The sequence below is a fragment of the Centroberyx affinis genome, unplaced genomic scaffold (assembly GCF_046629955.1).
Source record: "Centroberyx affinis isolate AG114_WGS23_722 - 3 ecotype Tasmania unplaced genomic scaffold, CSIRO-AGI_Caff_v1 ptg004889l_1, whole genome shotgun sequence".
NCBI lineage: Eukaryota > Metazoa > Chordata > Actinopteri > Beryciformes > Berycidae > Centroberyx > Centroberyx affinis.
In genome coordinates, this window is record NW_027282395.1 from 20187 (window position 1) to 92275 (window position 72089).

Genomic DNA, 72089 nt, shown 5'->3' on the forward strand with positions numbered 1-72089 from the left:
ACATGGACAAGCATTTTGCTGCCCTCGATGTAAAATGGCAGAATAGTTTACTTTCTTCAGGTGGAAATGCTTACACTTGATTTTATCAGGCAAAAGGATGCTAAGAACTCTGTTATGAGTTGTAAACTGTGTGCAGGTACAAAAACTTTTTCCTCTGCAACTAACACAATGTCAAATTTGCTGAAGCATCTGCTTTACCATCATCACAACACCAAACTAAAAACAAAAGAGCCCCAAATCCAACTTCAAAGTACAAGCAGAAAGCAGCCAACAACAATTAGAGGAAAAAAATCCTAAAGGGTGCAAATGTATGTGGATATGAGTAGCACTCATCACAAAATTAAATTAGGTTCACAAATTCTTGCCTCTGACTGTGCTGCTGTTTGCCTCCCTGCTGTGCTGCGCTATTTTGTTACTCTCATTCACACAGAAGTGCACAGGCTTGACGTATCCCGATTTTTGAAGAAAGGAGAGGATGCAATCGTTAGTGGAGGCGTAACGGAAAAGTAAATAACAAGTAGAGGAATTAATTACTGCTCTCAGGGAGTAACAAGTAAAATTATTAACCTTTGAAATGAGTAACGACTAATGAGTATTTTCTTTTGAGTGATGAGCCCAACACTAGTGCCCACTGGGTTTTGAAATGAGAGAACAGGGTAAAGGGAGAAGGAAGGATCAGGTGTGGAAGGGTGAGAGCTGTTAGCATAAATTATGGCATGAATCTCATCATCCTTTTCTCCCCTCCTCCTAATTCATTTCCTCCACCCCTCCATTTTGCCAGACACCACTGCCACTTTGCCCCCAGCACGAACATCAATGCATCAAATTCTCATCCTCATTAGGCTTAACACACACATGAAAGTATGCACATGTGTACACACACACACACACACACACACACACACACACACAAACCTAAGCTGGTTCATTGTGACTACTTTATTAGCTATACACTGTAATTGGCACTGGAGGAGGAGATTATCTCATATAGTTTACTTTCCATTTGAGCCCCAATGTCAGAGAAGGGCAGCAGGAACACCTCCGTCAGCACAGTTCACAGATCACAGCGCACACACACACACTCACACACACACACAAGGGAAGGCCTGCAAAGAGGGAAGGCCTGCTGATTGATTACACTCATAAGTCCTCACCTCATTTACTTGTATGTGTGTGTGTGTGTGTTTCATATGTTAGCTTATTCTTGTAAAAGCACTATATATTATGATAATTTTGTGCTTGACATAATGTCCAATATAGTAAATTGGAGCAGTAGTGCCAGTCGATACTTGTCACATGCAGCGGTGGCCAACCTCTGCTCAACGAGCATCTGCTAGAGGCTTTAATGGGATTGTTAATCTCAAGGGGTAATATTTGTTTTGTTTAGTCTGTAATATCTTTATTTTTCCTTTCTTTCATATCCCTGATATCTCTCATTTCTCCTCACACTCATCAGCTCTAATCTCCTCAAACTCAGCTTCTTTTTGTCTCTCTTTTCTCTTCCTCTGTCTTTTTCTTCAGGCACTTTATCTTAGTATGCAAGATATAGTCTCATGTTCGGGCAAAGAGGGGATTGCTCCCTGTATTTTGTCTCATCTCCTCTGCTCTGCTCTCCTCTCCTCTCTCAGTAATTAAGGTGGTGTGATTATTAGTTGGCATATGCTCTCACCCACGCATTACACACACCTGCCAGGACTCACCTCTTCTCAATGATTCTCTCTTGCTGTCTCTTCTGCTCACACTGTGTTACGTGTTCCAGCTTTCTCAAAAGCCCTGAAGTCTCTGAGCAATTATCTGCTATGTCTTTCAGGTGTGCAAAATAAACATAAACATAAACATACACACACGCACGCAACTACTTTATACCCTGATTTATGTATTCAAATGTTAGCTGACATATTTCTTTAGCCTGCAGATAATGTTGTTACAAATCGACTGTATGTAAGCAGGACGGACTGCCATGAATCAATGTGACAACAGCCATACAGTAGGCAGCCGAGGGATACGCCACGGAGCACTGTGCCTGTGTGTTTATTATTGGCCCAACCGCTCAAATGTGCAAATAACCCTCCACGCACCCGTTAACCCTAACTTCCTCTGTGTTTGACTTAGTCGCGGTGAGTTGATAGGTCATTAGTCATTCAGCACCGTTGCTGGCTATAATGACTTCCCTCTCTTTTCTCCTCTCTCTCCTTTCTCTCCCAGCCTTTCTCTCCACTGACACGGTTGTTTGTGTAACACACTGTGGCAGTGGTTCTCAGTTATTGTGGATGAATGTGGCTTCCAGTGTGCTGGGGTGCTATGGAGCGAGCTCAGGAGAGCCTTGAGGTTTTGCTCCAAGATAAGTTAAGATGAAACTTTAATGATCCCTATGGAGAAATTGGGTCATTGCAGCAGCAAAGAATATGATATAGATACGAATGAGACAAATACAACATATTGAAGATGATGATACAGTTTCTCTGCCATGCCAATACAGAGCTGTGCTTTCTTGCTATGTTGACTACTGACAGAATTTCCAGCTATACAATGTTTACAAATATACAGAGCATTATGTGCAGATGTGCAAATGGTTGTTTATGAGATCTGGATCATTACAATTCAATTGAATAAGCATAAAACCAATGTTTCCATCCAAATGAATGCAATAATAGGCTATGGCTAGCTCTTTGTGTTTGCTGCCGCTGTCAAGCAATTAACAGTGTGGTGTGCTCTTGACGTTTGTTGTTTTGCCAAAGTATTCCTTGGCCACTCCACTATGGCAGGAAGACAGGAGGAGGCAATGATAAAAGGAAATAATGCATGGATGAGAACAAAATGAGGATTACTAGATAGATAGATAGATAGATAGATAGATAGATAGATAGATAGATAAACAGATAGGCAGATAGGCAGACAGATGGATAGATGGATGGATATATAAAACTACCTTGAGAAGACGAGGTGCTGGAGTGCATGGTGGGGCGATAGGGGAATGGGGTTGTGGGTGTATGGGTGGGGGTGATGGGAGATGACAGGACACTGATGAAGTGAGACAGCAGTCATGTGTTAAATCACTGCTTCAGTCTCCTCTGCTCACTGCGGCCGGAGTGAAAGCCTGAAAACAAGATAGACAGGTATAGGCGGACAATTCCCTTCTTCTCTCAACTAAAAGGAATCACACTCTCTTTCTCTCCCCATCTTCCCTCCCCACCCCCCATCGCCCTCAGGGAAACTATCTGACACATGGGATGGCTTGGTGAAATCCTTGCAGCAAAAAAAAAAAAAAAATCTTACATCTCTCTCCCCCTCTCCACTGCTTCATTCCTCTGAACAACTGCCAAGCTCATTTCAGCACTACAAAGCCAACTCTGATTTGAATAATCAGCCAGATTTTCTGCTATTGCAAAAAAAGAAGTTTCTCCCTCATTAATTTCCATTTGTCAACACATTCACACACCTGCCTCCTCCTGGCTGGTGTGTGCATGTGTGTGCGCGCGCGTGTTTGTGTACACAGATGGTTATGAATGAGAACCGGTGACAAACTGACAGCTAGAGTATAGAGCTGGTTATTGAAAGGAAGTAAATGTTAAAGAGGGAGAGGGAGGGAAGAGAGGAAACAAGTGACATAAAGAGAGAAATACAGGCCATTTAACGTAGAGAGAGACAGTAACTTCTTACAGTTAAAGACAGCTGTGCTGGTGTGTGTGTGTGTGTGTGTGTGTGTGTGTGTGTGTGTGTGTGTGTGTGTGTATGTGTATGTGTGTGCATTTCCTGTATATGTAGGTTTCTGTGCAAGAGTAATGAAAGGAACAGATAATCATCTCTCAAGGCATCTTCAAATACACACACACACACACACACACACACACACACACACACACACACACACACACACACACACACACACACACACACACACACACACACTCCTCCCTCCCCCCTTATTTCTCTACCTTATTGTTGCCATTACTTATCCATGTGTATATTCTTTTATAACCTTGCTTCATGGCCCTTCATCATTTTAATGACCTGTAAAAGCAAATGGGCTTCATGGGCCACTAACGAGGTGGGCCCACATTAATTAATTGATTACATGATCAATTATGTGCGTCTGTGGGCAAGTGTAATTAAGGCCTGCCATATGCGCCTGGCTGATGTGACCAAATCCCTCACCGAGATGGCCTGTCACTACTATACACACCGCCATTTGTTTCAATGAGAAAATGGTTGTGTGTGTGCATGTGTGGATGTGAGTGCACGGGGGTGTGTAAGCTCATCGGTGTATGAGACAGACTTGTATTTGTGTGTCTCATTGTTGTGTTTTGGCACCATTTGTGTGCCAAAACACAACATTGTGTGCAAGACAGATTTGAATTGCATTTGTGTCCGATGATTGTTTGTGTGTATGCACGTGTGTGTGTGTGTCTATGTGTTTGTGTGTGTGTTTATGTGTGTTTGTGTTGTCCCTCCCAGGCCTGTGGGCTGATAAAGACTTAAAGGTCAGGCGTTCCCTCTCATTGCTCTGCCTCTCCAGGTAATTACTCCAAACCACAGCTCACAGCACAAAGAGAGAGAGGAGCCAGGTACACTCACCATGGGGATCATAGAGAGAGAGACAAGGAAGAAAAGAGAGAGTGAGAGAGAGAGAGGTGGAAGAAAGAGAGAGAGAGAAAAATAAACTGCGGCAGACACTTTCTTCTCTCGTAGTTTAACTAGAGAATAAAAGAAAGACACCCGGATAAAAGATAAAAGACAAACAAAACAAACAGAGAAAAAGAGCTTGAATAAAAGATGAATTGTGTGAGTTTATTTGTACAGCTATGTGTGTTCATCTCATCCGTGGTGTGTAGCTGCGGTATGTATACAGTATGACATGAGTAAAACGCTTTGGTCAATATTCATGCATGTAGCAAACTATTCAATTCAGCGCACACATCCAGTCCAGTACGGAGCGGTATAGAGTTTTGGGCTCCTGGGAACCACAATGCAGAGAGCTTGAGGCTGTCGTGATCAATAAGTCAGACAGCGGGGTGAGGCAGGACACTGCAGTAAGGGCACAGACACATGGTTAACACTGTACGTAGCTAGAAGACACATATAGGAAAGGATTGGGGTCAGTGTGAAGAGGGCAAACCGGTTAATAATGCAAGGAAAACCGCACAGCCTGTATCAAAGCGATCAGAGAGGAAAAGATAGAAAAGTACTACCTTGCTTTTAACACACATTATTCTTTCAGCATCATAGTTTCTCCTCTACTTTTTATTTTTTGAGTTTCTGTTTCTTAATTTCTCCTCAGCCCTCACAGCACTGTGCGCTCGCACTGTGGATGACATGTGATGTTGTATTTTGGAAGAAGCTCTTAAACAGTTGCCTGTAATCCGGACTAATAATCCTCTTCCCTGAATAGCAGCAGTGATAGTAACAGTGCCGATTACAGCCTCATACACAGTGCATGCGGAGAAATCCTCTTAAGGCCAAAACATGCTGATCTAATTCAATCAACGATCTGATACGGTAGATGAGGATTTCAACATGATTTACAATTAGACACGTGCGCATATGTGTGTGTATGTATTGGTCTGTTTAATATTGACTGATATCAGAGAGCTCCGACACTGTATGCAATATAATTATCAGCTTTGAACACACACGCTTATGCACACACGCTTATGCACACACACACACGCATGCACAGTCAGTACAAAGAATCGTGATGACAAGCTTAGTGTCGCTGTCAGCGTGCACAAGGGAGGGAGTGGCAGAACATCTCCACATTCCCAGAGAGAGGAAAATCCCATTCCCACCCCCACACCCCCCATCCCCTCTCCCTTATCCCATTCCTTACAGCATCCTTGATCCGATCATCAGGCTTCTCCCAAGCTTCAAAGCACACAGTGAAGAAAGAGGAATCCCTAATTCAAATAGGTCTCTCTCTCGCTTTCTCTTTCACCTCATGTTTATCATTTGTTGCCTACAGAGGGCTGTGGTCCGTCTGACAAGCAGTCAGGACTTCATAGAGACCCGATTACAAAGGCAAAGGACACACACTGACACTCGCATGCACACACACACATGCACACACACACACATACACACACACACACACACACACACACACACAAGAGCATTCAAAGGAAGCGGCATCTATAATAGGCATGTCTTCTGAATGTGCTGTCCCTGTGCTTTTGTGTGGAACACTGAATAACCACAGCATATTGCATGCATTCCACATCAAGACACAGGCTAGATCAATTCTTCAAAACACAAAATACTATATGTATTGTATGAAAGTATTTCAAAGGAGGTTTTGTACTCGTGCTTCTTGGGAATGCCTATTGTAAACCTTATTATCTAGTTGAGCTCCAAGCTACCATGCATGAGGATGACAAAGTAGAGTAGGGCAGAGCGTGGAATCTAGGATGCGACATTGGTGTGTAATATGTATTTTACGCCCATGGTAAGTCCATCTCCTTTATACTGTTGCCCATGGGTACAGCTGCCTGCGAGGCCGCTAGTGAATTAACATAGTCTGCTTGTGTGCACTCACCAGGCAAGCTTGGAGGATTACTGCACACACAAAAAGCTCCATCAGTTAAAATTAGATTCTCCATGGACTAGGTGATACAAAAGTGTTCCAGTGAGCATATATTGTACAGACAGAGAAAAACAAGCTCTGTTTGGAGAGCAGAGGGTTTGTGGCCCTGACCGGATCTGTCGGGAATTGCGTGGACAGAAGTCGGGCGTGATGTCTGGGAACGCTGCGACGCTCCGACAGCACTCTGACAGCTTTCCACCAGCTCCTTGTCATCCTGCAGCATAATCAGAGCCTCACAGTGCCCAATTAACCCCTGTTAATCATCATTAGGGCTGACGAATGCGCAAACATTACACACACCTAGTGCCAGCCTCAGGATATCAGCTTGTCACTACCAACTGTCAGTGTGTTAGATCCTTAGAGAGAAGTGACCATGCATGGAGGGAGTCTGTTTGGTGTGTGTGTGTGTGTGGGGGGAGCAATTGTATATCAGACTACAGGTTGATCAGAGATCTTATGACTTGGCATGAAAGGGCAGCTATTGATTACTCTAGCAGGTAGGGAGGATGAATTCCAGTATTCCAGTTTCAGTACTGGGCAGGAGCAAAATCCTCAACCTCCTGGGAAGCCAGGACTGACGAACACAGACTATAATCCATCACTCCACTGTGCATGCATTAGAGTTTGTGTCCACGGCAGAGCAGACCAATAGACCATTAGCTATGTAATTAGCCAAGCACTAGCTCAGTGAAGTAGACAGTATACAGAAACACTATCTCAGCCACAATTAGCCAGTAAACTTTAATTAGCATCGTGATTAAAGACAGAGAGGCAGAAAATCCTTCAGCAAATTCCTCAGCCTCCCGCTCCCTACGAACTCTGACAAGAGTCTCCAAGTTGAGCTGCGTCTGCGTTTTTCTAAACAAATATGTGTGCAGGCCTGTGGTCTATCTGGGCTTAGACTAACGCAACTCAGCACTTACACACAGCAAGCCTGATCAGCAGCTGACGACACAGCAAATAGGGGGCAGAGAGGGCTGTGCTCCAAAACAAGAGTATGAATACAGTATACACTATGAACCACTACATTTAAACACACACCTGGTTGTATAAAACAGTAGATCACATATACCACAATCAGCATATACTGAACACAGGCAGCCAGAAACACACATGCGCACCATTATATCTGTGCACACATACACACAACCATACACACACTCACACACTTATAAACAAAAACAGAGGTCAGCCCTCATGAGACAGTGGAAGACCTCATTGCATGTTCCTAAGAGCGCTTCACTTGTCACATCCAAGCTTCCTCACACACGGTCCCTTGGTTGGGAATAATCCATAATTCAGGAGCCCAAGGATGGACTGAGCATAGCAATACATGTTTTGCTAAGCACCATCGGCAGAAGTGTAATGGAAGATATGAAGAAAAGACATATAGTCAGTATGAAGGACCACTGTCTGTCTAGAGTCTGAGTGGTACCAACATCCACAGACTGTCCAGCTGTCCACTGCTTTATCCTCTCTATATCTTTACCATCCATTAGCCTGAGGTAGTTTCAGGTAGGCTTGACTTCAACATGTCAAATAGAGTAAACAGAGCAGCTGCGAGAGAAGTTGCATATGTAGAGTTTAGGCTAGAGCGCAGCGAAGACATAAACAGAGTTAGAAAGAGAGGGATCCTTCTAAACAAAGTCATACAGGGCCAAACAAAAAGAGCAGCCAGTGACACAGCCCCGTCTGCTGTTGCCACTGCAGGTGCAATGATTCATGGGAGAATTCATCTAGGGATGGGCTGGCGGGCTATAAATCACCTCTACCGCAAGACATCTGCACGCGCCAAAACCCAGCCCGCTCTTTCTCTGCGCGTTTGCTTAAGTTTCTGAATGCCTGTGTGTGTGTGTGTGTGTGTACGTGGAGGGGTGTGGTTGTGTGTTTGTGTTTGTGTGTGCAAATGCTGTAGATCATTATCATTTAAATCTCTCCCCAGTACAAATACACAGGATCCCTTGTGCTGATTCCACTACGGCTTAGTCCATTGATTTGTGACTGAGCCGTGAGGCATATTTAAAACATGAACTGACAGAACTCTCTCTCTCCCTCTCTGTCACTCTCTCGCCCTCTCTCTGTCTCTCTGCGTCATGCATCACAGTAAGTATGCGCCATTAGAGTGAAGCTTGGTTAAAAGTGACTTGCTCTCTGTCCGTCTGTCTATCCTGTGCTGTTTCATTCTACTAAACCTCCCTCTCTCTCCCTCCTCTACCCCTCCGCACTGCGGACTGTCCCTCAGCAGCGAGCCGGTCTTTAAAGCAACATATTTATCTCTGCATCAATGACATCACCAGTGAACAGAGAGGCAGAGAGAGAGAGAGAGAGAGAGAGAGAGGAGGAAGAGAGAGAGAGAGAGAGAGAGAGAGAGAGAGAGAGAGAGAGAGAGAGAGAGAGAGAGTGGGAGAGAGAGAGGGGAAAGGGGGAAGAAATAAAAAAGATATGTAGCATCCAATCTGCTGTCTGTCTGGCAGTGGAACTGTCCCTGAGGTGTCAGGATGGGCCTGGGTGAAGGCAGAAGGAGAAAAGAGGAAAGTAGAGGAGAGTAGGAGAGGAGACGAGATGAGGGGAGGTGAAGTGAGGAGAGGTGAGCAGAGGAGCGATGAGAAGAGGAAAAATGCAAAAGACTGTAGAGGAAAGTGAAATGTTGTGCAAGTAAACATGTTTTAATCCCACTTTATTATATCCACCATCCGCATACCAGCACAGCCTACAAGGGTTCTATATTGGATGCTGTCCTCCATTACCTCCTCTGCCCCAGAGGCTGGCATGGATGGCCTGAGGGTAGTACAGGTGTCTCCAACCAAAACAAACTGCCCCACTGCCTGGAAGGGATGGAAAACAGAGGGAAAATGCAAGAGGAAAAAACAAGTAGGGTAAAAGATCAAGTTGTGGAGCCCTGGGGAATGCTTCTCTCAAACAGACAAGCTGACCTTTCTGCTTTTTAGTTCCATAAGAGTGGCTTTGGTATTACTCACACAACTCTCTCTCTCCTCTCCTTTCTTCTTCTTCTTTTCTTCTTCTTATTCATTCCAGTCTCTCCCTCTTCCCCATTTCCCGTACTACCTCTTTTGACAGTGACAGTGGAATGAATACCATTGTGGTCAGATTCTCCAGTGTGACAACACACACACACACACACACACACACACACACACACACACAAAACACAGCCAAGAGTGTGCCACCAGTTCCTATGGGCAGGGTCATGGTCACATAGCTAACATATTAATAAAGCCATAAACCAGGCTGTGACACACGCAGAGAAAACCCTATTACTGCTGCTGGATTCAGCTCTCTCTCTCTCTCTCTCTCTCTTACACACACACACACACACACACACGCACACAAAATGAAAAATACTTTAGGTGGAGACTGCTGCTGCTGAATAAAAACAGTACTGGCTTAAAGATTGCGTGTCAGACTGTCTGTCCCAAATGATCAGAAATGATCCTTCTTGCTGAAGGACATGAACACAGGCAAAAGGTCTGGAAGTGTCAGACACTGATTAATGGTAATCAGATGCAGCAGAAACACCAATATCAGTCTTAGAGCAGCAATGCAACAAGAGAACAAAGGCTTGACACGTAGTTTGATGCGCATACGGTAAAGAGTGTGCTTGTGCTCTGTTTGACCCTCCCTTGAGAGAGCAACAGGGAAAGAGAATAGTTGTTTTTCCTCTCCACTACATAACTGCGATACCTTTCAGTTCGCCTGGAGAGAATGGCCTCCCGTTCAATACAGCACAGCAAATAGTGTAGAAGTATAGAGGGAGGAATGAAGGTATAGAGACAGAATAGTTATCACTCCGCTTGTTGTTATGGTTACGTGGGAAGGTGGACCTGAGAATATCTCCTTGTTCCCTAATAAAATGGGAACTGTAGGATGAAGGGACAGCGAGAGAGAGAGAGAGAGAGAGAGCAGGAGAGAGAGAGAGAGAGAGAGAGAGAGCATGGAAGTGAGGTGTGAAATTAACAGATTTAGCCTGACTTCATACATGCTGTAGCAGCTATGACCCCTTGTTCTCCTCTCCTCCTCCTCTCCTCTCACACTCTCATCCCTTCGTCTTCCAGCCTGCAATATGGGACATATTGACGGCTTCTCTATTCCTGGAAACAGCCTTGCATCCCCCTCTGTTGCCCTTCGTTTCGACACCGCATCAGCTATTCTTCCTTCCACTGCCTCTCCTCCTTCCTCTCATCCGCTGAGTCCGATCCAGTTATTCACAGGTTGATCCAATCGTTCTTATCAGCCTGTCTGTCTGTTTGTTTATCTGTTTGTTTTTTTTCCCTGTCTTATCTGCTGAGGTGTTGTCCATCTGTCCTGTTCAACAGAATGCTGGCTCTTTGTTTTTTTTTTTTTTAAACCATTATTTATCCAGGGAAAGTTGGCTGAGCATGCATGCTCTTCTCCAGCATTGCCGTGCTTCATATTCACACAGTAACACACATTCACACTGAGGAGCTGCCCAGTATAACCACAGTCATGCTGCTGGCTACTAAGCAGCTCCACTGGTGCCTTGCTCAAGTGCACCTCAGCAGTAGTTGCTGTGGGAGGGGAGAACGTTTCCTCGCTCAATTTTTGGGGAATCAAAGTAGTTACAAGCTCACTTCTCTAATCTTTACTCCACCACTGCCCTGTTTATTTTTCTGTCCATTTATCTGACTTGTGCAGCAAGGTGTCGTCCATCTGTTCTGTCAAAAAAACCAAAACACTGACTCTCCAGTCTCATGCAGACCGCTTTAATCATGGAGCATAGACACCAGCGTGTACTGAGCACACCTCTAATAGGCACTTCTAGTCTAGACACAAGGGTTTATGTGGGCTAAATAGAAAACATAAGACATCTGCGGGGCACCATCCATTCAGTCTCCATTACCACACAGATAGCCTTTCTCAGTCCCACATTAGCCATCATCATCAGTCAGTAGCCAGCCTAAGCACCCATATAGACCCAGTGTTCTATCGCCTAGCCAATTAACTAGCGGTTATGAGTCCAGCAACACAGCTCTGATGGGAGAAATGACAAATAATCAGACATGCTCTCTCCAAAATGGGCCTGGGCCTAATTGGTTGGCATTAAGTACACTGAGAGCCACTTGGACGAAGAGAGAATGGTTAAGAGTATGTAAGAGTGTGTGTGTGGGTGTGTGTGTGTGCCGATAAGATGGGGATGGAAGTGCATTTACAATTTTTTGGAGAAGGTGCCTAACCATTTGGAATTAATTGAGCTGGCATGTTGCTCCTTTCCTCCTCCATCCTTACTTTTCCTCCCTTTCCTATGTGTTTTCCTCTCCTCTTTCCTCCTTTCCTTTACCTCTACTTTCTCTTCCATACACATAAAATCAGCCTGATGCACATCCAGATTCAACTAGCCGTACATCAACACGAGGTGAGATCTTGAACCGTGAAGAAGTAGTGAGGGAGACATGAGAGAAAGTGGTAAAAGGAGGAATACCAAAGGGAGGAATTGGGAAATTCAGAGCGTAAGGGATTGAACAGAGTGCAACATTTCATCATCAAAACTCCAACAAGCAGCTATTCAGAAAAAGCCTGAACTGTGTCGATTTGTTTCGGAGGGTGAAAAGCCGGCGGTGAGATCAAACAGGCCTTTGATATTTCTGTCATGTATAAAGGGAACCATACTCTGGGGAGGATACGCCGGTGAACATGCTCTTCTTATATTCATTGTTTATCTTACGCTCTCTTGCCAATGTATACATACACCTCCATGGAATCAGTCCCAAAATACATTGTGCAGGATTCTTTTCCCCATTGCAGATGGATACAAAGCCCTGGTGCATTGGTAGTATTGTGTCTATCTCCGCTGTCAGGAGCATTACACGACGGTATTTCTCTACCAAAGCTTCACTGGCTGTGGCAACAGGCAGATCAACAACAATGCCAGCTAGCATGCGATGCGCTAAAACTACTGCTTCCCTCCTTCCTTTGTCTCTGCATCACTGGCCAGAGCGATGTCCCAGGGGGGCAACACAATGTAGGATGAATCTATTGATGAAGAGGAATGGACGCAGAGCGAGTGTAAGACAGTGTGGGCGAGGTTTTGAATGAGAGCGGGCAGAGAGGGATGAAGGAGTAAAGGAGACAAAGTATTGTTCCATCACATCGTTTGCTTTGAAAATAATTACAGCTGCTGCGATATTGATGGATCCTATCCCACTGTACGTTTACGTCGGTATCTCTCTGTTCATGTCTCTCTCTCTTTCTCTCTCTCTCTCTTTAATAGTGTTTAATAAAGAAAGTGAGTTCAGACAAACGCCAGAGTGCTATCATCCTGCCGTCTCTCAACCTTGGGAATCAATTCACCAATGAAGAAAAAGTAGACACTAGCTAATAGTGTGCGATGATAAATCACATTACCTAGCTGACAAATCATTATTCATAAGCCACCAGGGCTGTCTGGCTATTAGATTCTTTCTCCTTTGTGGTTCAATAAGGCCAATAACTTACTGCATAAACCCAGCGCTAATTGTGTTACTGAGTGGGTGTTTTTTTTTTCTCTGCTACAGTCCAACCTTTGATGTATTACAGTTTCTCTAGCTTGATGACAATCCTGTACATCAGTGGACATGCAAACGTGCTGGACACAAAACACTTGTACCCTCACACACACACACACACACACACACACACACACACACACACACACACACACACACACACACACACACACACACACACACACCCTAGCACAGGTCATAGGTATAAATACAAAATGTTAAAGCCTCTAATCCTGTCTTGATTACCTTACTGCACAAAGGACAGTCTGAAATATTGCTGTATATCTGTGTGTGTGCTGGCGTGTGTGTGTGTATGAGTGTGTATGACTCTGTCTTGACTTCATGGAGGTTTAATTGATTGCTGCTGTGCCGTCATCCAGATTTCATTTCCTCCTGAGAGAGATGTGCATCCTAGCAACAACCTCACTGTCTCCACATCACCGCATCGCTTGATGTGCACAACTTCTCTTCCTCTCTCTCTTGCACACACACACACACACACACACACACACACTCCTGTTTCTCAGCCAATAGAAGCATAGAACATCGAGGAGACTGCATCTCCTCTGATCAAATCCAAATGCATTCAAATTCATTTTGAGGTTTCAAGAAACTTTCAAATATCCTGTTGAGAGCCGATGACTATGATAGTATGTAAATGTAGACCTACTGATTTGTCAGAACAGCCGAGAGATGGAAAGGTGGAGATGGAAAAAAGGTTGTGGATGAGTAGGATGAGTCATCACAAAATAGTCAAGTCAAGTCATGGTCAAGTCTCCCTGGCTCCCCACTCACTGATAGACCTTATCCTGATGTAAGCCAGGGAAATATTACATGCTCTGGTTATAAAATGGTTGCGATGATTTGTGTTGGTGATGAGCATAGCTGGACTAGTTTGTATATTTTATGTGCATTTGTATAGTTTTATGTGTGCACACATGCATGTGTATGTAAAGAGAAAGTGAGTGTGTTCAAAAAAGAGAGAGTGAGAGAGCAAGAGAGAGAGAGAGAGAGTGAGAGAGAGAGAGAGAGAGAGGGAGTGGTCTGTGCTGCTTATGCCGTGTTTGTGTGTCGATCTATTTAAGGCAAATAGGTCTCTGTGGATATTTGTGCGTGCGTGTGTGTGTGTGTGTGGCCAGACAAAGGGCCTAGAGGGGCTATGTCTTTTGTGATGAGAGACCTGATTACATCAGAGAAGCATCTGGCTAGTGCTGAAAGTGCCTGCTATAAATCCACAAACTCTTGTTCTCTCCAGGCGAGCTTGCTCACTTTATTCCGGTAAAGGATGCGCCTTCAGTTCCCCATAGCAACAGAACAGCTGGAGCTTCCTCAAGTTGATGAAACAGGTCCCAGACTCTCAGACGCACCAGCACTGCAGTTGCACTGATCCACTGCTTATCCTGGGAAACTGGACCAGTGGGAGACATTCTGGATCTTAGCTGAGTGCCTCCCTCCTGTCTGCAGAGGTCTGTTTTTAAGGGGCTTAATTGGAAGAGGGAGAATGATGTCCAAAAAAGATTCTCAGTGGTGAAACATAACGCTCCTGCCCCCCCTCCTCATCTTCCCCACCTTTTCTGTCTGACACACCTTGTAGTGTTTCTGTCCTTCCACTTTTCTCTCTTCTTCAATGCTCTCCCATTCTCTTTATCTTGTGTCTCTCTTCACAGTTTGTTAGTTTCTTTTTGCTTGACCCGCATGTATTCTGTTCTTTGTCCTTACTCATACTATTATTTTCGTCTTCATACTTTCAGAAAAACAAATAACCTTTGTGAAGGGGCATACTTAACAAGGACACCCCACTACTGAAGGAACAAAACCTTGAGAAGATCCAGCTGCAGCCGTTCTCTCCAGGCTGGCTGGCTGGCCGGAATACACTTGACCACCAGATTTGGACAAACGCCCTTCAAAACAGAACAGACAGAATGAATCATCAGAACGTGATAGAAGAAAAGGGAGGCGGTGGTATAGGAGCAAGGCGGGGAGATTATTATTTGGAACCAGGCCTTCACTGTCTGTAGTGTTAATACTGGCATGGTTGCCCGAGGCGCCGTGCCAATAACATTTCAGATGGATATAGAATATATTGGAGCCACAGCTTTTGCCAAATTACCATATTATTTACATCACTATCACGACTCCCCTCCACACAATGGGAAAATATGAAACGAAACCTCCCTCAATACATAATGCTTTCCACAACAGCCCCTGAGCAGCTGTGACAAACTAAATGAATGGATACAGGGACATTAAAAAAATGGAAATTAATAAAAAGGAGCAATTACCTGCGGATTATCTCTGTCTAGTAATTAAACAGCACTGGCATATGCCTGAAACTGATATGTCTGCAGAGCCTAATGAATTATGCTAATGTCACATCAGCCTGCAGCTATTGTTTTACTTAGTGTTATCTGTGATATGGGTGGGATAACAAACTGAGGTGGCTGCGGACTCAGCATGAAGGAGATTCATAGATAAATGTTTTCAGATGAGTCTTTTTTTGTCCCCAACAGGTATCGTACAGTAAGAACAAGCTTCTTCCACCACTGAACCAAAGTGAATTGATTTGAACTGAATGTTATTGGCCAAATGATCTTTTATGTTTGCGGAAACTTTGCTAGGAGGGGCAATTCACTTAGATCTACAGGATGAAAGTAGAGTATGAAAAAGTGATTCCCTCTTGATTTTGAGAATCAACGTTAGGCTAGAAATTAAAATTACCCCTTTCTATTACACTCCTTTGCAAGCTGTGAAATGTCAAACATAAAACCGGCTACATTATAAATGCAGTTCAATGCTAGTAGTTGCCCGAGCTTTCCAATGTGCTAACCTTATCACCGCTGCCATTCCAGAGGATGTACAGCCGGCCCATTCTGTCTCTAATCATCCTCATGTAATTACCCCCACAGATCGTTAAATACTGTGCCATATAGTCATGGGACATGAGCTGAGGGGTATGGGCTAGCCAGGCAGTGATGATACTAGATGGTGCTGATCAGGTTCAACTGGAATGAGTTGAAATCTGCTCCATCTTGGTATCAGTGGCCTACGCTGCGAGAGTGAGAGTGGATATTGAAACGTTCTCTCCATTTTAATGGACAGCAAATAAGGACCAGCATTCGGTGCCCTTCAGCCATTCAGGGACAGACACGTTTTATGCAGAGAGAGAGAGAGAGAGAGAGAGAGAGAGAGAGAGAGAGAGAGAGAGAGAGTGAGAGAGAGAGAGAGAGAGAGAGAGAGAGAGAGAGAGAGAGAGAGAGAGTGAGAGAGAGAGAGACAGAGAGAAAGAAAGGACAGAGAGGGACATGTCTCCCCTCTGTGGTTCCCCCAGTGTATGTCCATCAGGCTAAATGAGAGATGAGAGGTTCAACTGGGTGTGACTTGGATACGATCCTAATGACTGAATCCTGGCTGACAGACAGACCAACCACATCCACTCATATGGACAGACACACACACACACACACACGCAAAAGCAGATATTCATGCGCATACACATAAATACAGCCACGCACAATCACATAAAAACCATACATATACGCTTACACACAGACACACACACTCATGCGCACACGCATATGCACACACATTCACAGTCAAAGGGAGAAAATCCATGACTATTGGCAGCTGTCACCTTCAATCATAGTATTTTTCCTCAGGTCTGGAGGAGTGTTGATCAGAGAGAAGAGGGAAGGACAGATATGGGTGAAAGCCTCAGTAACGGCCTTCATCTCTCCTCTATAACGACGGAAAGAGAGGAGAGAGAGAAACAGAGAGAGAGAGAGAGGGAGAGAGAGAGAGAGGAAGAGAGAAAGGGCCACTTCTTTTTGCTTGATTACAGCCACACACTCACACGCATACACAAGAGTAATCCCTTTTGGCGGTATTTATAGGGTCTGCTCAATGATTAATGGCAGCATATCAGGTATGTGTGTGTGAGCAACATGGCGTGACCAACGCTGTCCCAGTATGCACACACAAGCACCACACACACACACACACACACACACACACACACACACCTACACACACACACACACACACACACACACACAGAGTTTGTTCGCCTCTCTAGACATGTGATGGTGGGAGTCAGGCAGGCAGAGCTGATCTACCTGTACTTTAGCTAATGGAATGGAAGGGTCCCTGCTGGGTGCTGTTCAGCTTGATTTCCCCCGGCACCACAGTTAGCCGGGGGCCGCCACTGGATGATTATGCACGTCTGTACACACACATTACCAGGTGAGACCATAGCAATGATTATGTCTGCTCCAGAGAGCATGTCGGTGCCCTGGTACTCTCTGTGCGGTGTAGATTGTGCTCACAAAGCATGTGTTGATGTGTGTTCATAAGACACGCCTGTAGCCTCTATACCTTTAACATACACTGTCCTAGAATGCCTCACTGATAATTTTAGTGTGTGTGCGTGTGTGTGTGAGTATGTATATGTATGTATTAGGGCTGTCAAACGATTAAAAAAATTAACAAATTAATCGCATAATTTGCTGTGATTAATTGTGATTAATTGCATTTTTGTACACACAGTTCCTCTGGAGGGCAGACTATAAGACATGCCACCAGATACGATTCGAATAACGTCTTCTAGTCCCCAGTCTTCCATTATGTTAACTGGGTGGCAGTCTTTAGCTATCCATTTAGCTAATGTATCCGTTACCTTGTCACTTATAGCTTTGGCCATTGGAAGACCACAGCTGATTGGTGACGCTCTCCAGCAGTGACGACATCACGCTCTGAGATGATTTGTCAAAGATGAAGTGCTTCTATGATAACTTAACTCTGCTTTGCAAACTGTACATATAACCTTTGTTTTGTTTGTTTTTATTTTTTAAATTAAACTTTCCGCCTACCAGTTAATCAAGCGAGGCATTTAGGCGTTGTGTGTGCGTGCCTGTGAGCTATGTCAACATAATTAATTGAGTTATTTTTTTATTAACACATTAAACTTTTCTAAATTAATTGCATGGGTTAACACGTTTTATTTTGGCAGCGTTCTATTTTGGCAGCCCTAGCATATATGTATAGATATGTGTGTGTGTACATGAATAGATGAATGTGTGGTTTACATGTGTATGTGTGTGTTTAGGTGAGTGCATGTGTTTGTCTGTGTGGACGCACATGTGTAGATGAATGTGTGGTGTGCATGTGTACATGTATGTGCATGTTTCACAGAGTGCGTATGTGTGTTTGTGCGCACGTACTGTATGTATTTGTGTGTACATGGGAGTGAGTGGATGTGTGTGTGTCTCTTAACCTCTCCCTGACTCAATTATTTTTCTGCCAGCAGCAATTAGGATTAGAACTTTTCCACCACTACAGAAGAAAACACCAATTCATTTGCTGGAAATATGACAATAAAAATGAAATTGGTTTCCTTTGGCCGAGGAGATAGAAAAATCTGAAAATAATTTTTCGCCCCTAGATGACATTTTTCGGTTAAGAAAAGCTTTTTAGTTTTTATTTTCCAGTCAATATCACTTGACATGAAGGGCTGAAAGATTAAAGGGAAGCTGTGGCTATATGACTGTCAACAACACTAACATATTCAGGGCAGCGGACCTTACAACAATGCTGCTTTATACAAAACCACAACCACTCACAGCAAAGCTCCACGAAGGTTAAGAACAACTATGACATGATTTCAACAATACAGTTCACACCAGTGCACAGAACATGGCAGCCAACAAGATGCCTGGACAGAACATGTAGAGCTGTAGGTTAGTTACATAGATTGTTTTACTGTAGACCAAATGACAAAAATGTGTTTAGGAATTACCAGACCAAATCAGACCACAGACTACCTCTAAATCTCTCAGTTTTTCTCAGAATTTTACTAAAACGATGGAAGTAAAAGATGATTGGAGTCACAAATGGCACTGGAACAGGGAATGAATACCTTTGGCCCCATGCTGTGCGAGCAAATGGCTTGGGGGCTTCTGACTGAGCATGTAGTAGTGCTCAGAAATGATTGGCCCCATTGTATCTGCAACAAACATCATAGGCAAGAAAGCGTTTTAATTTTGAAAGCCTTGCTGAAAGACGTGTTACTATCTGTGTATGTGGGTGTGCATCGCCGAACGAACATCAGAGGAAAAAGCGTAAGATTTCGATTTTGAAATCCTTACTGAAAGATTATTGCATGCGTTTGTATGCACGTGTGCATATGTGTGACACAAAAGAGTATCTGTGAAACAGGCTGTTTGTTACTGACTTCATGACAAACATTTAATGTGAAAGACAGATGGGAGTAGACATTCTCTCATCTATCGATCTACTGACTCTACTGTTTCTGCTTCTCTTCTCTGTGCATACAGGCAACCATAACTGGCTGCTCTCTTTTCATCTGTCTCTCTCTTTCTTCTTAACTAATAAACAAACCCATTCCATTTACTGTCTGATTGATTTCTTAGCTCTGTTTTTACATTTGTCTCTATGTTAATACATTTAAGTTAATGTGTTGTCATCATCACTATGATGGAAGAGTGGAGGTCCCTGGCTTGGCAAGTCTTCAGCATTGTGTTTTTCCAGAGCCTCTCTGAAGAATGAGCTGGGTGTTAAGTGAAACAGCATTGATTCACATAAGAGGCTAATGTGCTAACCCAGAGAACTGTGCATTGCATCCTTAACACCTCATCTCTTCAAATGTCAATTCAACAAAAGGCTGTTTAGACTCTTGACACAGAGGCCATCCTTGTAGCAAGGCACATGATCACAGTGCATATAGTATGTTGAATATACTAAACCGGGGCAGCAGTAGCCTAGAGGCTAAAGACTCTAGAGGGTAGCGAGCTCATGATCTCATGGTTGCAAATCCCAAACCAGTTGGGAATATCAGGGCAGGGAGTATGAATGAGAAACATTCTCCCCTCTCACAGCAACTACTGTAGATGTGCCCCTGAGCAAGACACTTACCCACCGCTCTCGTCAACTTGCTCCGTGACCAACAGCAGCTGGCTCTGATTGTACCACAAGCCTTTTTCAGGTGGGAATCTGTGGAACTGCATTAACTGAGTGTGAAGCAGGGCATTGCAGAAAACGGCATGTGTAAAGTAAAAGCAGATCCGTAATCATATATTATGTTTCCATTAGGTAAAACAAATGACTGAAAACCATGTTCTGTGGTACAGCCATCATTTAAAAATGTTTAAACAAATGAAAAGTGAAAACATGGAGTAGTGAGGTAAGATATTATGCTGATTCCTCTGTGACCTTAAGACCAACTGGCCCTAAAAGTCATTCTCTAACTGACAATAGAGAACAGCACCATCAAGTCTACTGTGGAATATCAGACACTGCATCTCATATAGAGAGATAGATCTCAAGTGAAAAAGTTAACAGTCTGCAGAAACTCTGCTTCTATAGATGCCTTTGGTTGTTATGGCTTTACAAGACAATCCACGGCTATAACCTCTGTGACTGATGCTCCATGCGGAGAACAAGGTGGTGACGCTCTCCTTTTCTCTCTCTCTTTATCCTTCTCTGAGTCATTGTCTTCTCTTGTATTGGGGTCCTTGGGGGATCGTCACTTTGCTCGCTCCTTTCAGATGTGGTGCAATTAAGGTTCCTTTTTACAGCGCTCAGCCATTCCACACACATTAAGGCGGGGGGGCTGAACATATATTTTCTGAGCTTTAAATCGACTGCACTAAAAAGAGGAGGGAAAATACCCCCTCCCCCCTCCGACCAGACAGTAAAGTTTATGATGAATGCAAGCTGGGATATTACTCCCATGCTGCCGGATTGATGAGTTACTGACAACAATGAGAGGGAAGGATGAAAGGAGCGGAGGAAAGAGGAGGAAGAAGAGGATTAAATTAAACAAAGCAGGAGCAAATAAATAGAGAAAAAAATGAGAGGAAGAAAGTGAGTAAATTAGAGGGAGATAAAGCAAGAAAGCAGGAGAGAAGGTCACCAAGAAAAGTGGGGTGGAGCTGGGCATGTGGCGACCCTCTGACAGACAGAGAGAGACAAGAGCCGAGGCTGAGGAAGGGAGAGGTCGAGGACGGGCATGGCCGGCTAAATGAGAGACAGAGCCAGTCTTTATGTCCGGGAGCCGCCTAATAACCCATAGCTGCTGATCTGGCTCTTTCTGGACTCCGACACTAAACTTCCTGTTCAGTCGTCCTCAGTCCCGTAATCCTCTTATCCGAGATGATTTCAGCACTGTGAAGCCACAAGCCACTGTGTGCTGGGAAAGTGTCATGGCATGGCGGAGCCTTGATGGTCGTCGAGCTGTGTCTTTGGCTCATGGATGCTCAGGGAACAAAGCCAGAGGGAGCGGGGACGGCGATAGGGTGGATATACGCGGAAGTAGGGTGACAGGGTGAAAGAAAACAAAACTGTAATAAAGGGTTCAACCTGAAATCACACTATACTGTAGATGTCTGCATACAGATCTACTAAGGGAAGCGGTATGGTAATAATTCCTAGGGGGATTACCTCTGTGCCTTAAAGATATTACGTAGTAGGAAGAAAAACTCATAAATCTTCTCAGTTCCTCCCTGCAAGGTCATACACTGAAGGTTCTGTCCAATCAATAACAGGCTTATTGGGAGGTGAGCTAAGGTCAAGGACTCAGTAATTTGACTCCTGAACTCACTCCGTCCCAGAGGTCAGATCTCAGGCCTCGGTCGCGTGACGGGGTCTATGAGGCCGACCTGGGCAAGAACTGCAGGTCAGACTTAATCACACCAGGCTTTTTATCTGGGAATGGATGCAGGATAAAACATGGACTAGATGAGACATTCGGGGAGGAATGTGCATTAATGATATTAATTAGAAAAGCAAAAGCATGAGTAGCATCTAGGCTGTGTATCTCACCTCCTTCTTTCCAGCCCTGCTCTCCACCCTAACCTCTCATTTCCTCTTGTTTTCCTCAAGGATACTTGCAGTCATTCAATTTGCTTTGGGAGAAAAGCAAGGCAACATGGGATGCTGAGTGGTGTGTGTGTGTGTGTGTGTGTGTGTGTATGTGTGCATGCATGTCCCACTGTGAAAGAGATGGCTGCCCAGCTGATCAGCTCTACAGGAGGTTCCTTGCTCTGTTAAGAGATAATGCTCTCAGGGATCGGGACCTTCTATGCCTTACTGCACACACACTCACACACTCACACACGCACACACACATAAAGAACAGAGCCTTATCCCCTCTCTGTGTCTCTTGCACACCACCACTGATGACAAAAACAGCCAAAATCTTGGTGAACTTCTTTTCTATTCAATTTTATTCTGTTGTACATATTCAATTTTACCACGACCCTTATCATTGTTCAGCACAATGCTGCACCAGAGTGCTCAGTTTATTTTACCAACTCCATCAATTAAAAGTCACCTTGTTAGGGTGAAAGGAAAGGAAACAGAGAGAATTTGATGGAGCCTGTCGCGGAGCCCCCCATGTGACTGTGCAGTGGAGGTGGTACAGTGTGGTTTAATAGAGGGTAAGTGAGCTTGAGGAAGGAGAAAGCAGAGGCAGGCCAAATCTAAAAGAGAAGAGCATAACCTCATTTTACACACTCCTAATGTGGGAAATATGCAGAGAATTCCCCTCCACCAGACACCCAATTACTCACACAAACAGCCACAATTACCCTTGGCTGTGTTTGTGCATGTGTAATTGTGTGTGCGTGTGAATTTGTTTGCTGTATGAGAAAAAAGATGAATGATTTCTCTGAATGCCCGCGTTGTACTGTTTTGAAGCATGAAATATGGCAGTATTTGAGTATTTATTTATTTATTTATTTTTTTACAGTTGATCAAATAACATTTGCTTAGTGCAGATGTCTCCCAGACATTATTCCAGTCATCTTATATTCAACTGCTGTGTGACTCCACACCCCAACTGTTCATAAGCCCTCTGATGGCCCAATGTAGACATCCCACCCAGCTCATATCACACAGACTGGTAATGCCATTACTGCTCTCTTTCTCTTTCTCTCTCTCCCCCTCACTCTCTCATTTAATTAGAATGGGCTCATCTCGCTCATCTTACACTGAATGATGACCAGGCTTGGACAGGAGGGCAGATAGCACATCAGATACCATGTAATTAAGGCTATGCTGAGATAGGGACCAGTGAATTGATGGCTGCAGCATTAAAAATGGACAGAGTAGCTGTGATTTTCATATTTCTTCTGCGGGGGAAGAGTCTGAAATGTTCCTTTAGTGATGGATCAGGCTAAACTATGTGATCTGGCAGCTAGTGGTGTCATTGAGACTATTCATTATGGATTCCATAACTCACATTTTCTCCTCACCCTTTTCACTCCACCCTCCCCACATTTGGCTGTTATGCAGAAGGCCTTTGGTGGGCTGAGAAGCATGGAATGTGTTGTGACCCTCTTCAGCCATTTGTTTTCTTCCCTGTCACCTAAAACTGTCAACAGCTGGGTTTATACGTCTCCCATGGTATCACTTTTCACTCAAGACACCAGTCTATAACTTTCCACACTCTATAGGGACCCATAGAAGATTCTCTGTCTTCTTCTTCTCTATCTCTCTTATCCCTCTCTGTGTCAGGTGGGCATCTGTGTTAATAAACCATCCAGAGGCACCGTTACCTCACCTAACACAGTCTCAACTGATGTACTACACTATAACATAGATAAGTACCAGGGCAGTTGGTGTACATCAGCCTCTACAAAGAGCCACAAGATGAGCACAAACAGCTATGATAGCAGGCCTGTTGGGATAGCACATTTTATTCCTCCCTATGATTTGCCCTGCTGTTTTCTATTAGAGACAGATAGAGGGGTATAAGACAAAGCTAAAGTAGTTCAGATGGAGGACACGGTCTTATCTTGTTTGGTGTAATTAAACATTAGGGCTGATCAAAGGGACATATGTTAGGCTGGGACCCAAGGGGTAAGGAGAGCACATGCACACACACACACACACACACACACGGATTGATGTACAGCACATGTCTGTGATTGCACCTGATATTTTCCTCAGTGACATGTACCATGGTGAATGTGTTAGAATGTGTTATCTTCATGCTAGGGGGTGTGAGCTTTAAGGCGTGATAAACCCATTGGTCAGAAGTGGGAAGATCTTACCAACCTGTGATAGAAAGAACAATAAAATAATACATTTAGCCCTGAGTCTCCCTGAAGCAAGGTAAACCCATTACCACTAATCCTATGCTTTGTCTGAGGCAAAAAAGATTTCCCAACGTCCTTTGGTGATTTCCAATGCCTAAGGCACCCAGTCGCTCAGACTGTGTCCGCTTGTTGAATTGGATCCAAACAACCATGCTATGCAGAGTTCTCTCCTACAGGATGGTTAACTGTGCAGAGATGGACATTGGTGCACTGATATGACAGTTGTTTATGGAAAAACCCTGTAAGGTACAGTTTCACACTGTGAGGGACACCTGTTTGGGCTTTCTGTGTTAAACTCAGATTATTATTGCCAAATCACAGGTACTGTTGCTTTCTAATGATATAAATATTATAATGGTGACACTTCTTTAAGGGCAAAGAATGAAGTGACAGCTGTGATTTTTTGCATTGAAAAGTGTTACAACTGATTTTACAGCAATATATAATAGCAAAATAAGGAAAATCCTACATTACATATACTGTCTAATTTTTTTTAATCAAATTTGTACAATCTTGCACCACAGGAGTTAGAATTATCTCCTCATGAATCATGTCATGATGTCATCCAAGTGTAGTCATGCCTTTACTTTCCCCACACCATCCACGCCTTTCTGACTCCAATCCACGCAGAACCGTGGCATGTGCAGTCTGGCTTTCCGTCATTACAGAGTGAGAAATGGAGTGCTGGAAGGAACAAAGTGTGCCTCGGAGCAGAGCAAGCTGCCTTATTGAAAAGCGAATTAGGTGAACTTAGCACGTAACTCAAAGACACCGGCCGCTCCGAGGCCAGACATATGGAAGCACGGCCCAGTGCGTTTTAGTTAACAGCACATACAGGCACGGCGGCATTCACACAAGTGTGCGCACACACTCACTCACACACACACACACACACACACACACACACACACACACACACACACACACACACACACACACACACACACACACACACACACACACACACACACACACACACACACACAGAGAGAAGATGAAATACGTGTCCGCTTGCCTTCCGCTAATAAAGTTTGCTCTCTGTTAAATTGTCTTTCTCTCTCCAGTTTATCCCTCACTGTCTCAGACACATCACTCTTTTTCTCTGATTAACTCTTTTATTTGCTGTGTGCGTGTTACTACAGTGGTCTGTTTGAAAAAAAGAACAGTATCACAAACACCAATCATATCACATCAATCACCAATCATATTGGTGTGTTTTTTTTTAACCCCATCTACTCTCTATTTGTTGGGCCTGTCACTTTGTTTAAGCGTTGGAAATCACACTCATAACTCATCTCATCACTCGTTATAATTCTCTGCCACTGACTATGGTTTGATAGAGCTTTCCAAACCATATCAGAATCACTTTAATTCATGATGTACAATGAATAAATGTGCCTAAGGAATATGTAGTTTAGGATGAATTAGTGCTGACACTTTACAAGACAGTTACACAAAACATTTTCTATATTGTTCACATTAGCAATATAACAGCATGCATAATGGTTTCTTAATTCATCCTCATGGTCACAACATAATACCTAGGCCAAGAAAAATTTATATTTACAGAATCTAAAATACAGCTAAAGTTGAAGAGTCAATGCTTCCTCACCTCCAAGGAAACCAGAGACGGGCAGAGGGGAGAGAGAGGGAGCGAGGATGCAAGACACCAGGTAAAATAGCAGCTTGTCCAGATTCCAGGCATTAGTTGGTCAATATCAACCAGAGTAGGAGGAGACCCTTTATGATTTGATTTGACTAAATTTCAGTGTATATGCGGGGAGAGAGACTTGCGGGGAGAGAGAGAGACGAGACCCACACACACATCATCCCGGTAAGTCAAAGTAACTCTTTGAAAGTCATTTTTGCCGGGAGACGTATTTTGTAATTAGCCAATGTGGAGACGTCAAACCCCATGGGAGGTGTAGCTTGTGTAGCATTCCAGGGGTCTGACATGTCGGGCTAATCTCTCCACAATGTCAAAAATTCTCAAACCACTTCAGGAAATGTGCTTACGACATATATTACACAAGTCAGGCGTGTTGGCGTGCCTGCCCACAGGATATGGTATGAGCTTCATTGCAGTCGAAGTTGAGTACCACAGCGGGTCTTTCCAGGCGGATCTGTTTACATATAGCAACTCCCACTTTTGATTGGTTAAATCCATCCAGCAACTAAGTGCAGGCGGGATATCCAGTGTGCTACATACTGATTTCGGACTTGTGATATTAGTCATCCCCAATCTCTAATTCTTTCCTACACCCTTGACTGCAGTGATGTATCAAATCAACTCCTGTTCAACAAATTAGTACCTGGTTAGTCATTTATCATTTAATTATGGCTGTTGAGTTTCTTTGTCTGAAATACGGTAGCCGTGTCTACTGTAATGCCTTCATTCACTGAACAATATGGATTCATATTAAAAACCCAACACAGCTATGTTGAATAAGGATTTTTTTCTCCTGCATTATGCATGCAGGGGATGTTCTGCCATTCACAATGGTACTTGTAAGAGCACAATATTGAATTTGTAAAAGACTCTGAAACATATGCAAATAAGGGATGGTGGTATAGAAGTGTATTAGATATATATTGTGATTGATGTTGTGTGATTTGAATACATTTACTGTGCCAGATAGATGAGGGTCATTTCCATATCCCAGCCTTTATGGCTGGGAGACAGCTGCCTACTGGAGAATGGAAATCACCCACTGAAATATTTATCCACACTGAAGACCAAAATAGCTGGTGTGCATAAAGAGACAATGAATTAATAACACAAATGTAGGACAGGAGGGGACCTATAGCAAAGATGTCTGGCAAGGTATTCATTTCCAGAACTACAATTAATAAAACATAACGTAAACTGGAAAACTTCCCTCTCTCTAAACTAGTTAGCATCTCCTCACAGTCACCTGGTGAACTTTCTACCTCTGCTAGTCCCAAGTGAGATCTGCATACAACAAAGACGTTAAAAAGCCTTCTTCTTAATAGTAATGTGATCTCCTTTCTCAGCAAAACCTGTTCTCCCCACAGAAGGAGTGGGAAGTCACTGAAGAGCTGTAGAGCAACGAGTGAGTTCTTGGAAAGGTTTTTTTTCCCCCTCACATTCACTGTCTTCTCTTTCATTCTTTCCCCCACACACTGCTTCTGTCTCACGTTGCTTTCTCTCTCTCGTTTTTCTCAGAGTTCATGAACTCAACGTACGACTGATTTTGAGGCCGCGGAGCTCCGACGAGCGAGGGGGAAAAGTTGTCATATCAAAGCTGTCAAGCATTCTCTATTTGCTCTATGAATCCTGTATGCATTGTTTCCTAGACAGGTGATGTGAATATCCAGACGCTGTTTGTAGTCTGGGACAGTGCGTTTGCTGTCATTCAGTGTACAATATACAGACAGAATCCTCTGTTTTAGGCTACTAAATTACTTTAACAGATACAGAGTGCCCAAACATAAGGTAGCTGAATATTAACTCAAGAAAAGCTGACAAAGCTGTACAAATTCTGATACGCACTATAAAATTTTATATTTCTATGCATCAGATAATGTAGCCATTTGGTCCCTATACACTCTGAGCAAGAGCTGTGTTCGCATTCTTCACATTAAGTCAGGCTTGCTCAAGGTGGGCATCGGACTACGACAAGGATGCCCCTTGCCCCCTTCTGGTATTCATGGACAGGATATCAAGTCGCAGCCGAGGTCTGGACAGTGTCTGGTTCTGCGGATCACCGAGAGGTCTGTGGCTGAGATGTGGTCGGGATGAGGATCAGCACCTTCAAGTCTGAGGCCATGGTTCTCTCCTGGAAAAAGGTGGCTTGTCCCATAGCTGCCCCAAATGGAGGAGTTCAGGTAAGAAGGATCGTGAGATTGACCATCGGTCAGGTGCATCAGCTGCAGTAATACAGGCGTTATATTGGACCATGGGGGTTCCACAGGATGAGGTGGAAGAAGTTGCTGGGGAAAGGGATGTCTGGGCTGCTCTGCTTGCCCTGTTTCCACTGCAACCCTGACCTGGATAAGCAGCTAGAAAATGTATAGATGGATGGATGGATGGTTAAATTTACAACATTGATATCCTCCCTAAATCTTGCATCACATTCTTCATTCCTGTCACCCTGCTTGCCTTTTAAAAAGTAATGTTTTGTCACCCCCATGTGAACCTTTTGCCACTGCTTCACCTCTGCAGTGCACTTCCTTTCACCTTAGCTCAGCATGGCATAATGCGTAAAAATCAGAGGATGTCGAAATGCAGGATGTCTTCTTGACGTCTTGTATTTTGGGAGAAATGTTTTTCATCCTAATTACCATCTTTCCCTCTATACCACCGCCTCCCTTTCCCAACACTTGACACACTCAAAGCAGCGCGCTCTCACTGCGTAAGGCTGTGTGAATGACTGGGTGCACCGCAGTTGCTGTGAAGTCTCCTTGTGACAGCGAGGCGCAGCGTAGCGCCGTGGCTTCTGATCTTCCAGGTTGCTCTCGTGATGATACTCTCACTCACCCCTCTTCCCTCTCTACACCTCTACAACTAACCCCGCTCTTCTCTCTCATATCAAATAATTTCTTCTGCTCTCATCCCCTCTCCTGCTCTCATGCAGGTGCAAAACAGCCTTCTTGGTATCAGCCATCTTATCACTGCGAGCCTCGCCCTCATCCTCTGACAGGACAGAGCAGAGACAAGCTGTTCTCTCCACCACCTCTCCTCTTTACTTCCCTTGTTCCCCTTGTCCTCCTTCTATCTCTCTGATGGGGAAATAGTTACAGAGAAAAAACATAATTTCAATTGCTAAATACAGTCACTGGCTAAATAAGGATGCCAGAGTGATGGCCTATGATCCTAATGGCAGCATGGTGCAGCACTGTGTGCTGTGTGATGGGACAGCATGGCGGAGGTGATGGCGAGGGAGCACAGCCGATATCAGTTTACTGACCTAATGAAGCATGAAGGAGTTTCACACAACTCAGGATCTCCCTCTTTCTCTCCCTCTGGGTGTCTCCTTTAAAACTCATATCTCTCCTTCTCTTTTACCAAAACACTCTCTCCATTCTGCATCACCTTTCCAACTCTCTTTTCTAAGCTGAGGCATTGATGACCGCACCATCTAAGCCTAGAGCCCTAAGGGCTTGTTAGACCTTGAAGCTTACTTATTTGTTGCTGCTTTGCTAAATTTGTGATGAAAATTATGAAAACTTCTTGTGAAAGTAGAGTCAAGGTTGTGAATTTGTGCTTTGCGAGAGGTCAGGTGTTTGCTTTACGATAACATGTTATCTCCATTCCCCCACAGAGTGGTTGTGTGATGATAATACTGTAGAATGTTTTTGTGTTCCTTTCATTGGCTGATTTCTCTCTTCATCTCTGTCCTAATCATTCTTCACACACAGACATCATTACCAAGATGGATTTTCTGGGCGAGTGATGTGGGGTAGAGAGAGAGAGAGAGGGAGAGAGAGAGAGAGGGAGAGGGAGAGAGAGAGAGAGAGAGAGAGAGAGAGAGAGAGAGAGAGAGAGAGAGAGAGGGAGGGAGGAAGAGTCTGCTCCATCTTTTCATTAATCACAAATCAGTTTATTTCTCTCCGGAGACCAGACCACTCAGTGGGAAGGAGAATGGGCTCTTTCTCCCCTCTTTTTATCTCCCTTCTGTTCAATACATTTTTCCTCCCTTCTTCTCCTTCTTCCCGGGATTTCTCCAGTCCCTAAATGCCAAACCAATAAACCGAGAAACAAAATCCCCTTTCTCTTTCTCCTTCTCAAACAGACTGCATGTTCAGTATTTTAATAAAATCACAGCTTAGATGGTCACAGTGAGGGGACACACACACACACACACACACACACACACATTCTCTTTCCCTTGTTCTCTCTCACTCCCTCTCACACACATGCATGCACACAACCAATCAACTCCTAGTACTCGTGCTGTCTTTCATATTTCCAAAGTTGGTTTAGTGTAACCTACCGTTCCATGCCTCAGCAGCCATTGTGACCATTAGTGGAATCTCACAGGACTGAATAAGTAGTAGGATTGTTCAAGCTGAATAACAACATAGTGAGTCTAACTTCTCAGAAACACTAGTTTGGACCAGGAGGTCAGAATCGCAGAATTGGAGTGGGAGAAGGCTGTCATGTTGGCAAGGAACATGAAAAGAGGGAGGAATGGAATACAGAATAGAGGAGAGAAATATGAGGGAGAAAGAGCAGTAAACAGACATCAGTGGTCTTACTATACCTCAATACACTGATCTTTTTTTTTTTAGAGATCCTCTTCATGGTGAGACAGCTGGTCTGGGTCTGGTTAACACTTGATTGTGTTACCACCACATACACATAGCTAGATGTATCTTTGTATAAACACATACTGTATAAATGACCTCGCTGTGCCACATAAACACCGACTCTACTGTGCTCAGCAGTGCATTGTACAACTGAATGAAGGGAGAGAATAGGTGAGTGCTATTCAGCTGGAAGAGTTCAAACCTTAATCTCATCTAATATGTCTATCTCTCCATCTCCATACCCTTCCACTATATTGATGTAGCATCCAGTGTAGCCTGCATATCACTATTGTCATGAGTGGAGAGACACACACAGGCACACTAACCTAATTTTGTAATTTTGTGGTTTGTTCGTTGCCATGGTAATGTTATGCAAAAAACAACAACAAAAATAATCAGAAAAGCAATTCCTTTCCTGGCAGAAAGCTTTGCACCTGTATGTGCACATACACTTACTCAACCAGGGTTGGTGAGTCAATCCACATGCAAAGCAACTAGAATAATAAGCATAGCGGGTGAGGTTGAGCTAGATGTGTGTAGATATTTTGGTCTGCCACCTTGAGTCCTGGTAGAAGTCAGGGAGCGAGGCAGCGAAGTCAGAGAGGAGAGAGGATAATGATCCTGCTGATAATGGAGGAGTGGATTCTCTGGTAAATGAGGCTGGATATGCACAATGCTGCAGGCTGTTCCTTTTCACTCAATGTGTCACACACACACACATACATACACACACCTCTCGCAGCTACGCTCACAAGTGATATGTGCAAAACTTTGTCATATATAAATAAATACGGCAATACACTTTCCCTTACCTCTTTCCTTCCTGTGTGTGTGTGGTGTGTGTGTGTGTGTGAATGCATCTGCACTCACGTGTGTGCTGCTGAGAGCATCACTGATGACTCCCCTATTAATAAAACATTGTCACCACCAGCACTGGTTAAAAGAAGGCACAGCTTGTTTCAAGGCAGTTTTTAGCCTCGTCTCTGCTCAGGTGAAATTTATCCAACGTTGCTCTAATAATAACACGGGATGGCAGAATTAATGGCCTACGACAGGGTTTTTCTTTTTATATTTTGGAACATGGTAAGGCTTGGTATGGTGAGTCACATGTCAAGCAGCAATATGAGTTTCATTCCAAAATGAGATATCTGCTATTTATGGACACCTAGTCTTAAAAAATGAGTGACAGAACAAAATTACAACAAATTTTGTGGGACTGATTGGATTTCATCTTCTGGTCTGATGGTCCATGTTCCTCCTCTTCATCGTCCCCAGACCTTCTATCTGTCATGGCCAATCAACACACAATCCTCGATTTCTTCTATTCATGAACTTGTGACTGAATGCAAAGAGACCTAATGCTTAGATAATGCTCATCAGCATTCATCAGTGATTTGTCTCCTGTCTCCGTCAGCTGCCAGATCCACTCATGTCCAGGTTTAGAAACCTTCCTACATGGTTACACTCTTCAGAGTTAAGTATGACACTTTGCAGCATGTGGCTAATCTGGCCTTGATTACCTCTGCAAAGTCCCAATCAATAAATTCCAGAGCTATGGTGATTCATAATGGTATCAATCTGCTGCTCTTTATATCACCGCTGTCCCCAATCAGACATTAATGATCAATTAGGCCTCGTTGCTGGGCAAAGACGGATCAATGAGATCATGTGGTGGTGGCTGTGGGGTCTGAGGAGATTGCAGACAGACCTCCTTGGCCTCAGAAAGAGAGCAAGAGCAAGAGAGAGAGAGAGAGAGAGAGAGAGAGAGAGAGAGAGAATGAAAGTGAGGGAGGGAAAGAGGGAAATAGAGAAAGGAGGGGGGCACTGGAAAAACCCAGCACCTTCTTCACAAGTCTGACGCAATCCTGAAACAGCTAAATATTTAATTGAAGTGTCATGAAATTAAAAGGCTCAGGGAGAGGAGGAGGGTGGAGGAGAAAAAACAGAGGGAGAGAGAGAGAGAGAGAGAGGGGGAGCGAGAGAGAGAGAGAGAGAGAGAGAGTGAGAGAGAGAGAGAGAGAGAGAGAGAGGGAGCGAGAGAGAGAGAGAGAGAGAGAGAGAGAGAGAGAGAGAGAGAGAGAGAGAGAGAGAGGAGGAGAGAGAGAAAAGGACCTAGATAAGATACTGAAATATAAAACGCAGCTCACCTCTCTTTTTAATTACAAATATTCTGATAATGGATAATTATCTTTGAATGAAGAGGCCCTCGACTTGCTCTATCACAGAGAGAGAGGGAGGGGGAGGGGGGGAGAGACAGAGAGATAGAGACTGAGAGAGAGAGAGTTTAGTTAACTAAGAGTCTCCTGGACAAACAGTATCAAATGCCGTGCAGTCCCTGCAATTCCAACAATTTGGACCCTCATTCCTGAGGTTGGAAGCATCATGCTCCAAGGCTTTGCTGTCACTAGGAAGCATAACAACTGTAAATTCATCATCCATCTTATTTCCAACCTTACTTTGAATCACAAGTTACAAGCTGACCAGACAATGTCCCAGTGAAAAGAAGAGAGGAGTACCATCCAGAGAGTCGACTGTGGATCCATTCAGACCAGGGGGTTACTGGACATGGGCTACTCCCTGCTTTCCTGCCAGCTTTTCCTAGCAAAGCAGAATAGTGACCCCATGTGGATTTCACTAGATAATACACATACAAAATGACGTCACTCTGAAGAAGGGTAGGCGCAAGTAGCATTTGTAAACAACTGTCAAACATACACACACACAGATAGGTATAGTGTAGATTCTTATAAGGAAGTAATACATTATGTTCTCATGCAAGATTCTGCATTTCAACAGGCTTTGTAGACAGCTTTATGTCTGGAAGAGCAAATGCTCCAGTGTTTGACTGATTAAGACTTACAGCGTATTCAGATCCACCCCGCATCCCCTCCAACACACACACACACACACACACACACACACACACATATCTGACACACGTACAGCATGTCACATGGACGTACTGTATTACACACCTCAGAGGGTATGTGACATGACATGTCCCAGGTGTGATAGGGTCCGTGTCAGACTTGACATGCCGCTGGCAGGTGATTAGCAGAAAGTCAGACCTCACTGCCCCCCATCACACATTATTACACAGAAGGCTCCGTCTGCCTTACACATAATTATACAAGAGTCATATGAATGTCCTTCACAGGGCTGCAGAGAGGAGGGAGCAATCACAAAGAAACCTAGAGCTGGAGCGTGTAGAGAGGTCAATAGCGATACTGTTTCAATCCATTTGGTTGTTTCCAATCACAAGAGAATGTATATTCTGTTGCTTCCAGATCTAGAGCCAGACCCTCCACATATGGTGGTGGTGGAGCGGTGAGAGGTCACTAATGATGCTGTCAATCAATACTCTGGCGGGCGTGTCACGGCGGCCTTCTTACATACTGCTGAGGCTGTCACTCTGCCCAGCACACTTAAGACACAGTTCAGGCCCGGCACTGCACACTTACCATACATCTAATGTGGGTGAGAGATTGTGTCAGAGGGATTACTAAACCTGCGGCCTACAGACGCAGACCCAACATCACTTCTGGGAAATACAGGAAGGGTACAAAATCCATTTGCAGCTCATGAATGAAGAAAAATGATTAAATACGAGAATTGTCTCCATAAGGCTTTGATAATCCTAACCTAATTCAAGTGAATCCATAATCGCCTGACCTAGGCTTTTGCATTGTCCCCCGGTATTACAGTAACAGGATTGTAAAGCATTGGCTCCATACACACCCATCCTCCAGTGACAATGTGAATGGTGGGGGTTGGCATTCATTTACATAACCTTATGCTGTATTTGCATAATTAGCATACATCATCACAGGGATGTTCTGGCTAACAGTGGAAGAGCAATGGAAGAGGCTGTTGGGAAATGCCATGGCTGGGAAGAGCGACACAGCATGCATTAGACCATGTTCCATACTGACTTGGTAGCTAGCATTACAATGATTTAGAGTAAGCTTATGGTTCTTATGGGTCTCCATTTGAAGCAATGTTAAGTACATTGCAAGGCATTTTCTAGGAAACAAGCTCTGAAAGTTTTTACAGCATCTATCCTCTACACTAGCTGCAGCACTGGTGTTTATTGCACTGTATATTTATTGTACTGTGTGTTTGGTAACTTTCTGTATTGAATCAACATAGTGCATAAAAGTGGCACTTTAAATTCCTATACAATTTTTAATTGTTGTAATAATGCTAATGTAAGTGTATGCTGCCATTGATTCCATACAATGTTTATTACATTGAAGGACAACATTGGATATAAGTCTGATTTATGTGTCATCATTGATGTTTTAGATGCATTGTTTTACTATATATTGTAATTTTATATTTGTCAAAACAAACTAAACTAAACAGACTATAAATAAATAGAGTGTGGCGTTAAAGCTCTGACCTTTCCAGTGGTAGACTAATGGGCGACTGTTGAGCTGCTGTGGTCCCCCTACCAGAGAATGGTACAGCATGAAGTTAATGTACAGTAAATACAACAGAATGGGAGCAAGGTGAGCCTGAGGGGGACTCATACATACAGTAACAAGGCCTGGGTCTTAGTGCAATAACCATTCTACTGGGGTGCTACAGTATGTGACCTTTTCTGCTTTCTTTCATCTACAGTAATGGAAGCAGTAGGTTAGCTTGTGCAGTAAATGGAAAAGAGTGTGAGACTTGGGGTTAGAAAGGTCAGTGGCAAGTCAACAATTTGTACCCTGCGTTGGATTAAATGGGTGAAAACACATGAGGGGTTAAATGCTTGGCTATACTGTACAGTCTTTTAGGCTGATGGTTCACGTAAACTGCATGTAATAATGAACTAATAATGAGTCGGCTGGGCATTAAGCAGTGAGTCATGTCAGGAAAACAACAGGAAGCCCCAGGAGTTCACTTGGAGACTTGTGGGTTTAAGAAGGAAGTGAAACCAGGCTGAATGTGTCTTCTCTCTGTGGAGTCGACTACTGCTGAGTTGCATTGTGCATAAACACCTATCTGCCATCTAAATAACAACTCCGCTAAACTTCCCCAAACCTCGCCTAACCTCCTTTATCTCTCCTGCCAGGCTTCTATAGCTGCTGCAGTTGTAGCTGCGGCTGCTGCATGACCTGGTAAGGCCAGGTGAAGAGTGTGTGGGTGAGCGAATGAGAGAGCGGCAGAGACAGAGAGAGAGAGACAGACAGAGAGAGAGAGGGGGGGGGGGGGGAGAGTCTGCTCCATCTTTTCATTAATCACAAAGTGAGTGAAGGGGAAAGATTCATCAGATAGGGAAAGAACCAAGGAATACTAAAAGCAAACAAAAAAAACAGAATGAAAGACATTAAATATGAAAGGCAAAGAGAAACTATGGCATTAAGGAGAAGAGAGAGAGGAGGAGGAGAGCAGTAAGAGAGCGGTGATGGAGAGGGAGGAGAGTGAGAGCCATGACAGCTGGCAGACAGAGAGGGCGGTGCTGCTCTGCTCGGCCCAGTCCCACTGCACCTTAGCAGGCCAGATGGACAGACCTGCCCCCCTGTGCCCTTCACCAGCCAGCACACACACACAAACTCACACAAACACACACACACACACACACACACACACACACACACACACACACACACACACACACACACACACACACACACACACTGCTGTTTACACAGACAACAACCCACAAGCGCACATACACACTCCCAGATACATCAACACACAGGCAAACATATGTGCGTTTATCAATGTTGTTTACAAATGAATGCATAATGTATGCCTTCATCATATCAAAACATGTCACCACTATTCCAATTATGGATAAATATGATCATTTCCCAATGGGAAAATGAATGGCAGACGTTTGCCACTAGCAGGGCCTGAGCTTAACACAGTTTTATCCCTTTCACACTGAATGAAGTTTTTGAATTATGAGGCCCAAATTTACTTGAGGCAAAAAATGCTTGAAAAAACAAACAAGTGAAAATAACATTCACATTAGATGCTGAATCCTTTTTCACATGTCCAAACAGAGTAACACTTGAATCCACTTATATTGCTTTTGAGATGCAGAGGTTGCTGTTTTTTTGTCACAATGTCAACAACTTTGTTCCCCATTACAGGTCCGATCACTTCTCAGGTAGAGCGATAAATCTCATTGTGATACAGCATCACCCTCTAGTGTCTAATCTCTGCTACTACATCATTTCATAGATCAGCACCAAGGCAATGGACAGCTACTAGACCCCAAGGACAAGTCAACTATAAGCTAAGAAGCAAGAAAGGAAACCAGACTTTATTTTATTCTGAAGTGCAGGATAAAAAAAGTCACAAAGATAACAATTAAACAGAAAACATCTTGTGTAGGTTTACATCTTCTGTGTATTTGTTTTTCCCTGAGGTAATTTAGTGGTAATCCAGCTAGAAACATCACGTTCGGCCAGTCCCCAAACACTATTGATTGATGTCTGGTTATAAAAAGACATCTATCATCTAGACAGACTGAAATTGAAGCTGCAGTGGTCTGCGTGTGTGTCTCTCTCGCTTGTGTATGTGTATGCGTGTACGTGGTCGGTGGGCTGTGTGTTGATGCAGTACAGTATTATGAAACAATAAAATTTAGACAGCTGATTCATATCTGGGCATAAAAGCCAGAGTTTTGTTAGGTTCCTCTTTAATGAAACCTATAATTTCTGCCTCCCTCTATGGTGTTGCTATGGAGCAGAGGGATCGATCATAAAGAGAGATATCCACTGCTGCTCTATTTTCGCAGGATTGCCATGGCAATGAGTGTGGTAAGTTACAGTGTGAGGGAGCATTTATACAGTAAACAGTGTTTGTCAGAGTAGCATGTCAACTACGTATCAATAGTGCATTGCAGGGGACATTCCACTCTTCACGCTTGCAAATCACATGAAAGTTGAAAAATATGTTGGAAACATGCACTCATACAGAGACCTGCATTCATGCATACACACACACGCATGCACACACACACGCACACACACACACACGTCACGTAGGCATGGTTTTGTCAGAGACTGATGTTATAGGCACAAAGGTTACAAATTCAATCACTTTAGAGATGGCTGCCACATCACGGTGTCTCATGAAAATATGACTCCGTCCACTCTCTCTCCCCCTCTCTATGGATGTGTGTATGTGTGTGTGTGTGTGTGTGTGTGTGTGTGTATGTGTGCGTGCGTGCATGCATCCATGCGTGTGCAGACAAAGACCCTGGTGCAGATGGGGAACATATCGCTGTGTCGACAGAAACAGGGCTGTTAGAAATTCAAACAGGGTGGAACTGTCACATCCACCACAGCATTACTTTTAAGGAAGGACAATAAAGTAGAAAGGGAGAGAGGGACAGAGAGAGGAGGGAGAGGGAGCGAGAGAGCGAGAGAGAGAGCAAAGAGAGAGAAGATAATAGAATAGATATCTTACTACAGGCTGTTGTGATCAATCAGGGCAAAAAAAAGCCATGAAATTATAGGAGAGGAGAGAATAAAAAGAAGAAGAGATAATAAAAACTGGGAGGAGAGAAGAGAGGAGAGCGGAGTAGAGCCACGGTATCAGCACATTCAACCGGTGTACAGACGTCTGGTTATCTTCTTCCTCTCCCCTCTGCCACTCTCCTTCTCCATCTCTCTTGACCCTGGGGTAATATCCCTCTATTCTCTCTATCTCTCTCTCTCTCTCTCTGTCTCTCTCTCTCTCTCTGTGATGATCATCGGCCCTTGTCAGCAGGTCTGACTCACTGAGCTAAGCATTTCCTGGCTGTCCCATAGGATCTCAAACACAACCAATGTTTACCCTGTGTGTGTATGTGTGTATACCCTTATACCATGTATTGATGACTTACCCCCCCACCCACCCACACACACACACACACACACACACACACACACACACACACAACCCCCTTGCTCTGAATACTGATCATCAGCTGCTGACATCATCTGTTACTGTAAACCTAACAGCTAGGAAAGGCTAGCATCCGTTTATTTCTGCCGCTCGCCGCTCTGAATTCTCTTCACTCATAACCCATCTGACCCCCATTTATCCGGATGAATCCCAATCAAACAGTCTGCTTCAACGTTAAAGCTTTTCTCTGTAGTGATTGAGTGGACAAGCTGGAGTACCAGCTAAGTGCGCTCATACGCAGAACTCTCCCAGCCGTCTCCGAGACTTAACCTGCCTGTTGACTTCAGGTTCGGAGATTAGTAGAGAAGTGTACACACTTGCTATTCAGCGAGAGGCCTGGAGACAGCGTCAGTATAGAATTACAATGACCAGAACAGACACAGCTGTGAAAATCCTGGGGATTTACCGTGGTCTGGTCAAATGAAGGGAAGGCGTGCTGAATGAGAATGGCTGCTCTGTTGATTTTAATTTTCTGTGTGTTTCCCTGCATGCTGTTTGTTTGCCTGTGTGTGTGTGTGTGTGTGTATATGTCGGTCCAAATCTTTGTATATTTACCCTCTGATCCCAGTGAAGAGGCTGGGTGTGAGTCTGCATACTGAGGAAATTGGCTGACAGATACTGCCCCCTTCTGGACAGCAAGGGGATCATATTCACTGACCAAGCCCCACATTCTCCACATGAGGCAGTACAAAGCTCTAAGCACACTGATACTATAATGTCTTAACAAGTCTCATGCAGCTATAACACAAATCTATGTGAACAAATTGTCATGGAAACAGTAAGGTTTTAGTTCTAAGCTTCACAGCAGAACATGGTATTGATAGTGAGTGTTTTTGAAAACACGGCGATAAGTTGGCCTAACAGTTAGAGAACGTCCCGGAACCCAAAGGTGGCCGCAACAGCCAACATGTGTCTGTCACTGGTCATGTTTTCTGTCCAAGTGTCCTTGAGCAAAGATGCTGAACTCCTACCTCACTCACTTACTGTATCCTCGCTGTCACCCTGGAGCAAAGCCTGGTCTAAATGCCCAGGAATGTAAATGTGAATATAAATGTATGTCAAGTAGGTGTGACTTACTGGAGTGCTGCCGTCCGATAGGGTCGTCATGCTGATCGATGTGCTCATCTTGTCGGAGGAGGAGAGGGAAGGAGGGGAGGGGCTCCTCTTCTCCGCTTCCTGCCTCTGGAGGAAATCACGCCAGGCACGCTGGATACTACACACATCGATGGAGAGACAGCATATACACAGACACAGATCAGGATCATTCAACCTCACATATACAGTACATGGCTGCATTGTTCAAATATTAAAGTCAGGGGTGATGCCAGCTCACTGTGAATTTTCATCAAAGTTCAAGTATTGATTGAAGAACATTCTCACATTCAGTCTTGAGGAAGTAACCAATAACCATCAGAATCTATTCCGAGTTCATTACATTATAATATCTATTTGCATTTTGAATTGGCTGAAAGTAAATTAATCCCAAACTATACATACTATAAAATCAGCCAGAAGAAGTGTAGGAAACACATACTCTTGTGAAAAAAAATATAGGGTATCTTTAATATATACTTCACTTTAAAAGTATTCCCGCATTTTTTCACAGGTATCTGCATTCAGAATATATAATGTTTTTAGGTACTGTAAAGGAATACAGCTGTTTTTTTGGTAAAGATTTCTGCAGTGGCTCCCTTTTAATAGTCGAATAGATTTACTCACATCAACACCTTGGTCTCCATGGGCGGCATGTTGATATTGATGTTGTTGACTAGGTCCATGGTCAGCTGATTACTGAGCAAGGAGGGAAAGGAGGGATAGGGGACAGTCAGAGGACACACACACAAATACACACACACACACACACACACACAAGTCCAATCCCAGTCTGGGGTGTTGTGCCACTGTGGGTTATCAGTAATTAAACAGAGATGGCTTGGTCCCATCTGTAGGGAAATGGGCTTTTACAGCAGTACAAGAGCAGGCTGCTCATTCCACCTCTCGGTGTCTGTGTGGTGTGTGTGTGTGTGTGTGTAAACCTACCTCTGCAGCTGGAATCCTCCATCATTTACATGCTTGAAGCCACTCTGGAGGCTCTTCAGCTCCTCCTGTATGTGGCAGAGAGAGAGAGAGAGAGAGAGAGAGAGAGTGAGAGAAAGAGAGAGAGAGAGAGAGAGAGAGAGAGAGAGAGAGAGAGAGAGAGAGAGAGAAAAGAAAGTAGGGTTGTCATCTCAGATTTTTTGGCCTTTGGCATAGACACAGGGAAAAGCCCTCGCAGAAAAAAGAAGATCCCTGCAGAATAAAGAAAGTGTGTGCGTGAGCGTGTGTGTGTGTGTGTGTGTGTGTGTGTGTGTGCATATGTGAGTGAATGTTTGGCAGCACGTGTGTGATCGCTGTGCTGAGCTAAGGGACCCCTGCAGCGAGTGGGCTTGGCAGTATTTGGGCAGGGATAGATGTTTTCCTCTGAAGTTAGTGAAGTTAGCTTTGGAAGAACTTGGCCGATTCAGCGCTTTCCAGCATTGGGCCCAGAAGCACAGAGAAAGTCAAAGAGGAGAGAAAGTCAAACAGCAACAGAGTAGGAGACAGAGAGGAAGAGACAGAGAGAGGCAGAGAGAGAGGGAGAGAAAGAGTGAAACAAGGCTGAGTTGAGAGAGGCAGAGGAGATCAGGGCAAAATTCATGAACTGTATGTCACAGTTGATACACGGATAAGGCTGAGGCATGGGAGATTAGAAGGTTAAAACTTGAAACTTTCAATAAAAAACTACTTCCAGCTCCCCTCTTTACCACGCCTTCTGCTCTCCTCCCCTCAGCTCCATCCCTGTGCTTTAATAGCGCCGTGTAATGAGGGCAGGCCTGCCTCTACATAATTGAGCAGACTAATTCAATTACAAGGGAGCAACAAAGTTTAAGTGGAGCAGTTCCTCCTGATGAGCCAAGGGGGTCACATCAGGGCACTGAGTAGCTACCGGCTGCAGCACGGTGTGTGTGTGTGTGTGTGTGTGGGTGAGTGGGTGTGTGGATGGGTGTGTGGGTGGGTGGATGTGTGTTCACAGTGAATTCAGCAAAAGTTCCCCCATTTTATTGCAGTTTTTGTGTTATAGCTTCATTACTGCATAATGAAGTACGTATGAAAGAATATATTACATCTATTAGAGGGCAGATTGGTCTATAAAACACTAACACACTAAGAAATATATTACATCTATTAGATGCACTAACACACTGTTATACTGCAGTGGTTATTTGGTTTTTTTCCGGGTCCTTTGGTGCTATAGAAAAAGAAGGTTCTATGCAACAACGGGGAGTCACAAATAACCACAAATATTCTTTATATTGCATGAAAAATGCTTCCCCTATAATAACTGTCAGAAAATCTCAGAAGAACTGTCTTTTTGAAATGAAAATACAAGTCTAAATGAGCATATATATATCTGTCCCCTGCAGCCCCGCCTCATTGAATCTGCAGCTAAATGCAAAGCCACTGTCGAAATGACACACCGGCATCAGAGGTATTGATGTAAAAGGTCTATCTTGTTTGGCCTTCCGCCCAATCCCACTGAGGCAGACAGTGTTGTTTTTCTCATTACTCTGCCACCCAGAAGGAACAAGCAACTCATTAGACAAAATCAAGGACTTTGACTAGTGATCGATGATTGCTTCAAGGAGCTGTTTTTCATCTATGTCTGTCTGTCCTCGTCAATTTCTCTCTGATGAAAAGAGGATCAGTGAAAGCATAACCGTAGCTTGACCATGGCTTCTGTACAACTCAAACCCCCTGAACTCTCTTCTGCATTGAGAATCAATGTCACCTCAGCCTTCCCAAATCCCCCTAATACTATCCTAGACAGACAGCCGTCTCTCCCTCTCTCATACAGTCCATCACTCTCACACGCACAGTCGCTCAGACACTTTCAAATAGGCTTTCAAACATGGGTCACTTGGGAATTTTGAGACAGGCAGGAGCAAGGCAGAGAGAGTGAGAAGGAGAGAGAGATAGAGAAGAAAGAGAAAATGAATAGAGGCACCAAAAGAAAGCTTAAAGTCAGTAAGATGGAGAAGAAAGTCTGGGGAAGTGAGAGAGACAGCAGACAGAGAGAAATGCACGACTGGCAATGATGGAGAGAGGAGGCGAGTACAGAGAGGGAGAGGAGGTGTCTATATGTGTGTGCATGAGCGCTCTTGTGTGTGTGTGTGTGTGTGTGTGTGTGTGTGTGTGTATGTGATTGTGAGGTTCTGGGTAATGGAGTCGCTGTGAGACTGAATGAGCCGATCATTTCCATTTCCCCTTAGAGTTACTGATGGTCCTGTCACTGGCCTGGCCAGACAGACTATTAGCCCTAGAAACACACAAATGCACACACACACACGCACACACACACACACACGCACACACACACACACATAGAATTGCACAAACAAACAAACAAACATGCAAGCAGGCATATGAGCATACACGTACTGTATATGCACACATGCATCAAAGCATGATGAACACATGCACACATGTCTCTCTCACACACACACACACACTCACACACACACACACACACACACACACACACACTGGCCATCCCACTCAGATCCTGGCCCCTCTCTCTGTCAGCAGCACAGCTAAAAAGTATCATTCTCTCCCCACTCACCTCCTCACTTAGTGTTACCTTAATAACGCTATAGAGGATTAAAATGGTAATCTATTATCAAGGGAGAAGATTAACAAATTACACTGAACAAATTATAATCTGTTTATTGTGTATGGGAAAACCCACAGTAATCAGATTAAAGATACTTATTATTACAAATAGATGTATTTGAGGCAAAAATGGCATTTTGATTGAGAGATTCTGGACAGTCTTTTGCACATAATGCCTGTAGATGATGAAGCACTTCAACCCACATCAGTAAATCTGAATAATTATCTGTTGAACCTAATACTGTAATTATACATTTTGAGCAATTTAAATTAATTTAAATAACTGAAAGTAAGATTCTGAATTTACACTGGCTTCCTGTTTGTTATCAATTTTATTTTATTTCAAGATTATATTCATTACTTCCAAAGTGGTGAATGGCTATATCATGCAATTTTTATCCCTGTATAGCGCAGTCTTTAATTAGCTGACAAAGCTCTGTTCCCAGGTCCCGGCTAAAGTCAAGAGGTGATGGAGCCTTTGCAACCCGAGTCCCAGCACTATGGAACAACCAGTCCCAGTCAATATACTGTATGTCAAGCTCCTTCTGTGCTTGGTTTTAAGATGCTGCTCAAAACCCATTTTTAAAATCTTGCATTTTACTGTTTGCCTCAATTGTTTTGCTTATTTTATTTCAATGATTTTTTTTCTGGGTCTTGAAAGGTGCTATATATATGTAAAGTTTATTATTATTATAATGTCTGTAATGCTTGTTACTGGACTCCTCAGCAACAATGATGATGCTGAATTCTTATCATTGACTCTGTGTGTGTGTGTGTGTGTGTGTGTGTGTGTGTGTGTGTGAGAAACACAAATTCTAACACTGATATCCCGAGTGCATTATTCACCACTTAAACAAAACCCTGACTTCAGCAGGACACTAACAACGCTCTTTATGGAGGGTATCGATTTCAAAATCTACAGCAGTATACATTTTGCAGTTGTTGTGTATCAAACCAAAGGCTGTACATCTCTCCTCCACAGTCACTAACAGTCTGTTGTCAACAACAATGTAATCGGTCCTCTCTCCAAGTCGGACCTAAAAGCCTTTTCTCTACCCGTCCACACCTGTATCCTTCCACTCCTTCTTCGGTGGCAGACCCCATCCGGTGTCAGGAGTGGGAACGCCAAAAAAGTGCCGGAACATAAACCAGAGTTTTGCATAATTTAGTGGCAAAGCCGACAGAAAATCTATAGTCATTTTGGGCTTTGGCAGTGCCAAGCAGGCTTGTATTGATTGTGCGTGTATATGTGTGTGTGTGTGTGTGTGTGTTGGTGGATTTATGGTGGAGTCAGTCACACAGCAGAAAGAGAGACAGAGAGAGAGAGGAGAGAGAGGGAGAGAGAGGCTGATGGAGAAGAGACCTTGAACCCACAGGACACTATACAACAACAGAGGAAATAGAGCTACTGACAGCCAAGTACACTATAGACCTCTACTACCGCTCTTTCCCTCTCCCTTCTTCATCCCTCCCTCATCCCTTCTCTATCTCCACCTCCTCCCCCCTTCACCAATATTCTCTCCTTAACTCCACTTTCCAAATGAAAGGACAGAAAAAAACATAAGAGGGGGGAAAAGGGAGAGGACGGGAAGAGCAAGAAGGGAATTAAGAGAGGTGGAAAAGAGGTAAATGACAGTGAAATCTAGATTATAGGTTCACACAAGAGGGGAGCCGAGGCACAGAGGAGAGACATGACAGGAGACGGGGGAGGGAGGGGAGCGAGAAAACTGAAGACGAACGAATGAAGCTGTGAGAGGTTAGATAGCCGGAGGGGACAGAGGGCAGGGAAGAGATTGAGATACTTTGCAGCGAGAGAGAAAGTGATACGGCCGAGAGTTGGCGAGGGAGTTAAAGAGGAGGAGGAGGATATGAAAGTAGGTTCTAGGATGTTGGGGGGTGGGAAGAGGGGATGTGGGGGTGAAAGAACAAGCCTGTGGGCTCCGAAGAAATTAAACTGGACCAACGCCAGCCAGCCAGCGAGAGAGAGAGAGAGAGAGAGAGAGAGAGAGAGAGAGAGAGAGAGAGAGAGAAAGAGAGAGAGACAGACAGAGAGAGAGAGAGAAACGGCCTGCCTGGGAAACGGCCTTCATCTCTCCTGTGCATGGGGTGTAAATCTGTCCCTTGCACCTCCAACTGATGCACACACACACACACACACACTAACACTCACACACATGATTTAAATAGCTCTCCTGCTCCTCTAAATGCCCCCCTAACTCAGTACAGGGGAGAGCAGGGAGACAAATGCACACACATACGCACACCTAAAGAACCTATAAACACACAGACAAAGTCATAAACTATATCCCATACTGCTGCACCATATTTTCAACTCTGTTGCTCTTTTAAAGCCATTCTACTCTCTCTACTGTCTTCATTCTCCTGTTCTACATGCCTCCCCCAACGTATCACACATTCTGTTTCTCCCTCTCTTCAACTTCTCTGTTTCTTTACTCTAATTTCCCTCTGTCTGTCTTCCATCCCTCTACAGCTCTCAGACTAAGTTGGTTTTCCTCTTCAATACTTGATGAGCTTCCTGATGTTGTGAAGTGTTGGCAGCAGATTCTTAGTTGTCAGTCCATTCTCTTCCAGTGCTGCAGCGCACCGGCCAGCTGTCTTTGCTTTCCTCATGAACTCAATTAACTCCAGTACACAGCCTTCGTCATGCTGCACGCGCACACGCACGCGCACACGCACACGCACACGCACACGCACGTTTACTTGGAGCACACACAGACATACACAGATTTTCTTTTGAGATTAAGAATCTCTTTTTCAAGAAAGACCTGGCCAAGAAAGCAGCCTAAAGACAAATATAAAAGTTGCAGACTCACAGTAACAATGTAAGAAGTCATAATAACTCAAAATCACATAAAGAAGGAGCAATGTAAAACAATGTAGGAAATCCAAATACAAAGATAAATTCTTCTTCTGCATAAGCTCTCTGAAGTCCAAAGTCCCGTAGACCAATAACAAACCAGCAGGTTTATGGGGTCAAAACCCTTTTATCTCTTAAAACTAATCAAAGCATAGACAACTCTGTATTGAGTCTGAAGTTCCTTCTTTGTCAATTTAAAGTCACCAAGAGAGGCCAGACAATTCAGCTTTAAATAATTTTGCAGTGAGTTCCATGGTACACAAACACAGACGTGAGAAAATACACGCGCATGCAGTCAGATCCGAGCATTGATTAGCCTAACTCATACATACTCACTCACACACACACACACACACACACACACACACACACACGACTACGCAATTATGAACAATCCTCTACAATAAGGCTGGGTATTGGCAAGGACCTCACGATACGATACGTATCACGATACATTGTGATACGATACATATTGCGATACATTGCAATACTCTACATAATTTACTGAAAATGTAAAAATAGAGCTGAAAATACAACTTGCTGTGTACCACCTGGGTAGTCTAATATGTACATCACATTATTATATTGATAACTCAGCAGACAAATTGAGTCAAAACTATTTAATTCAAAGGGATTTGAGGGAAATTTAAGGACATTTTAAACCCGTTTAAAACATGAATAATTTTTTTTATGTATTGATACGAGGGGCAGGAAAATTGATACAGTATCATGGAAAAAAATATTGCAATACTCAGCTGTACCGATTTTTTTGCACAGCCCTACTCTACAACAACTTAAGTTTCCCTGCCTGGAACTGAGAAGAATATCCTCTCCGTATACGACACCATACAAAGACAACCGAGAAGCAGGAACAGCCCCCTCACTGTATAAGTGGATTAGTTCTTGCTGGCTGAGTTTGGACCAGCACCAGGTACAGACCCAACTCTCTTAATCTAATAATACTACAACCTTGAAGCTAGGACTTCTTCCAGTCACCTTTGAGCCAAGAAACTGTCATGCCCTGGCCCTCTACTGACGGTAACCCCTAACAGGTTTAAAAACATCACACCATCTGCACTATACACACTATGCAGCCAGTGGTAATGTCTCTCTTTCTTTCTCTCTCTCTGTCTTTCTTTCTCTCTCTCTCTCTCTCTCTCACTCACACACACACACACACACAGGCTATCCAGAGGGCTTGGAGGCAGCCTCTATCAGTCAAGCCTCCCTAGGGTCCTTTGGCCCAGCCAGCCAGCCGGCGCCATCTCTGCCATCACACCCACATCCTTTTCGCTCTCCTCTGCCACAGGGACACAGGACCTGTCACTACGGTGTGTGTGTGTGTGTGTGTGTGTGTGTGTGCGTGTGTGTGTAAGTGATAGCAAAAACCGAGGACAGGTGCTGTTATCTGTAGCCATTCCTAGCCAGACACCTGTATATGTGTGTGCATGTGTGTGTGTGTGTGTTGATTTGGTAGTGTCCACTGGGATTTGATGTCCAGACACTGGCAGTCTCGTCCCTGAGTGACCCTGCAATCAGAGCTGGCTGGCACTCTCTCTATCACACTTTCTCTCTCTCTCACACACACACACACACACACACACACACACACACACACACAGAGTCCTTCTCTCTGCTCTGAGGGTTAGGCTAATGACTGACAGAGTCAGAGACAGAGAGGAAAGGCGCTGCATACTGAGAGAGAGGAAATGGAGCAAAGAGAAAACCTTAAGACAGATACACACACAACCATGGAGAAAAGACACAGTGCCAGATCACTATTACTGTATACAAATGTTCACATAATTGTAAATGACATGGTAATGACAATGACCATGTTGTGGCCAAAACTGTAAAGGGACAAGAGGTAGCTAGTAGAATTGTTAGGATTTTTTTCTCAGAGTCTCCACTGATTAACAATATATTTTAACATAATCAGGAGCGGGAGTGAGCTCAGTGGAGACGGGCCAGTCTGTGGACAACACCAGCTGTGGGAGAGGAGAGGAGCTGCCAGGGGCAAACACACACACACACACACACACACACACACACACAAAGTTCCTGGTTGTCCAGGCAACAGAGTGAGCATCTGTGTTGTGTCAGGCTGGAGCAGACACTGGTCCATCGTGGAGATAGAAAGAAATATAATTCTGTGTGCACTTGTGCGTATGTGTGTGTGTGTACCTCATTTACCCATCCTCAGACTGCCTGGCTGTGTGAATGGGCATACAGAATAAAATATGGTGTGATGTGAAAGTACAATATTATCAACGGTACACAGTTGCTGGATTTGTCTTGCTGTTTAAATTAAAAAGTTATTCACTGTAGGGAATTTTTGAAATACAGTTTTAGCCACCAGAATGAAAATCACTTTATTTGCCAAAAACAATAATGCAACACGAATTTGTCTTGGTGACATTGGTGCATTGGAGACATTTTACCAACTAAGGACAACAGGACCTCACATTCAGCGCAAGAGGACAGTGGACAGTGAATAAAACATATCATCTACGAACAATACACACAAACAAGGATTCTATCACTATGTGGATTCATGCAGCATGGCATGCAGTAGGTTCAATCTTTGAAGTGTTGGCCCAGTATTGAAGTGCTGATATTGTGACATAACTGGCCCAAACCCTTCCTGAACACACCAGATGTTAGAGAGCAGGTGAGAGCAATGCACCCCATGACAGAGAGATCATTTTGAGTTTCTCAGCAAGTCCTCAGGAACTCTACCAGCATGCCTTCTGTTCTCCACAAGGGCACGCACACCCTGAGGGAATGTGGGAGGCAGTATGTACATTATCACTTTCCCCTCTCCTTCCTGCCTACAGCATTTCCCCGGGTAGTTAGCACTCCCAGCTCCTGCGGTGGGCCATAATCAGAGCTGTAAAGCCAGCCGTTAACATGCCAGAACAAACACACAGTAAAGCAGCTCCTTTTACAACACCACTCAATACTACCTGTCCGCCACCGCAGCCGAGCAGAACGGCACTGTACTAAAGACCGCACTGCTGGGCGGAGAGCAATATATATGCAAACAGCTGAAGGTAAATATATGCAACTATAAAGTCTTTTTTATTGAACATTATAGTAAAATGGAAGGATCGGCATTGTTAGTTAATAAGATTGCATAGGCAGTTGTGGAGAGGGTAGTAAAAGAGTTGCGCACTAAGGAATACGAGTTCCCCAGAGGCTTTTAGTTGAGGTGGTACGATCCTGCTTGGAACTTTATTTTTTGCATCGAGTTTTGGTAAAGACCTCTAAACTATATGAGAAACTTATACTTTATTCCTGCCTTCTGCCAGTCCTTGGAGCTGTGTCAGTCAGTTTTCAGAGTTCTTAGTTGAAGCCAAGTGGCCAAAACCACGGCTTTGTCCTTAAAGGTGCTACGAGTGTGGGAGGCATGTTCATGATATGGGAGAGGAGCGAAGGTCATAATGATTTGATTAGTACTTCTGTGCAGATACAGTAGCACCATCTCCCAGTGGTTTCTGAAACCACACACAAATGACCAATTAAACAGATGCATATACTCACATAAAACCTGTGAAATGTGTGTGATGAAACTCGTTTCATCACAACTTTCTCCCTCTCACACGCACACACAGACACACACACACACACACACACACACACACACACACACACACACAAACATTCTTAGCCAGGCCTGAGCTGTGTTAGGGCTGAGACTGTCCATTAGCTGTGGTCCATCCCTGTTTTAGACTTAATGAAGTAGAAAGCCATAAGAAGAGAGAGAAGGCCTGCAGACGTGATTAATGTGTGTGTGTGAGAAAGAGAGAGAGAGAGAGAGAGAGAGAGACAGAGAGAAGAAGAGAGATAGAAACAAAAGGAGACAGAGAGAGGGGGTTAAAGAGAGAGAGCGAGAGAACCGAAACAAGAGAGAAAGAAAGAAACGCATAATTAGAGGTGATGAAGTAAGAAGTGAAGGACAGAGCGAGAGAGGGAGAGATTGTGTTGGATTTTTAATTGATCCGTGTAAACCTTCTATGTAAAACTGCTTAGAGCTTTAGGGGACTAGTCCTTCCCTCTCCCTGAATCCCTCCCTTCTCTGTCCTTCTTAATTCCCTCTCTTTTTCTACTAAACTGTCTCTCTCATCTCTTCTCTAGCCTATCACTCTATCTTCTTCTTTGAAAGACTTTTAAAGTCTTCTGAAGAATCTTTCTGTCTGTGACCGTAAGCTTAACACTTTGGAAGGCTTGGCTTACTTCTCTCCAGCTCAGCAGGAAATGATTAAAGTCACGGTCCAGTTAACGGCTGGTCGCCCTCAGCCCTGTGGGCCCCGGGTGGAACCACCCACCTGTACTGGGCCACTTAGGAGCTGTACGCACTCACACACACACACGCAGACACACACACGGATGAAATCAGTCACCTGTGCAGGGTCATGCAGCGAGCGTTAGGCATTAGCCGTGGTGGGCTCTAGCTAAAGCTTGGCTACGCTCTGAAAAGCAGCAGCAGGAATGGCATGGCAGGCTGGCGAGGCAGGCAGACAGGCAGCGTGGGCGTTCATTAAAACCCCCAGCACCATTCACAGGGAGAAACACGGCCATAAAAGCAATTAATCTGCCCATAAACAAGCCATTCCGCCTGTCCTACACACCCACAAACACACAGGCATGTCAGTGGGAGCAGGGAGGAGAGGGAGGGGAGCCGTGCCTCTTGTTCCTCCTGGCTCTCTTTCTCATTATCTCTCTCTGTCTGATTCCGTTTCTCTGAACTACTCCGATAAATCCACAGATCTTACGGTTTTTAATCTAAAAAGAGTTGCTATCTAAGTCCTGCAGCACCAAGTTGTACAGACAGCTCCAGACAGAAGGTGCGTATAAAAAGTCTCACATCACGCCCTTTGCAGATCAGCAGACTGAGGTGAGATGCAGCAGCCTGACCCATATGGTTTATTGGAGCAGTCAATGATGTCATCTCACAGATTTGTCTTCACCATTTCTCTCTCCTTACCACTTGTTTCATTCCCTCTTGTTCCTACACTTCCAAATCCCTCTCCTGTCTCCTCTCCCAGATTCTGATCAGACACTTACAGTACTGCTGGTTAATCACTCGGCCCTGTGTAGAAAAGTGATAGTACACCAAAGTACACCAGCCAGTATGCACAGTGTATAGAGGAATTATTGCTTTTCTGACACTCACAGCTGCTAGAACAGAACAAAATGTTTAACTTGAATAGATATCCAAAAGCATATTCCGATACAATACTCGGTTATAGGCGAGTGAGATGCATTGTATTTATGTGTTTTGTGTGTATGCATGTGCGTGTGTGTATGCATCTTTGTGTGCGTTTTTATTGCCGGGGGCTCTATAGATGATGAGAGATGATGAGTTGTGTGCCTCCACTCCTCTCCAGCCTATTGTGTAATAATAAGTGTGATTGCCTGAGCTAAGAATAGCACAGGCTGCTGTATAGCTTTAATAGTGGGAATGAGGAGTGTCTCTCTGCTATCCGACCCTACGGCTACACTCTAACTACATTTAGCGCTAAAAGAGAAGCCGTAGCAATGCGGGGAAAATGCGCATGCGTGCACACAGCCATATGAGAACACACACATACACTTCCAGAAACATGCAGGGTGTACCGGTGAAGGAGAGAGAGCAATAGAGGACATTTGGAAAACAGAACATGAAAACAGACACAGAAACACAGAGAGACGGGTGGGAGGGAAGGACAGGTGGGCTCAAAACTATCGGACTATAGATAGACTGTAAATAACTCTCTCTTTCCCCCACTCAGGGTCAACTCTAGAGTTAGAGAAGAAGCCAAGGCTCCCATATCTCTACTTCCACCCAATTATCTTTTCACCGTCTCCTCTTTTCCTTCCCTCTCCTCTCCAGCCCGTCCTTCAGAAACTCTGTCATTCTGTCCTCTTTCTCTGTGACAATCTGTCCTTCTTCCCATTATTTCAGAAATCATGCCATTCTTGTCTGCTTTGTAACCCCAGCACTCTGCAATTCGTGCCAGCATGTCACATATAGTGTTCTGAATGTTACCTTCTTGGTGCCCTGCAGGGTCTACGAAAACAGGAGCACAGCAGCTAATGAACACTATTCAGAACATAATCATGCGGTGTAAGTGTACAAATATGCAAACTAGAAGAGACATGCACGACCAGGTTGCATCCCCCACACACAACATCCTCCTTTTAGCAGAAGAAAATACACATATTGTCATTTCTCTCGTAAACCATCTTCGTCTTCTCTGCCTCAACGAGGGAGTGGGGGATTGTAATGTTCAACACAAACACATTTCCCCTCCCCAGTATGAGTCCTCTAATTTTATATTTTCCTCTCTCTCCTCCTCTCTCCTCCTAGTGAGTGGCCATCACCCAGAGCCAGCCGTGCGGAAAATGAAAACTATCTGAATATTCTTCTGGAGCTCAGGGAGAGTAGTGTGTGCTCCGAGCGCCATTTCACCTGCCGTTTTTACGGCTTCACGCTGAGCTATTGCGCGAGTTGTCCGCGCTCTCCTGATCGCTGAGGGAGAATAGTGTTGAAATGAGTTCAGGGGAAATATATGTCTAAACACACACACACACGCTTAGAAGCACATACACACGTTCACACTCACACACGAGCGCATACACAAACACACACACGTCCAATTAGAGTCCAATCTAAAGCGACTCAGGTGAGAGATAAGTCATGTTTAGCGCACCTGTCTCCCTGGCAGGAGCGGCGCTAGTATACAAGCGGTGTGTCTGCAGATGGAGAGCTGGGAGGTTTGCCACTGGAGCATCAACTGGAGGTCATAAAAACACAGAGGAGACGAGCTGGAGTCTATGCTGCTTACCTGATGACTCTTAAGGACAGATGCAATGAATAAATCAGTAGATCCACCACCCTCAAGCAAACACACCGCATTAATACAAACTCAAACGTGCCTGCGCAAACACGGACACACACTCCTCATCCAAACACAAACAGCACAAATACCCCGATGCAGAGGCAGCATGCAGTATAACTCCGTAGTATCTTTTCAAGGACGTGTGTGTGTGTGTGTCTATGTGTGTGCAGTATTCACAAAACTGTATTCACCCAACGAGAGTCTGAGTGACAGGTACATGGGTAACTGTCACTGGTACACAGCTAATGAATATTCACATTGTTATTCACACTACATTATTCACAGACGCATGAAAATACACAGACACACACACACGCACTGTTTGTGGATGCACGCATGAACACGCGCATCCACAAAATGGATTCACACCCTAACTCGCTTGAACCAACACACTTGGGTGCACAAACATCCACATATTATAAGAAAAAAAGACACAGTGAGTCAGTTAGACAGACAGACACACACACACACACACACACACACACACAGAAAGATTTCCATTGCTGCGGCTTGCAACTAGATGTGTAGTTGTCAGCGTGGAGGCTGACAACAGGGAGAGAAACGCAACCTACTGGGGTGACCTTGACTTCACACACACACACACACACACACACACACACACACACACACACACACACACACACACACACACACACACACAAAGTTAACTCCACAGTTACAGCAGTAGTTCCCATTATTCTTCTTTCTATGTCAGTTTGACTCTGTCAGTTTGCATGCTCGCCCGTCATTCAGTCTCTCCCTGTCAGTCAGTCAGTCAGTCAGTGTGTCTGTCTCCTCGTGTAATGCTATTTCCAATACAAAGCAGAAGTGTCAATGTTGGTCTGTAAATCTTCCTTTTAGTGTGTGTATGTGTGCGTGTGTGTGTACACGTGTGAGTGTGTTTTAATGCAAGGCTCTGGAGAGCAGTAGAGAAGGCAGTCACTTCCTCCCACCACTGAATAAAACATCCCATTTAGAGCCAACAGCCATGCACCATAAATCACCATTCCACTACCACTAGGCCACCACCCAAAGAGAGAGAAAGAAGTGAGAAACAGGAGGAGTGGATGTTTATGAGAGAGAGAGAGGGAGAGAGAGAGAGATAGATAGAAGTCCAGTTAAAAACAGAGACAAATTGTAATCACATCAAACTCAATCAGGATAACAGAGATATGAGATGTTGAAAAACTACACAACTATACTACACTTTAAAAGTAAGGAGAGTTACAAATCGAGTCCCTCGACATGACACAGTAACCCATTGACCCCCCCACACAGACACGTACATTATGCACAAGTGTGTAGTATGAAAACTGCACCTGCACCTTGCTATCAGCTCTAGCATGATTCTGCCTCTACTGCTCCTGTCCCCATACAGCCTCCTATTTTTCCTGTTTTTCCAGGTGGCCAGCTTAGCCTGCCCCAAAACTAAAATTTAGCCGACACACCTTCTACCTCTCTGACACTCTGACTGTACCATGCCCCACCCCCCCTATGTTCAGCTCTCTGGAGAAACTTATACCAAGCCCTGTGCACCAGACCAGTGCCTTACTATTCCCAGCAAGTCCTCCACATCTGAGCAAAAGGTGATCTACAGTCTCCTCCCCACAGAACAAGCAACCCTTCCCACACATACACACACACAGAGAGAGAGAGAGAGAGAGAGAGAGAGAGAGAGAGAGAGAGAGGATGCAGGTGATAGAGCAGTGGTGAAGTTTCAAAGAGAAAAAGAGATGTCTGAAAATGTTATTAAAAGGAGGTAGCCTAGTGTAGTAGAGGACAGCAAAAGTAAAATATGGGGGGCCATATTATTCTGTTATTTATGTGCCTAGCAAAACATGCCAGTTTGTCCAAAACATGGACACGTCAAACTACATGTCAAAACTTAAAACTGCTTTACCTTGCTAGCTACTTGCTAGCTACTCACCTCATGTCATGGTGTCTTTTGGTGGAAGAACAGATCCTGTTCAGGCCCATGGCGCGTATTGAATTCAATTCAGTTCAATGCAATGCATTGAAGCACTGCGACACGGTTATCGGTTAAATCACCTAATTCCACCAATGTTACTTAAATACGACAAGGTAATAACGTTACCAACTGTTAACGTTTGCGGGGCAGCGTAAGACGTGTTATCAAATTACTGTTAACAATACCGTTACACGCGAGTTTGGAGCAAGTTATTGAATTTTAAGTTTCACTTTAGTTTTCACAACGGGAGACTCGGTAGCCTACGATGTCGGATTGAGTACATGCTGCTCGTCTCCTGGTCACTGAATGACAAACATGACGTGATGTGCGGTGCGCCACAAAATGGGAAACACTGCAGCATCTCGCAGCCAAAGAGGCCCTCTGGAGGCCATCTGACCGAGCGTTGATGACTGCCTGCCTGCCTGCCTGACCTGAATGTGCCTCTTGATAAGGCATACATGAGAAAGAGAACAGCATGTGTTGGGGCTACGGAAGATTAGGCTGCAGTGAATAACGACTTAATTGGGCTTGCTGCTCAAATATTTCACTAATTACTAAAGTAATGTTATTACTTTTCTTATTACTCCCTAGGAGCAGTGATTCTTTACATTACACTTTCCTGTTACAACTCCAAAATTGTCAGTTGTATCCTGTTATCTTCAGAAATCGGGATAACTAAGTCACATCTGTGGATTATCACAGAGACCAAATAGCATTGATGTTCCATATTCTTGTCTTCCTTTTGCTCAGTGGAAGGAGTGGGATACTCTTACCTAGAAAAAACAAATTATATGGGATTAGGACAGGATATATAATAGTATAATAGTTATTTAGTTATTTAATAATAGTTTTGCATTACTCTACTTCGGTCTAATATTTAGAGGGGGTAATAACAAAATTAACAACTCAGTTTTTGTGAAAGTAACATTAATATTATTACTGAAACTTAAATAGCAATTTGTTACTCTACACTTTACTAGGAAAAGTAATAATAATACATCACAGTGAATAATTGCTACCCAATAAAAAGCTAGGTAATTACTGTGAACCTTTGCCTGTGAAGGGGATTGTGAGTGTGTATGTATGTTTTCACTTGGTTGTTCTCAGTGTATGCATGCATGTATGCGTAATCATGTGTGTAGGCCTACATTATTGTGTGTGTGCGTGTGTGTGTGTGTGGTCAGCTGGAATCAGCCCCCACCTTCCCTTTACAGCTTGTTAGTAAGAGTTAACCCTGTAATAATTGCAGAGGAGGGAGAGAGAAAAGGGAGAAGCATTGTAGCCATGAGTTGAAATGAATGGGAAAGCAGGATGGAGTGGGTGGGGAAGAGGGAGCAGTCAAAAAGGGTAAGTGCTGCCTTTTCCCTCTGGATATATATATATATTTTTTGTATTTTTTTAGAGAGGAGTGAATTTAATAGAATAGTGGGGATAGGTAATTGTATCAGAGTAGCAATCATTTCTGCATTAGGGGCAAGAGTGGATTCCTGCAGTAGGCTGACTGTTAGGGGAGGGTAGCTGACTCCAAGTGGCTATCAAACCACATCCACTCTCCTCCTCGCTAAGAGCGGGAGAGGGAGGGAGGGAGAGAGAGGAGGAGGGGAAGGTGGTGTTTAACAGCTTGTGTCTGTTCATCTGACCGTCTGTCTGTGTACCTGTGAGTGTGAATGCATGTGATCAAGGTGGTTCTTGTGTGCGTCCACGTGCCTGCGTCTGCAGCGTGTTTTCTGAGCTACAGCGGCCCAACCTTCTCTAATAGCTTGCCGGTTATTTACAGCCAGCGCACGCAGCTGCATTTAGCTGGTGTGCCGTATATCAGCCTGCGCACGTCATGCAAACACACGCACGGGCACATGCGGACACATGTGGACACACACACACGTACACACCTCTACACACACACATAAAGTATTGCCCTGGGCTTGATTGCAGACGCACAACAGAATAAATGTGTACTAACTGCTAAGAGGGCCAGCCAATAGAAACCAGTGCCTTTCAGCAGGAAACCCTAAAAGCTAGTCTGGTTGGGTACTACCTGCAGTTTTTATTCAGAATGCCTGCTGTAATGAAAGCTCACACACACGCTACCAAGTCGGCACACACACACTCAGACAAAATACACATTATGGGCATGTTGCAGGGGTAATTGACTTGGTAATTGCTTAGCAACAGGCAATGGCACCACCACCTGTCTACCAGGGCACACAGTGAGGGTCAGTGTGTGTGTGTGTGTGTGTGTTTGTGTGTGTGCTGGCATGGTGTTGGAGGGCACCTTATCGCAGGACACAAACACCCAGAACCACACGTCTTTCTATCATTTTCTTATTCCTTCTCCTCTTTCCCCGTCTTATTAACTCCCCGCTGGGTTTATCTCTCCCGCTCAAAGCTGTGCTGTCAGATCCATCACATTTCAACACATTACATCACAACAACGTTAAAGTTGGAAAGGCTTATATAAAGCTGGGTTTGTGTGACAGACACTCTGATGATTGCGATCTTTGTGTGTCTGTGTGTGTGGGTGACAGACACTCTGATGATTGCGATCTCTGTGCGTCTGTGTGTGTGGGTGGTCTGTGTGTGTGTGTGTGTGTATGCAGGGACCTGCCAGGTGGCCAGGCTGTGGGTCTTTAAAGTGCCTCAGAGGAAGACAGAGAGATCGCTCAGCCCCAGAAGAGAAGGTGTGGGGTGATGCACTGCTTTTATGTGCTGTGTTCTCAGGCCATCCTCTCTTTATCTCGTCCTTTCATCACCCTCCTTCATCCCTCCTCCTCCTCCTCACTCTGTCTCTCTGTCACTACCCATGGTCCTGAGTTACGTCACACGACACACACACTGAGACCCCCACTATATCACACTGTGACTTACCACTACCTATGTTGTGTGTGTGTGTGTGTGTGTTTGTGCAAGAGAGAGAGAGGTGGGGAGAGAGAGACCCTGTATGTAAGCTTGTTTTTGAGAGAGGAAGAAAATGAGAGACTAGTGTGTGCATCATTGTGTGTGTGTGTGTGTGTGTGTGTGTGTGTGTGTGTGTGTGTGTGTGTGTGTGTATCAGTATGTGTGGGTGCCCACAAGCAAAGTAGTGCAGAAAGAGTTAGGACCTCCCTCCAGCGGCGTGCACACTATATTTCTCCAGCAAATGAAAAAGGAGTTGGACTGCCACTGGTGTTTTACTGTGGGGAGACAGGCATGAGGTCCAAATCAGATACGGGACTAGATCACACAGTCATACTGAATAATACATGCATTTCATATTCATGGCTACTCATGCATTTCATGAATACCTCTACAGAATGACAGGACTGTCCAGAATTATATCTGCCGGCTATTGTCTAGCTAACAGTAACAAAGAACTTGAATAAAGAAGAAAACCCTCACCATGAGTTACTATAGATTGTTTTTACTGTCACTGCTGTTGGAATGATAAAGCCGGGTTTGGCAGCATGCAAACACACACACATTGTCATTCATTTATATCCTGCTTGGATACGAGACTGTAAAGCACACACACACCTTTCTATTACTATACTTGCAAGTAGAGATGGGCGATATGGTTGAAATCAATATCATGATAATCAAAGGATTTGTTTCAATATCGATATACAGTATATCATGATATAGCTCACGTATGCAAAATCACATATTAAATAAACAAATGTTCATCCTATTGAACCGAATGATAATGTTAGGTGTAATGTCAAACAAAACTGAAATTTTCCAACAAAATATCCTACCATACCTCGAGTTTTGTAATCATCAATTTAGACAGCAGAATTGTATCTATATATATCCCAAAATCACCATATCATGACGATATAATGATAAATGATAATATTGAATTATCGCCCAGCCCTACTTGCAAGGACCCTCACTGGCTACATTCCTTAACCCCTAACACTAACCTTAACCGTCTCCACTACATGCCTAACCTCAACCATCTAATTCTAACCTTAACCCGAAACCCAAGTCCTGCCTCCTTAAAGGAGTGTTGACCAGCAAAACGTCCTCACTTGGCAGGATTTTCCTCATCTGATCCTTATAAGTACAGATAGACAAGAACACATACACACACACACACACACACACACACACACACACACACACACACACACACACACACCTACACACCCACACACACACACACACACAGGATGCAAACACCCTTACACACACACACACAAACACATCAAAACAGATGTTCAGGAACATGTTCACGCACACACACACAGAGCGCCTCAGCGGGACCGTTTTTCATTGGGAAAGGGGAAAATGAGCAGCTATTCACTGTACACATGCAGTCAGCACGTTCCCCCAGTCTGCCCACCTGCCTGCCTGCTTCCCTGTCTGTGCCCTCAATACATATGGATGACCAAACCTAGCTGTGCCCCTCCAATACAAAGCCCAGTCCCTTTGTCTGATTGTATCACCACCTTTTTCCTCCTCCTCCTCCTCCTCCTCCTACTCCTCCTCCTCTCTCACATGCAGAGATATTGCACGGATTCTTCAGACGGTCCGTTTCTCATCGTTTGGTGAGGTGACACACGACACATTGTGGTGTCTAGCCACCTTGGGGGAATACTAATAGAGGAAGGCCATGAGTCAGGGAGTCAGGGAGACAAGAGCAGAGAGACAGAGACAGAGCAGAGAGAGAGACAGTGAGAGACGAGAGACAAAGAGAGAGAGAGGGGAAGAGAGAGAGATTGTCATGAAAAGAAACAGAATGAAAGGGAACCTGAGTGAGGAGAGGGAAAGATGCAAAACAAAACAAAGAGAGAGAGAGTAAAGAAGAGGGAGAAAGAGCAGTGGGACATGAAAATAGTTTGAAATCGAGGGATTGAAACAGTGAATAACGGACAGAAGAGGTAGAAATTAAAGGTGAGCGAGAAAGAAAAGGGAGACCAAGGAGGAGAGGCCAATACACTGGGAGAGGGAGGAGAAATGAGCAGGACATGGGAGGAAGAGGTCAGGAGAGAGCGAGGAGTGGACATGATGAAGTGTTGTGTTTAGTCAAACTGAAAGAGCAGGGGAGACAAACAGGAGGAGGAACAGGGCAGAGGGGGATGAAAGAGTTTGCTGCCTGAATGAATAATTCACTCGCAAAAACAAGAGAATCAGCAAAACGAACCCTTCTCTCTCTCAACATCTATCCACACATGGGCATATACTGTATATCCATGTACACACACAGTACACACACACACACACACACACACACACACACACTTGTACACACCAGTGATGTGTGGTTTGTTTCAGATTCCTATCATATGCATAGCAGTCTTCCCAGAAGACACAGAGGGATTTGGGAACTGGGAGTCAGACGCGTCAATCATGCCAGATTAGATATGCATAAACAGAAAACTTCTCTGGAATACCACTTCCTATTTCTGCTTTCCTTCCAAAGGGTTCAATGTTAATATGGGGCTGGTTAATGTCTTATACACCATGACCTTTTTTCTTTCTGTCTGAGTATATATATGTGTGTGTTATACATGTTATATATATGTTTGTGTGTTTTGGTGTGTGTGTGTGTGTGTGTGTGAGGCTTGGGTATCACATTTGGCACTCCAGCAGGTCCTAACCTGCCTTTCTTTTAAATCTCTCACGATCCCCTGCCGCTTCACACCAATACCCCTTTCTCTTAGATCAGTAACTATAGCAACACTCAAAAGCAGACCAAGATAGCTGGATGGCTAGCTAGATATATACAATGAAAGAGAGAGGGGGGAGAGAGAGGGAGAGAGAAAAGGAGGGCATTGAGTCAAGTGAAGTGAAGTCAAGTTTATTTATTGAGTGCTTTTAACAAACAGGTTCATCCCAAAGCGCCTCACAGAGAACAAAGGGCACAAAGCAGATAAAAACAGCATTGACAGACGCATATGTTTGTGTGCCAAGGCAATTATTAAGGATGGGACTAGAGGATTTCACTCAAACTGCTATGTTAACCAACACCATATCTTCGAAAGGGCGGGCCCCTCTCTTTGGGCACAGTTTGATTTTGTCGAGTTGGGTTGCGGCTGGAATGCGGCCAATAGCCTTGCGTGTAAATATGTACCGCACGTTGTTACTTTGCCGAGTAAAGCTAAAACAACTCTGATGGCAACTGGCTGTGAGAGGAGCGGCAGTAAAATGGATTTCTCTGATGATATATTTATTTCTCTGAGAATTAAGAGTATCCAAAGTTGGCACAGAACGAGTTTACATTTGCACATGCTCAGTGGTATTGATGTGATTTGGTCAGTACACAATAAACATTGAGTTCTGGCACCCAGTCCAAAATGGTAATCTTTTAGCGTGGACCACTGTGTGACTGGTGGCTCTCTCTCTTTCTACCACCGCATCCCTCCATCCATCTCTTTCTCATTCCTGCTGGCTGTCCGTTTATCCCTTGGAATAAATCCTGTGTTATGGTGCGTCGTAAACAGGTCAAGTTTCGCCCAATCCCACCTCCACCATACCTGCATGCGTGCACATACACAGATATTAAAGGAGGAACTATCTGATGAACCGTAAACATGTGCACACACAGACGGCCACACCTCCACACACACATACTATGTCCGCACTCAACTTGTCATGATGTGTGCATCATGGTGTTTGAGTCATGAAATGTGTGTATGTGTGTGTGTGTGTGTGTGTGTGTGTGTATGTATAAACAAAGAGGGTGGAGCCACTAAAAATGTGAGCAGCAGTTTTATGGTGCATGTTATGTTTTTTTCTCCAAGGGTGACATTCAATTGATCAGTACTTTCTGGGGACATTACAGCCAACAGACAGCCTCGTCAATCAGAAGGGGCTAAAACAAACCCCATAAACATCTACTCTCCTGCACACACACACACACACACATTTTCTCTTTACCAATCCTTTTAACTGTGTTTTCTTATTGTTTGTTTGCGCCTCACTCCTTCATCACTCTCTCTCTTGCTCTCTCGGTCTTGTGTGCGCTATCTGAAAACTCATCTCCTTAACAGACCGATCTCTTTCCCCCCCTCCTCATCCTTCTCCCTTTGTCTCCCCCGTCTCCCTGTTTCTTTTGCAGATTGGTCTCTGCCCATCACCTGGGCTTTCTGTCTTCCAACCTGTCTGTCTGCCCTCGTTCTCTCATTTCTCTCTCTCCCCATTGCCACCTATCATTCTCATCGCCCCAAAACAACTCTTCTTCTGTTTCCCTCCATCCTCCTTGACGGATGCCTTTTCTCTATACACACCTTTCTTATTCCCCACATCACTTCAAGGTCACGTTCATATCAAAGATGTCAATTTTTTTTCCCTCCCCCCAACAGCTAAGAGAGAGTAATTCAGACTATTAATAGTATATTATAGACAAAGAACTCCACAAATACCCACCTCTACCTTCCATGTTGATCCTTCAACAATGGGATAGGCTAAAAGGCAAAAGGTTAAACGCATTAACAGAAACCAAATTAGCTGCTTAAAGCCCAGAACCTCCCCTCCCCCACCTCGACTGACATTTTCATTAAGAGAGGAGACAAATATTCACAGGGTAGAAAATTAGAGAGAGGACAGGACATGTTTGTCTTCCCTGTATACCAATCAGACGACGATGATGAAGAGGAGGAGGAGGAGGAGGAGGAGATAGGAGATAAGAGATAAAGAGATAGGGCGAGAATTAAGGGAAAGGATGGAGGATTTGGACAGAGGGGAGAGATGGAGTCGGAGATGGAAGGCGAGACGGAGGAACAGCTGAAGGGAAAGTGCTGCATACTGTGGGGAGGGAAGTGGAGACAGGTGGCAGGTTGTGTGGCTGGTGATTGACTGATGTTCAGGGCGGAGGGAGATTAAAGCAGAGCCACAAGGCCACCGTGGACAACACTCAGGGGGAGGGAGCGGGGAGGGGGAGCAGCAAAACAAAGCAGGAGATATAGGCAAAGAGAAATGGTGGGGCGGGTGCAAAACCTAGTGAATTCTCCATTCTCCAACTAATGCAGCTAGTGTTGTTATTTGTTACAGGTGACATCAGCCAGTTACCTGTAAGGACTACATAATATACATAGGTCTATGTCATTTGCATAAGTGCTGCAAATCCTTACTTTCTATTCTCTGCTTGTCTTGTGCATCAGTCAGAGAATATGTTTGGCTCTCAAAGATACATGATTATGTCGACAAATTTGATGTACTTTGGGGAAATTTCATGTTGAATGTAGTTTATATTAACTTTATTGTTTGAGTGAAATTATGCTAATTGAACTATGCTAGGTAAATGGCTAATGCTAAGCTAAAAGGGAAATGATGGTGACTACTGCTAGTAATTGTGAAAGTTATGCAGCTGGGTTTATTGATTTACTGGTGCGTTATTCCTTCTGACTTTTTACACAGTTGATACTTCAAAGTTACATTTGGCCTTGTATTTGCCTTGGAACAGAGCTGCAAACCTATTGTAGCAACATGTGCAAGGTTATAGCTTATTTCAGCATCCACTTTCATGCACATTTTTTCCTTTGTGCTTTCTTTTCAGAAATTAAACTGTAACTGTGAATGGAACTATGTTACAATCCTCTGCTAACATTTCGTAAAGAGAATAATTTTCCATCCAGCTAGACAGACGGCAAGGGATTAATCCTCTACAGGTAACAATGAAGAGAAGGAGGAAAGTAGGGGGGCAAAACACAGTTGGAGGTTGGGATGGAGAGAGGAAAAGACAGAAAACCTAGTGGGAGGTAGGGATGGAGAGAGGGAGGGAGGGGTACAAACAGTGGGAGCAAGCTAAAGAGAGAGAGGGAGGCAAGAAAACACCCAAGAACAGAGCGCAGAAGGAGCAGCACAAACACAAAAAACAAACTTGGAGCTGATAAGAAAAGGAGAGGGGTGAAGGGACAGAGGGAGGAGCGGGGAGAATGGAGCAGAATGGAACCGTACTACCATAAAGAGAAAGAAAAGGATGAATTTGGGGTAAAAGCCAGGTTAGAGGGAGGGAGGGAGGGAGGGAGGGAGGGAACAGCAGCAGAATGGCTCGAGAAAAGAGGATGAGAAGGGAAAAAAAAGGGAAAAGATGGAGAAGGATGGACACAGAAGGAGTAGGCTATAAAGGAAAGGTTGAGAGAAAAGAGCAGGAGGGTGGTTATGAGGAAGGGGGAAGGAGGGGTAATGGAGGAAGGGGAGCCTAAAAAGGATATATGGAGAGAGGGATTGAGCCGGCTGGGTGAGGAGGGGATGTTCAATGGGCCACAACGCACCCACACTGAAAAGCCCATCTCACTCCCAGTATGAGCACTTTCCACTCGACAACTCACAGGTGGAGGGGAGACACGCACACCTACACACACACACACACACACACACAATCTCCAGTAGAGTCTGTGCCATGTTTGAGTGCCACTGTGTGTGTGTGTGTCTCCCTGTACCAGCTGAACTGAGAGCTCAGTGCTCTGGATAACAGCCCTCTATGAGACTACACCAGCCAAAAGAGCTCAGTGTATCGTTGAGAGTGAGTGTGTGTGCATGTGTGTGTGTGCATGTGTGTGTGTGTGTGTGTGCATTATGTGACTTTGTAGGAACTAGTATGCGCAAAACTGCATATTCTTGTATCTAATTATGCTGTAGTTGCTGTAAATGTATAATAAATTATTCAGTGTTTCTTGATGTTGATCTGTCTGATATGCATTACAGGGATTATAGCATGGGTTCAGTGTCATTGATGATGTTGAATTCAGTACTCAGTTTGTTTCAACGCTAATCTGCTGGTGTAGCAAACTAGCTTTTATGCCATTCTAGCAAAATATATTTTTCAAAATCAAAGTAAATATTTTATTGACATAAGACATAATTGCACTGAGTGTTGGTGAGGTAATTACAGTGAAAATGTTCACTGAAATAGAGATATTATTTTTGTGGAACAGAACAAGAATAGGCCTATGTATCTTGAGTAGAGGGAAGTTACTACATTTAAAATAAATACTAGAGGAAAGGGTGTACGTTATGGGTAACCCTAAACTAACAAGTTATTCCAACTGAGCGTATGAAGCACCCCTAATCGTGATTTATAGATTGAAGGCCAAGCTAAATAATGGTAACCAATTTTAGTTAACCAGTTTAGTTAACTGTCTTTCAAGCTTTCTTGGATTTTGCACAAGTATTTACAGCAGGTTGAAGAAAACTTCTTTGACAGTGTTCATACATCAATAACCATTGTATTAAAGCCAAAATACCCTCAAGACCACTCTTCATTATGATTATGGGCACCTTGCCAGTACCATCTGCAATGTGCAAGTCGCTCTTACCTAGCTGCATCACCTGTTATACCCAAGAGCCAAGTGAAGAATATCATTTCTGGTATAATTGGTACATTATTGAATGTCAATATTTCATTTGTCAAGGTGGGCAAAAGCCAATAGAGACAATTCTTGGAACATTTGCTTCCCTAATTTGGATAAATCCTTAACATGAGTATGAGTTTGGACCGGAGCTGCAGCCTATCTTTGTCTGTCTGTGTGTCGGTGAATGGGTCATTATTCCAATGCTCTGAATATGTCTGAGCCTGGGTCTGACTGCACTCTAGCTGCTTCATTGTCTTTGCGGTGAAGGGCATAAGCATCTGTGTGTGTGTGTGTGTGTGTGTGTGTGTGTGAGTGAGAGTGTGTGTGTGTGTGTGCTCTATGAATGTCGTTATTGTCTCCACTTAGGAGCAGTCAGGTTACTTGGCTGCCATGTCTCAGCCTGTGCTCATCACTGATAAGCTCCACCGCTTATCTCAGTGAATGATTGAGCAGCATGTATGAATGTGTGTGTTTGTGTGTGTTTGTGTGTGTGTGTGTGTGTGTGTGTGTGTGTGTGTGTGTGTGTTGTGTTTGCGTGTTGTGCACCCTGTCTCACTCAAGGAAATTGTACATACACATCAGCAATCTTGTGAAAGCACAATGAGACTTGAAAATTTACCAGCCATGCATCTACTCCCACCCTTCATGAGGCAATTTTTGTGCTATTGTGTGTGTGTATATGTGTGTGTGTGTGTGTGTGTGTGTGTGTATGTGCGCACACATATGCTTGGTTGCAGTGGGATGTCTTAAATATGCAGGCTGACTTTCAAATCTGCAAGCGAAAGCCACCCCCAACTCCCACCCCACCCCCACACACACATAACTGCACTTGCAACCACACATACACACACACACACACACACACACGCGCACACACACACACACACACACACACACACACACACTCTTAAAGTGTCTCTCTGGTCCCCTCTTTTCTGTATCTGCCAGGGCATCTGTCTCTGTGACGACAGCAAAAGGTCTCATAAAGCTATTTCTAATTAACAACAGAACAGCACCGAAATAAATATCATCAATATAAAGACAGAGAGGGGGGAATAAAACAAGGCATCCATCTTTTAGCCACCAAACTGTCCGCTGGGATGGAGGGATGAGGAGAAGAAGGGAGGAGGTGGCAGTGAGGGAGGAGAGCAGGAGGAAAGAACAAGGAGGAGAAGATATGTTATTAAAAAGATGCTTGATTAGAAGTTATAAATGATCCCAATCGAAGTGCCATCTGGAACTGAGTGAGTGAGCAAAACACACACACATACACACTTGTACATTCATGCATGCGCGCACACACACACACACACACACACACACACACACACACACACACACACACAAAAAGGTGCATGCATGCGTGTGCACACACTAGAAAAAAACCCCAACTACATACGTATATACAGTATAAACGCATACAGAGACACACAGATGCACATTCACACAGACAGACAGACAGACCGATACAAATACACACACTCACAGACACACACACACACACACAAAATGGATAATCAATAAAGTTTCATTCCTACTTCTTCATCCATCAACTGTTGGCTGAAAGTTTTCTGATTTAATGAAAGCGCCACTGTTTTTTTCCACTTTGCCAAACCTGAGATTGAGACAGAGTGTGTGTGACCCGGTGCCAGCTCCCAGACAGGCCCCATCTGCAGCTCATATACTTCTGACATCCACTGGGAGTGACAACCATGAGGCCTGATATTTGTTGATCTAATGACTAATCCTAGCCAGTTAATGGGATAGTTTCCCCGCTCCTTATCGGTTCAGGAGAGACGGGCTTATATAGATGGAAATTGCCTCACACAATTACCACCACAAACAGGATTGTTATCAGAGTAATATTAGACTATTAGTCATGCAACTTGATGCTAGGGTTAATGAGGCAGCGGTTGAGACCGTGCAAAGATGGGCAATAGGAACGCACACAGTGGCACTCTGCAAAGTGAAGGTGGGCCAAGGTGTTGGAAAGAAAAACTATTCCCACTATTGCTTCAAATTTTAAACATTTATTGCGGCTACACTACGATGAATCATATTTACTGTTCTCTACTTCTCCGCCCGATCGCCCTGTCGCTCTCTCTCTGATACACACACACACACACACACACACACACAGAGAAAAGGGTTGGTGGCATCTCTAATCCTGTAGAAGTCGCAGCAGGAAGGAGAAAGCCTAGCGACGGGAGTGTTGGATAGAGAAGGCTTGCCTACAGCGATGTCTGAGCGTTTGGACACATACCGCTGGTACAAAAACACGCAACCACACACACTACATAGGCACACACATATGCTGAATACACACAAATCATGCACGTGCGCACACACACACATGCAGCTTTGGGGTTTCAGTATTCTCTGCCTGCTGTCCCACCTGGATGCTCATGCAGCCTGAGGAGCATGGAAGAGAAAGGCAGCGAGCAGTGAAAAGCATTTCACCTCACTGTGGGAGTGGGTTACAGGGCTCAGCTAGCACACACTGAGGCCCTGTCACATACACGTTCACAAACACACACTCACACACACACACACAAATCGAGTGGCACGCGAGCAAACAGATGGTTCTGGCCAAACCTGCATTGCGGTACAACTGCTTCCCGACAAAAGTTCAATACTAATCCAGGATACTATAACAGGGCGGTAAACCTGTAGTGTCTTTGTGTTGCTCCCAGTGTGCAGTAGATTGCAGTGAATAAGTCGTCATGCATGAGAACATGCACAAATTAAATTAAACCGAATTGAATAGTATACACAGGGCGCACTAGATTGTGCTTGTAGTGGGTTTAATTGGTTACAGGTGTTTGATGGCAGTGAATTGATTCCTTGCTCTACCTACAGGTCTTTATTGCTCCCTGTCTCACATAACTCTTTAAACACCTCCTAACTGTGGGTGTTTCTCTGTGTCGGGTATGAATCTGCTCATCTTTTCTTCCTTCCCTTGTTGCTCTGTATTGACTGAATGTTTAGTCCAAGTGCGGATGTCTCTCTCTGGAAGTCTTGAGGTCTGCAGCTGGGCCTGTGCAGCACCTGGGGTTAGACCCCCTGTGGCCCTGGAGAAAGCAAGCTGTGCCTTTTGTTTCCGGTTCTATTGACGGCCAAGATGCAAAGTCACTTGGAGGTTATAGTTGTGAAGCTGCTGTGAAGCCAATAGACAGCAATGGAAAAGTTGGATTCTGTGGATCAGACAGCCAAGCAGAACTTTCTAAGTAATCATATACACAGCAAAAAACTGTAATTACTTTTTAACTTACAATTATGACAAGCCAAATAAAATAAAGGCTTTTTTAACAGATTTTTGGAATACTTTGTTTCTCTCTTTTTTCCACATGATTTCCACAGGACCCAATTTTCATCCAAAGAGCATCCAACCCCACAATCTTTAACATTAGAATCTGAATTGTAGGAGGTGCAGTGTAGCATGGTAGACACAGGCCCGCAGGGATCAGCTTCATTGCCTCCGCCTTCAGCCATCCACAAGAAAAGAGTTAGATCTTTGGAAAGTCTAGGCAAAAATGGAGACCGATAAGCTGTGTAATAAATGAGAATAAATATCAGCACCGCCTAAGGTCCTCAAGGAGCGGCAAGGCACCAGAATCGATGCAGCAGCAGAGATGGCTTCTTTTTTTTTAATGGAGGGGAAAAGAATCTCTGATATTAGCCATTTATCTCAAAATTGTATTTTGAGCTTTGTCGATGACCGCATTTTAATCTATATGGGCACTGTAGAATGTGGAGGGCTGCTAACTCTGGAATGTGTGTTTGTGCAGTAGCACATGATTTGGTCTTTTATCTAAAAAACAAATGGTATATAGTAGTTGGTGGTAGTTTAATTATTTTTCTTTCCTCAATTTTGTCTAAGGACATGTCCTGATTACAAAAAGGAGATGAAGCACGATTTGGAGTGAGGTCCTTTCAGATGAACCAGCATGCGCAAACCGGAAGAATAGACACACGTTTATGAATACTGATATATGCTATTGTTTGGAATGTCTGACCTTATCATTGCCATTGTGTTTTTGAATGTTGAAGTGCCTCTCTAATCAAAAAAACTATTTCAAATATACACATCACAAACATTTAACATTTCAAAAGAATTTCAATAGAATTGCAGATATTGTTATGGCAGTGTCAACCTGGCAGGAAGCAATAGCCTGGCACAAATATTGCATCCTAGCTATATATTGTTTCTGATTCATGTACCTTTATTGAATCATGTTTACACAGCTACCGTTATTGCAGTAACATCATTAGCCTACGGTAGCGAGTTACAAGTGGCTTTTGCAGAGAAATTCATTCATTTAATTTTCATTTTCACTGCCAGCCACTCATTTCCAATTTCAGTAAGCTAGCTATTTTGACATTTTGTTTGTGACCACAGTATCATTATATGACCATGAATGCATGATACACGAATGAAAAATGACACAAAGTTATCTGGCTTGAAGACATTTTCCTTTGTTTTTCTCACAGTTTCTATAGATTGTCGATGTAAGCAACGGGGAAGGTTTGAAGAGTTCTCTTGCCCATTTTCTTCTGGTGTGTCAATGTACCTTACATATGGGGTTGCCCATGTAGTTACTGTAAAAAATGCTAGACAACAGTGTGTGTATTCAGGTTTGATTTTTTTGAAATAAGAAGTTTGTAGGCCAGATCTTTGAAGGCTTGACTTGCAGACAAAACTATTAACATGGTAACAACAATTTGATTGTTGAGTTATTCAGTTATTTAAAAAAAAACCTAAAAAACATACATACATACATACATCCATAGACAATTTCACCACACACATAAAAAATATGAGAATATGAGAAATACTAATCTCATTTACTTAAAAATGCATTTTTTTTTTTTACACCAAGAAAGTTGACTCATTCTCACACAACTGAAGGAACGGCAGTCGGAGACAGTCAGAAACAGTTTCCCAGGTAACCGCAGGACTAAGATGGAGAAGAGGTACGACGATATATAGAGAAGAACAGAGGAGGAGGGAAAATGAGAAGTCGAGGGCATGAGCAGAAAAGAAGAAAATAAGAGATATGAAAAAAAGGCAATATTTGAAATGAGGAGAGGAGAGGCGAGACGTCGGACGATACAAAAGAGAGACGACACTGTTTAAGTTAATTCAACAGGGCAACCTTAACAGAAAGTCAGCCTAACCTCAAGCAACCTTGTACTTAGCTGGGACAGTCTCATTTCTATAGTATAGGATCATATTCAACAGAACGATTTACAAAAAAAAATGTCTTTTTTTTTCTATCGGTTGATGATCAAAACCGTGTTCCTGTCTGAAGCCCTGAGGTGTCCAGCTTTTACCTTCTCATCCTTTCACACTCTTACTAATGTTCTCTTTCACTGTGTCCTTCTCAAAGGAGGGGGGGTGGAGGGGGGTTGGGGGGGGGGACATAAGAGAAGCGGCTGTGCACGGTATTCAGCCCTTTGTGCCATGCCATCCCCTTTCTTCTCTGCACTGCTCCAAATGGATCTTTCACAACTCAGAGAAACCTCCTTCACAGCTATTCAGTAAGGGAAATTAGTTCTGTGTGTGAATGGTAGATGTGAGGGGACGAAGAATACGTGTGTGTATGTGTGTGTGTGCATGCACATGTGTGTTCATATTCCTGACACAGAGAAAGAGAAGAAGGAGTCTGTGCACATGATATGCATAATAAATGTGTGATTATCATGCCACCACAATTAAAGGAACAAAGTGCAACCTTTCCCATTGTGTAAGAATCCATAGAGGTATGCAGAGTGTAATATAATGATTGCATTGTCAAACCAGTGACAATATTAAAGCCTATTCTTAACATATCTATCCTGCTCATTTCCATATACTGTACACTTGGTGTCACTCCCATCTTCACCCTCCTCTCCCCACCTCCTCCCTCTGCCCTCTCACTCTACCTCCCCCTCTCCATGCCCATCTTCCTCTACAACCCCCATCTCCTCCTCCCTTCCCCTTGCACCATTACCACTAATAAAAAGTGCCATAATGGCTGATAAATTAAGAGAACGATGTTGTTCATGACGGTTCCATGGCTTGATATGATTTTAATGGGCTCGTAAATGCTGGAGTAAATACTTGTCAGGAACTAAGTGGCTTCTCACTGAGGCATCGGAAGAATTTATGTTTAGAAAGGATTTGTTTTACACATGCGTGAATGGACACGACAGAAATAAATCCATAAGTCATATTCAATGGTTATTTCCCCCATATTCTGTCTTGTTTTGCACATCATATACAGTATATACACCTCATTCAGGTGTAGACTGTAAAATTTGAAAACAAGTAAAAAAGAAAAGACTATATTAAAGCTATAATAAGAATACTCAATATAGAATACTCAATAACATTCATTATTTACATAAATTAAATATTTCATGCAGAGCCATCAAAATGTGGTGCAGAATGTGACCATGTGTGATATGAGGTGGGTCGTACTTGAAGCAATTACACTGAGTCTAAATTAAATTTGCCAAATACCTACTTTAGGAGGGAATTACTTATCTTTACAAGAAATCTGCCAATATTTTTTATAGCCTTTGGGCTCATCTTTACTGAAGGAGCCAACAAATCCGACGGGACCCGTACTGTACTGTATATGCAGTGCACTTGGATACGCTCCGTTATCTTCCGAGTGTGTATTCTGTTCCATCATATTGTGGTGGAGCTTTCCTAAGTGCCTATAAGATGGGAGCAGAGGGTAGAGCAACACCTGGAGCGTGTTTGGCTCTTTAACGGCCCTAGAACATCTACATAAAACTCCAATTACACACACTCATAAAAACTCACACAGGATGCAATATATCACGGCCTCTAAACTAGATTGATGAGGAATGGAAAGGTGGGCATATTTCAAAAGAGCAAGGAGTGCCCTGAAACAGAATGCATCAAACTCTGCCCCCCAGCAATCCTCGTCTTGCCTCCTGTAATTAGAAGGCAACATTAATGCCATATTAATGAGCAACAGCGGGGACACAGGGAGGTAGAGAGAG